At 41.4% G+C, this 60948-nt stretch overlaps 1 protein-coding gene across 1 annotated transcript; it reads left to right on the top strand.

The window, feature by feature from the left end:
• Nucleotides 1-2382: 2382 nt before the first annotated feature.
• On the top strand, nucleotides 2383-40067 carry LOC132820920 (organic solute transporter subunit alpha-like). Its single transcript, XM_060833277.1, has 8 exons — nucleotides 2383-2458; nucleotides 7769-7923; nucleotides 9898-9971; nucleotides 12918-13076; nucleotides 17579-17690; nucleotides 19581-19727; nucleotides 39088-39193; nucleotides 39889-40067. The coding sequence occupies exons 1-8, from the start codon at nucleotides 2383-2385 to the stop codon at nucleotides 40065-40067; spliced, it is 1008 nt and encodes a 335-aa protein (XP_060689260.1).
• The last annotated feature ends 20881 nt before the right edge of the window (nucleotides 40068-60948 follow it).

Below are 60948 nucleotides of genomic sequence, written 5' to 3'. Positions count from 1 at the left end.
ATTTGTAGCATTAATGGAAAAGGGTCAAGGGACTAGTATTGATGCATCAATGTCACCCAAAGGCAGAACTTTGAATGTTTGCATAAAGAGGACTGGATTTTGTTTGTGCAGTGGTGGCAGTGAAGATTGGATGGAAAACCCAGATCCTATGGCAACCTAATTGTTAACGAGCTTTCATCTCCTGTCCCTTTAACATGCAAGATCCCTCTTCCAAAAGCTGCAGATATTACATCTCAGTTACATCACTGGGAGTGGTGAATACAGCTGGGTCTGCACCCAGTCAGGAGAATCAGTATTGTCATTCCCCTTAGAAGCTGATAAGTGGGGTCACATTGCCAAGACTAGTCAGATTCAATGGAAGAAAGACTTTGTCTATTTTAAATAAATGACAAAACAAGATGGTAGGTATGTTGTTGAAGTTAGAAGTAGTGATTTTGTAAAGGTGAAGTATGTGTTAACAATAATAAAACTCAGAAACCTGGAGCATAAGGAAAGATTTATGGAAGAAAACAAAGGCCTTTGAAAAATAGATGTTAAAACATATGCTTAAAATTGCAAATACAATCTATAAAACAAATGAAGAAGTCCTTCAAAATGCTAAAAACAAAAATAACCCTAAGTTGTACAGAAAAAAAAGTCACCATAGTCTTACTAGATCAAAGGACTGCTCTCACAATAGAGAGATGGCTGGTGGTGGTGGTTTAACTTCAAGTCACCATGTCTCAGGAGAGGGGAGAAGTTGACAAGGTGAGTCCTTCATGATAACCTCAGCCAATGTGGGAATTAAACCCCTACTGTTGGTGTTACTCTGAATTTCAAACAAGCCATCCAGCCAACTGAGCTAGCCAATATCCAGAAAAGAAACTTGTCAGTATTTCAGCCGTTTGAACAGAGCTGAAAAGCTACAGGAATTTTTTTAGAATGGTAGAACTGTTACAGCACAGGAGAAGGCTATTCACCTCATTGAGTAGAGTATACCCTTTTGAAATTAAACATAGCATCAGTCTTGTTGGATAGTATCAAATGTGCTGATGACGGAGGCATGTTGCTGCCTCCAATCACACGCTTCTCTGGCTATGCAAGTGAGAAGTTGAGCAAATTACAGGACGAATCATGTGGCAGAATCACTGGTGGGTGGGACCTCCATGTCCGAATGGTCTGGCACCATAATTAAAGGTTAGTTGGCCACCACACTAATTCTGGAAGGCATGACTTTGATGAAGAGCTCCGGCCGGAAAGTCGATTTTCCTGTTCCTCGGATGCTGCCTGACTTGCTGTGCTTTTCCAGCACCACACTCTCAACTCTGATCTCCACCATCTGCAGACCTTGCTGTCTGCAGGCATGACTTTCCCCTCAGCCTGCGGTGGTCACTTCTACAACACAAGAGATGTCAGTTTTTAAAAAAGCTTGTATTGGCTCCCCACTTCATAAAGCACATCCCGCGTTGATATTGCTGGATGGAGTCACGAAAAGATGTCACATACCGCTGAATAAAATCACAAGACAGTCACATCATAGGCATCAAGCCTGAGCGCTATTGGCAGTGCAGGTCAGTCCATCTGGACCTCACAAAAAGGATGGTAAACAGTACCAGAGCAAAGCCAAAAATCCCCTTAGCTCCTCAAGGATGAATGGCGCTATTTTCTATCCTCTGCCTCCCACCTACGGGGCAATCATTCACTCTAACTCTGCTTCTGCATACACACCTCACAAACCCTCATCCCGCAAGTTTCAGCAACATATGCGTGATATCCAGTCAAGTGCTCACACTTACCTCGTCCTCTCATAGCATTAATCCTTCTGCCCTCTACACTTCATTCTCATTCACTCTGTTGTCATTTTGTATGTTCGTAAATTAGTTGGTCATGCTCAATGAATGCTGTCCCAGTCAGCTACTGAATAAAAAAAATTAGAAAACATTCACTTATCATTGAATTTTGGTTATAAAGTTGCAACATTATTAGGTTAAAAAACAATGACTGCAGATGCTGTAACATTATTAGGCAGAGCCACATGGATTTCCATCTCTATGACTGTATCAACAATCTGTTCCCGTAATGTGGATCGGAAAATTAAGAGATAATGGCCATTGCATTGGAATCATTTGATGGCGGCTAACCCATCTATTTCCCCATGAGCTGCCAGTAAAAGTGGAGTTGACATTTCAGTTTCAATAGTTTGTAATCTCTCAATTACTTTACGGCTTTGATTATTGATGTTTATGTATTGAAGGACGTGTGGGAGTGAGAATGGGTGAAGGTGCATGGAGAAAAGGAACAGCCCCACATTGTGCTGTTTGGACAGCGGTGCTGAGCCTGCTCTCAGTCTCACTGCTGACTCCTCACAGACAGTTCCTGTGAGTGTGTGTGTGTCTTGGAGAGATGTCTGACGGAGCAAACCAGAGCCTGGAAATTTATTGCGGCTCCAGCCCACCCAGGGCCGTGGATATTTTAAAGAGTAAGTAAGCAAGTTGGCTTCTGTCCAACCCTTGTCGGTCTACTCAGTGGGGAGCGGCGTTTTGTGAATCAGCCACTCGATACCGGGAGGGTGAAGATGCTGCTCAAATCCTGCAGTTCTCAACCTGAGCAGCTGAACTCAAACTGGTCAATGGAAAAGGAGCCTGGGCAGTCGCGCAGAGTAACAGAGTCCGGGGACAGCCCCAGCTCCAGTTTGGGGTGGGGGGTGGTTGGGGAGGTGGATGAAAAGGGCCAGAGTCCCGGTGCCTCCCCAGCCTCAGGGAACACTCCCTTCCTCAGGAGGCACTCGGTCTGAGGAGCGGAGCTGCAACTTCTCCCAGCCCCTGTCACTGCTAACTTTCCGGCCTTTTGCTCCAACTTGCTGCTCTGCTCTCCCGAATTGATAACTCTTGTCGGAGCTGATGTGGTGAGAAGCTGCAATCGAGCTGTTACTGAACTTTGCTCGATTAGACACACGGAAATCCATCCAGTCTTGCAGCAGTAATACCGTTCTCTTATCTAGTTTTCACCCGTTCATGTGCAACTCTTTCTATTCCGTCCTTTTCAGATTTGTTGATGTGGATAACTCCTTAATTTGCTGGTCACAGCATTTGCAGACCATATACTGTTACAGTTTATACAAGTGCTGAACTTCTCTGCTGTCAGTATTGTAACTTGCAGCTATTTCAATGATATAACGAGCAAATACGTTTCGAACTGACATGTCAATGATTTCGTTCGGCGTATTGACTGTTCTGCAACCTGCTGGACGATACAATTTTGTTTTGCTTCATTTTGGGCCTGGGACCTTGTGACTTAGTGGGCAGTGCCATTATTTTCATATCCCACTCTCCAATGACCATGAAAGCAGTGTTCATGATGTGTTTCACCAGCTTGGCAACTGACCTGCAAGTCCTCCTAATTATTCCTTAAGAGGGGAAGCATGAGGAAAGCAAATTTTGAGTCCAGCTTGGTCATCACACCTGACTATTGATGCAAATTTACAATTGTTGCCAAAGTTTTTGCTCCATAGTAAAATAAACAAAAATATGTTCATAAGTAACTTTTCAGTAACTGTTAAATAAAGGCTGCCTGCAGCAATGGTTGTCCTAAATTTCTAACATTGAAACAAACTGCTGAAGTCTTTGGAGCAGCTCATATGTTTGCTTTCTTAACTAAAAAGTTATTGAAAAAAAATCTGAAGAAATGAAGAAAAGATTTGCTTCGAAAATAAACAAAGCAAATTGTACTAAGAGTGAAAATCTCCATTTAAAGAGTTGGTCGGGAGAAAGTGTTTCAATATGCATTCACAGTCCTTCTTTATACAATCCTACAGTTCTGAGTCTCACATATAATGGAATCACTGATCAGCTCCCTGCTTTGGTTGCTTTCCAAAATAATGCTAAGCAGGTTTCTTGGCAGGCTACGTTTTATTAAAAATATTTCAACTACATCCCGAAAATAGCAATACTGTGTCAACACAATTGTTGCCAGCAATTACACAGCATCACGGGAAATGTTTTCCATTAACAATAAATTAATAGAAGGATCTACCCTTCTCATTTTCATTGGAGGAGAAGAAAATCATGTATGCAATTGCGCAACATTCAGCTGATCTGAAAAGGCTCATATAATGAGTGCAGTGATGATTGCTTTGTAGTTATGGTATGGACTGTTATTGTTCGGTTTTCAAAATGTTTTATTTTGCTAAATATTTGGTGATAAAATCTTGTAATCACAAACAAGTAGAGTCACAGGTAGATAGGATAGTGAAGAGGGCATTTGGTATGCTTTCCTTTATTGGTCACAGTATTGAGTATAAGAATTGGGGTGTCATGTTGCAGCTGTACAGTACATTGGTTAGGCCACTTTTGGAATATTGCGTGCAATTCTGGTCTCCTTCTCATCAGAAGGATGTTGTCAAACTTGTTCATAAATGGTTTTTAACTCCTCTGTTCATATTTATATCAAGATAAGCCTTAAACATGCCTGCTTCTACCACCTGTTCTGGCAGTCCATTCCAGGCACCCATTATTCTCTGTGTGAAAAATTATCCCTGCGCTTCTCTAAATGTTCCCCCCTCCGACCTTGAACCTGTGCCCTCTTGAGGTTGACCTTTCCACCCTGGGAAAAAGCTTCTGACTATCCACCCCATCTATGTCTCTCATAATTTTGTAGACTTCTATCAGGTCACCCTACAGCCTCCATCTTTCTAGTTAATCCAACCTCTTCTCATACCTAAACCCTCCAGATCCGGCAATATCCTAGTAAACCTTCTCTGCACTCTCTCCAATGCATCCATGCCCTTCTGGCAATGTGGTGGCTAAACTACACATAATATTTCAAATTTGACCTAACTGAAGTTTTATACCACTGTAACACAACTTGCCAACTTTTGTACTCAATGCCCAGCCAATGAAGACAAGCATGCTATGTGCCTTCTTAACCACCTTGTCCACCTGAGTTGTCAATTTCAGGGATCTGTGGATCTATACACCCAGATCCCTCTGTATGTCAGTGCTCCTCAGGGTTCTGCCATTTATTGTATAATTCACACCTGAATATGATCTTCTAAAATGCAACACTTCACATTTGTCTGGATTAAATTCCACCTGTATTTGTCTGCCTAAATGTGCAATCTGTCTATATCTCACTGTATCCTTTGACAATCCTCCTCATTACCTGCATTTCTGCCAATTTTGGTGTCATCTGCAAACTTACTAATCAGACCACATAGATTTTCTTCCAGATCATTTATATATATAAAGCAGACAATAGAAGTCCCAGCACTGATCCCTGTGAAATACCACTAGTTACTGATCTCCCTTGTGAAAAGCTGTTACTCTCTGTCTTCCATGACCAAGCCTGTTTTGAATCCATCTTGCTGGCTGTCCTTAGACACTACCAGCCTGCTACAAGGTACATTCTTAAAAGCCTTACTAAATTCCATGTAGACAACATTCACTGTCCTTCTGTCATCAATTATTCTTGTCACCTCCTCAAAAAACTCAATCAAGTTGGTGAGACACGACCATCCCCACCCAAACTCATGCTAACTATCCCTAACAAGTCCATTTTTTTCCAAATGTAAATAAATCCTGTTTCACAGTATCTTTTCCAACAGCTCCCCAACCACTAACATCAGGCTCAATGGCCTAAAATTACCCAGATTATCTTTGTTTCCCTTCTTAAACAAAGAAACCACACTGGCCATTTCCAGTCCTCTGGAACCTCATCTGAGGCCAAACAGTATGCAAAGATATCTGTTAAGACCCCAGCTACTTCCTCTCTTGCCTTCCACAGTAATCCTGGGATAGATCCCATTTGGACCTGGGGACTTGTCTAGCTTAATGTATTTCAAGACACCCAATATTCCCTCCTTCGTTATGTTGACTTCCCTGAGACTATTCACACACATTTCCCTAATCTCAACATCTCTCATGCTCCTCTCTTCGGTGAATACCAATGTAAAGTACTTATTAAGGATCTCGCTCATTCTTTCTGGCTCCATACATAGCTACTCACCTTTATCTTTGAGTGGGCCTACTCTTTCCCTAGCTACTGTCTTGCTCCAATATATGGTGAAAATGCCTTGGGATTCTCCTTAACCCTGTTGGCCAAGGACATTTCATAGCCCCATTTAGCCCTCCTAATTCCCCTTTTGAGTTCCTTCTTACTTTCCTTATATTCTTCAAGGACTTTGTCTGTTTTTAGTTGCTGAGACCTTTGTTCTCTGATACATTTCCCTGTCATCCAAGGTTCCCAAATCCTCCTATTCCTGTCCTTCATTTTCACAGGAACATGCATGTCCTGCACTCTGATCAACTGGTTTTTAAAAGATTCCCACATGTCAGTTGTGGCTTTATCCTGAAACAGCCATTCCTAACCCACATTCTCCAATACTTGTGTAATTCTGTTATGGTTGGCCTTCTCCCAATTTAACATCCCCAACCGAGCTCTACACTTGTCCTGATTCATAAGTATCTGAAAACTTATGGAATTATGGTCACTATTCCCACAATGCTCCCCACTGAAGCTTTGATAACCTGGCAGAGCTAAGTTCCCAATATCAGGTCTAGTATGGCCCCCTCCTTCGTTGGATTATCCACATACTGTTTCAAAAAGCTCTCCTGAATACATCTAACAAAGTGCTCCCCACACAATCCCCCAGCACTAAGGGAGAAATTAAAATCACCCACTACACCAACACTGTTATTCCAACATCTTTCCAGAATCTGACTACATATTTCTTCCTCTATCTCCTGCTGACAGCTGGGAGGTCTGTAATACAATCCCAGCATTGTGACTGCATTCTTCCTATTCCTGAGCTCTACCCATAATATCTTGTTGCAGGATCCTCCAGGGTATCCTCCGTCAATACATGCTCTCTAATGCTCCCCGTGATATGCAACATCACCATCTCTCCACACCCCCACCCCACCCCATCCTGTCCACCATTTTTTGCTTTCCCTCTGTCTCTATAGTGAATATAAAGAGGTCAGCCAGGTGTTCCTCATAATGAGTTCCCTGAATGGAGATGAGGGAGCTGGACCATTGTCAAGGATTTTCCATTTGTAAATTAAGAGTAATTTGGTAATGGGATAGCAACCTCTTTGGAGTTATTTCAGTCTTATCTAAAATATTAATATTCTGGAGCATTAAGCTGCCAATCTTGACTTCTTTCAACCATATCTCTGGGATAGCACCAACATCATAATTGTATGCATCAATTCAGGCTCTAAATTCATCCATCTTACATGTTATGTTTCTTGCATTGAAGTAAATGTAGTCCAAGCCTCTAGTTCTCCTGAGCTCAGCAACCTCTCCCAGACTGTGCTTCTTCTTAGTCTTTAGTCTCAAGCTCTTTCCCAGTCCCTATACTTACTGACTTGCTGCTCCGGTTCCCACCACTCTACCTAGTTTAACTTCTCCCAAATGGCACTATCAAACCTCCTAGTCAGGATATTGGTGCCTCTCTAGTTTAGGTGCAACCTATCCTTCTTATACAGGTGGCACCTTCCCTAGAAGAACCAGCCCCCTGAAAAATGCAGGATTCTCTTTGGAAAAATTGAGTCACCAAAATGCAGCATTACAGAACATGGGACACTCAGAAAGCTCTTGACTTTTTTTCCATTTGTCCATACCTTCTGATTGTTTCCGTATCACTATCTCACCCCAAGCCAGCCGCTTGACATTGATATTTTCTTGAGCACAAATGCAAATGAATGTTATCAATACATTTGTAAAATTGTTTGTGAAAGTGACAATGGAGAGAGCTCATTTAAATAACTAATGTTATTTATTTCTACAGATTTAAGTTTGCCTGCTATCATCTTATACACTGTTCTCACTCTAATGGCTGTAATTGCAAATCTTGTGTATTTTGAGGAAATTATCTACCTGTTAAGAAAAGTCCCTGCCACAAACAGGCGAACAACTATAATGTGGGTGAGCGGGGCTGCACCTGTAAGTACGTTTGCAAAACCTTACAAATTATACGTTTCCCTTCTTTTCAGAAATCACCTTAAATTTTTCATAAGATTTCATAATTTCCCTTTCAACATATTAAACTCTTTGATTCCACCCAAGAGGTTTGAAATTGATCAGTCACCTGCCCATATAAATTGTATAATTTAGTTTGGAACTCTGCTTAAAAACTACAGGGCTATTTTTTAAGGAATGCCAGCATTTTGTGTTTTATCTGATATCCCTCTTTTCCCCACACATTTCAGTGATGTATCCATGCATGTCTTTTAAGTAAAACAAAAAAAATGTGTTAATTGTTTGAATTATTTATAATTATTTGGTGTAATTTCAGGGCTCTTCTCCTGTCATGTCCTTCAAAGAACAGCTCAATGTAGCACTTTAAGTAACTGGATAAAAGGAAGCTATAACGAAGAAAAAGAAACATATTCTGACTAACAGCTAAATTCCTAAATGTTAAAGTAAATGTATAAGTTATCTAAAACCTAATGAAATAACTAAAATCACTGCACATCATATGCCATTAGACATTTTCATCCCACAAATATCAATTCAGGGATTAATTTTCAACAGACAATTTAGAAATTCTTTTTCACAACATTAAAGAATGTTAACTTTTAAAGTACATAATGTCATTGTAAATGTTTGATTGTGTATCTGATAATCATGATCTTAAGTGAAACAACTTTCAGTGAATAATGGGTTCCCATAGGAATAAATGGTAAAGCCAGAGCTAGGTTTCTTTGGACATTTTGTATTTGGAGAAATCAATATGCAAGTTGAAATATAAAAGCATGAATATGCAGCGCCACACTTTCCTAGCTAAAATAACTTCTAAAACATGATACATCACAAAATATAAAAGACACACAAACTACTCAACATACATTGTAAAATGTTTAACAGAAACTTACAAAGATGTTGGTTTAAGAGAGATATGGGCTAAATACTGACAAATAGAACTAGCTTTATCTAGGATATCTGGTAGATGTGGACGAGTTCGACCGAAGTATCTGTTTCTGTGTTGTACATCTCTGTGACTTCAAATGCTCATCTACAGTACAGTTCGTTTAGATTAATTAGGCTCCACCTAATGGCAAAGATTAGTTGGTGCGGGTAGCAAGTGAAGACCCAGGTCTACTGGCACACACCAACTTCTGCCACCAGATGGAGCCCAGGTCATCCATGTGATTTCGGAATGGGTGCAGCGAAAGAAGAAACCCCATGTCTGAGATAAGAAGACAGAGCAAAAACAAGAGCCAGGAGAAGAGGGACTGGGGCAGGGTAGATGTGGGAACCAGAGTAGGAACATGGGCTGTTTAAGGTAAAAACCTAGAGACATGTTGGAATGTCCCTCTAAGCTGCACATTCTTTCTTCGGGTCAGTGTGTGACACATTGACTTGCAGTTCTGAAATCTGCTACTTTACACTAAGGTCCATGCAATGGCAGGAAAAATGAAAGGAAACACAGAATGGCCAGGGATGAGCAATTGAAGTGTCCAGTGGCTGCAACATACACCGAGGATTTCAAAAGTACAAATAGAAATTGGAACCCAAGAGGAAAATAAACCTCAAGACCAAGGGCTGGAGTGGAAGCACTAGAAAATAGGATAATGGGTGCATTGTAGGCCATAGAACAGGAAGTGGCGAACAAAGTTAAATCTTGGATCAAAGTCCTGGAATTCCCTCCCTAAAGGCATTGTGGGTCTACCTACAGCACACAGACTGCAGCAGTTCAAGATGCAGTTGCTCCCACCTACTCAAGGGCAATTAGGGACAGGCAATAAAAGCTGTCCAGCCAGCGAAACCCACATCCTATGACTGAATAAAAAAAACTCAGTGATGGAATGGATATGTTGAGGTTACTTTAATAATTTTGTTAAAGTAAATCAATGTTAAGACAATGTTAAGCAGGACTTGATGTATTAAAAAAAAGGTTTTATATTTTTGTTTCAGGTGATTGCATCTACATCCTGTGTAGGGATGTGGATTCCTCTAGCATCAATGATCACAGATTTGACGACAGCAGTGTAAGTATTCCTTTTGATGTTTACTATTACACCCAGGTCGTATTATATTTTAATAGTTTTCATTAAATTCTGGGAAGTAGAAATGCCTTAAAAGCACTTACTGTCTAGACCAAGAAATCCAGATCCTTTCAACTGAATCTCTCATTTTTATATACAAAAATAAATTGTTTTTTGTGGCCGTTGGAGATGGAAGAGTCTAACATCTGTTTCCATATCTCTGATGTGAGTTTTAAAGTAACACACCATGTGTTTCAATAAGAACCGGACAGTGTTCCAGCAACACAAAAATGCGATTGAAATCCTCCCAGCAATGCATTAGCTGCATTCTCCAGATTCAGTGGGAGGGCTATCAAACATACTGCTTTTTGTGAGTCAGTTCTACAAACATTCAGGCAAAACTTATGCAAAATGAACTAGGACAATTGTGGACTGCACAGTAGGTCCAGATGGCCCAAAGTGTATTCTCTGCCTGGCCTTGTTTTCTCAATTCTGAAATGGTTCATGTTCCAGGGAAGGTAAAAACAGACACTTCAAAGATACTCTGACACTCTCCTTGGAGTGCAGCAGCATTGATGTTAATTTATGAGAGGAGCTTACTACTCATCCTTCAAAATGGTGACAACTTGTCCATCTTGCTTCATCACGCTTTGAGTGCAAATGCTTTGGTGGTGAGGCAGAGTGGGAACCAAAAGAAAAGATAAGGTAGCAAATCTCAAAATCTGGAGTGCACAGAGTCGAAACTCTGTGGGTCGAGAAGTGGCCTGTTCAGTTACCTGAAGAGCCATGGTAAAGACACATTAGATATCACCCTTAAGTAAAGGAAAGCCAACGATATCAAAAATACAAAACAAAAAAAAACTACCAGGAGGACCAGTTCCAATACCGAACAACCCAGATGGCCTCCTTCTTCAAAGACTGCAATTTCCCCCCAGACGTGATTGACGATGCTCCCCACGCATCTCCTCCACTTTCTGCTCCTCCGTCCTTGAGCCCTGCCCATCCAATCGCCACCAGGACAGAACCCCACTGGTCCTCACCTACCACCCCACCAACCTCTATATACATCACATCATCCGTCGTCATTTCCGCCACCTCCAAACGGACCCCACCACCAGGGATATATTTCCCTCCCCTCCCCTATCAGGTTCCGAAAAGACCACTCCCTCCGTGACTCCCTTGTCAGGTCCACACCCCCCACCAACCCAACCTCCACTCCCGGCACCTTCCCCTGCAACCGCAAGAAATGCAAAACTTGCGCCCACACCTCCCTCCTTTCTTCCCTCCAAGGCCCCAAGGGATCCTTCCATATCCGCCACAAATTCACCTGCACCTCCACACACATCATTTACTGCATCCACTGCACCCGATGTGGCCTCCTCTATATTGGGGAGACAGGCTGCCTACTTGCGGAACGTTTCAGAGAACACCTCTGGGACACCCGGACCAACCAACCTAATCACCCCGTGGCTCAACACTTCAACTCCCCCTCCCACTCCACCAAGGACATGCAGGTCCTTGGACTCCTCCATTGCCAGACCATAGCAACACGACGGCTGGAGGAAGAGCGCCTCATCTTCCGCCCAGGAACCCTCCAACCACAAGGGATGAACTCAGATTTCTCCAGTTTCCTCATTTCCCCTCCCCACACCTTGTCTCAGTCCCAACCCTCGAACTCAGCACCACCTTCCTAACCTTCAATCTTCTGCCTGACCTCTCCGCCCCCACCCTCACTCCAGCCTACCACCCTCACCTTAACCTCCTTCCACCTATCGCATTCCCAACACCCCTCCCCCACGTCCCTCCTCCATTCCTTTTATCTTAGCCTGCTTGGCACACTCTCCTCATTCCTGAAGAAGGGCTCATGCCCGAAACGTCGATTCTCCTGCTCCTTAGTTAATAACAGAGTCAAGAATAATTTGATGACAGTTATCTTTAATCTGAAATGGGTAATCTCACAATCTTATGCTATGAGTGAGAACCATGCTCACAGAAACTGTGGTTTAGAGATGGGGGTCTAAAGTTTATAAACCTGATTCACTGAATTAAGTCATCATGTGGAATGCCAAATCAGAGTAATCCCTCAAGTGACAAGATTAGCTTAATTCTCTAGTACTTATCACAAAATACTTATAATTTCAAATCATTTTCTTTTCCTGGATCTTTGCCAATTAAGCAGGCAACCTGTTCCCAGATATATGCTACAACTGCACTGGGTCAGTTGCAAATATGTGTATAATAAGTAAAATATAATTATATGAAGAATAAATAAATGTTATTATTATGGACTAGGCCAGACTACTCAAAATATTCTTAAGTTGGCAGCCCTAGACCTAACTTTGCAATTTGTTTCGGTAAGTGTACCGTGAAAATGACCAAGTAACAGCTTTTAGGAAAAAAAAGGACTAGCTTTGTGACATTATAATAATTAAATTGATGAGATTCACAAACCAATAGTGGTCAGAAAACATGGGAGCAAATCTACACCTACACTTTGTGGATATCCACCATGTGTATACCTGTGTTGTTTTTGGCAATATAGCTCTAACTTGTTTTGATAAGGGAGTTTTGGTGAGGTGTGACTAATTTCTATTCTTAATTTGTATTAGTGCTAGAAACACACTCTGCAATTATAAGGTACAGTCCTCCCAAAGTACTTATAATCTAATGCACCCTTTCATGAGTGGAATAGAACTTCAAAAATTGTCCGTTTCCAAGCTTCCTTCAACTAGATGTTTTGAAACATAAGACAAATGTCGTACCATCCTTATTGATTTCATTCAGAGAACAGCATGAACATCAAGCAAAATGCTGTCAGTACCAAGGAAGTTCATGGTGAAAAATTCTAAAACATTCAGTATTATATATCTAGGAATGATACTAAATCATTTAATTGAACTGTATTTTGTCAGATAAATGTCTTTAACTACTTTATCATTACTTCTCCAGGTATTTTGCAATTGTCATCCATAAATTCCAGCGAATGATGATAGAAGAATTTGGAGGTGATGAGCTATTCTTGAAACGATTTCAGAATACACCTGTCAAGATTAGTACAGGACCCTGTTGTTGCTGTTGTCTTTGTTTGCCTTTTGCAAAGATTTCAAGGTGAGCTATAGATTTGGTTGAGAAAAACATTTTGTGGAACTACAGCTCATTCTGCTATCATGCATGTTTTGTTAACACATCCGCTGCAATACGATTGACGAATTGGGGATACTGTTCCTAAAGCACAAACTTTTAAAATGTGCATTGACTGTAATGTGATTACATCGCCAACACCAAGTGCTATTTCTAAAGTGTGATTTTTCTGTAATGCAGGGCTGCACAAGAATGCAATCATCACGTTATAGAAAAACTACACGTATTGTCAGTTATAGTTCGTAAGGCTGGAGGGATCAAAGAGTATGAACAGAAGTCAGGGAATGGATACTGAGTTAGATGATCAACCATGATCAGATTGAATGATGGAGCAGGGCTTGAAAGAGCAGGAATAGGCCATTTGGCCTTATTTACTATGATTCTATATTGATTCAGAAACAGGGCAGTATTTAATGTAGGTGATGGAAGTCTCCCCTACCAATTGGAGAGCTGGTGAAAATACCATCACCATTTTATTTGGAGGCAGAAGTTTTTTTTTAGATTAGATTACTTACAGTATGGAAACAGGCCCTTCGGCCCAACAAGTCCACACTAACCTGCCGAAGCACAACCCACCCATACCCCTACATTTACCCCTTCACTTAACACTACGGGCAATTTAGCATAGCCAATTCATCTGACCTGCAACTCTTTGGACTGTGGGAGGAAACCAGAGCAAACACAGGGAGAATGTGCAAACTCCACACAGTCACCTGAGGCAGGAATTGAACCCGGGTCTCTGACGCTGTGAGGCAGCAGTGCTAACCACTGTGCCACCCTGCGTATCTGTTAACATCCACAACTGTGGGCAATTGTGCATGGGGCTAGTCCGGAAATATGCTCACGCACAATATGTCATGACCAACGATTTTGATGACACCATCTGCAAAGACCCAGAATCACGATATTGAAAAGAGGGTTCATTAGGAGGTAGGGGAGAGAGTCAGGGTGCGATATGGGAGCCAGGAGCTGTTCAGTGAGGGCAGGCAGGGAATGAGGACCAGGGGCCAGGAAGAGTGAGAACTGTCCTCTCACCTATCTCCCTTTCTCCTATTCACACTTCCCTTATTTATCACCCCTTCCCTGTCCTCCCACCCCATTCGCTACCACCCACCCCCATTCAACCCCACTGCCCGGATCAGATGCAGTGAAACGTTTTTGTGAAGATTTTATAGCTTAATGAATACAATCTTTACTCTTCTAGTTTATAATATATTTCACAGTGGGATAGAGTTCTATTCTGAAAATGTTTGTACTGGATATATCATGTGTGTTCTGCTTGAAGGCAAGTCCTTCACTCATTGTCTGCTGTTGCTTCATCCTGAACTGCTTCCTTTGCAGATTCCATCAGTGGTTTACAAGGTTAAAAATCACACAACACCAGGTTATAGTCCAACAGGTTTAATTGGAAGCACTAGCTTTCAGAGCGCCACTCCTTCAGGTGATCATCAACCACCTGATGAAGGAGTGGCATTCCGAAAGCTAGTGCTTCCAACTAAACCTGTTGGACTATAACCTGTGTTGTGTGATTTTTAACTTTGTACACCCCAGTCCAATACCAGCGTCTCCAAATCACTTTCAGAGGCAGGCTGAGGATACAAGTCTACCTCAAATAAAATGAGAATTGAACCCTGGCTATTGACCTTGATCTGAATCATATGTGAGCCAACTGTGTTAACCAGCTCCCCCACTGGAACTAGATATTTAATAAAATTGACAATAAACTTATGCAGAGACAGACAATTGTGTATATTTTTCAGTAATTTTCTGGATATTTTTAGACAATATTTCACTTTCTAAAAATTGTTCAATTTTATGCCTATTCCCAGTTTTTTTATTGAAACAGTTGCTTATATTGAATTCAGTTCAGAGTATTCGCATTTTTTTCACATATGAGCACAGGTAATGAGAATTAGTGGTAAGTGTTGCAAGGAGAACATCACAGCAACAATTGGTCCAGCCATCATAGTCATATATTGTGATGTCCCAGGTGAAATCATGGAATATGAATGAAGAGCAATATCTTACAGGCATTTTGTTTTATTTAATTCAGATGTTAAAGCTTCAGAACAAATTGCCACTAGTTTGTCAGTGAAAAGATTTTTAAAAATGCCTGGCTTGAAAATCTTAGCTCTTGGCCACACTGTATCTATAAGCCATGTAATGGGAGATTGTGCATTCAAGCATTAACAATGCAGTGAAGGAGGACACAAATGACCTTGAGCACATGCTGGGGGAATAGAGGGTGAAGCATGTAGGAACCACTGAAGGAAATCTTTATTAGTCAGGAAATGGTATTGGGGAAATTGATGGAATTAAAACCCTTAGGTCCCAGGGCCTGATGTTCCTCACCCAGAGTTTTTATGGAAGTGACCCTAGAAATAGCAGATGCACTAGTGATCATTTTCCAGCATTCTGTAGACTCGGCAAGAGTTCCAGTGGGCTGGAAGTTGGTAATATAACCCCACTCTTTAAAAATGGTGGAGGAGGGAAAACAGGGAATTATTGTCCAGTTAACCTGACATTGGTGATGGGGAAATCATTAATGATGTAATAACCGAGCATTTGGAAAGCAGTGATAGAATTGGTCCTAGTCAGCATGGATTTGCTAAGTCAATTGTGGGCAATTGTGCCTGCACACTAATCCGAAATATGCTCATGTACAATATATCATGACCTACAATTTTTGCCTAAATCAATCATGCTTGACAAATCTTCTGGATTTTTTGAGTATGTGACCAGTAAGAGTGGACAAGGGTGAATCATTGAATGTTGTGTATCTTAACAGGCTTTTGACAAGGTCCCACACAAAGGATTAGTAATGAACATTAAAGCTCATGATATCAGAGATAATGTATCGATGGGATAGAGAACTGGTTGGCAGACAGGAAGTGGAGAGTTGGAATAAATGGATTCTTTTCACAGTGGCAGGTAGTGACAAGTGAGGTGCTGTAGAATTCAGTGTTGGGACCTCAGCTGTACACAATATACATTAATGATTTGCACGAAAGAACTGAAAGCAATATCTCCAAATTTGTAGATGACACTGAGCTGGCTGGCAGTGTATGCTGTGAGGATGATGCTAAGAGGCTGCAGGGTTACTTGGACAGACTTGTTGAGTGGACAAATACTTGGCAAATGCAATATAATGTGGATAAATGTGAGATTGTCCACTTTGGTCGCAAAAACGAGAAGGCAGATTATTATCTGAATGGTGGCAATTTAAGAAAAGGTGAGATGCAAAAAGACCTGGGTGTCATGGTGGAACACTTGCTGAAGGTTGGCATGTAGGTGCAGCAGGTGGTGAAGAAAGGTAATGGCATGCTGGCCTTCAGAGTGAGAGGATTTGAGTTTAGGAGTAGGGTTGGTCTTACTGCAGTTATATAGGGTTTTGGTGAGACCACGCCTTGACCATTGTGTGCAGTTTGGTTTCCTAGTCTGTGGAAGGATATTCAATACTATTGAGGGAGTCCAGCAAAGGTTCACCAGATGGCAGGACTGACAATGTGAAGAATGACTCGATTGAGTGGGCTTGTACTTGCTGGAATTTAGAAGAATGATGGGGGGGCTCTCATAGAAACATATGAAATTCTGATGGATCTGGACATGCTAGTTGCAGGAAGAATGTTCCCAGTGTTGGGGAAGTCCAGAAGTAGGGCTCACAGTCTAAGAATAAGGGGTAGGCCATTCAGGACAGAGATGAAGAAGAATTTCTTCACGCAGAGAGTTGTGAACCTGTGAAATTCTCTCCCAGAGGAAGCTGTTGGGGCTTAGTTCATTCGATATATTCAAGTGGGAGCTGGATATGACCCTTGTCGATAAAGGGATCAACGGGTATGGAGAGAAATTGGGAAAGGAATACTGAGATTGCATGGTCAGCATTGATCATATTGAATAGTGGTGCAGGCTTGAAGGGCCTAATGGCTTTCTCCTGCGCCTATGTTCTATATTTCTGTTTCTATTAAGCTGTAGATGATCTTCTGATACAGTCTACCTTGGTGAACTATGACCTTAATTTTCCCAAGGGACAATTGCTTGATTCAAATCCCTGCTTCACAGTAGCTATTTAGGATTGTTTGTTTTTTTTGACACTTTCACATAACTTTTGTTGGCACTCTCTCTCACTTCAAAGAATGTTGTAGAGTTTCAGGATTGGATTAATTAATAATAACAAAAGATTTTGATTAATCATTGGTAATTTAACACAAGTGATTGTAACAATTGTATCAGTGCATATATTTAACATAAATAATACGTATATGTTATCCTCTATCCTGACAGTGTTTGCAAACTTACAGTAATTAATTTAACTCAGAGTATCTAAACTTAATACAACAACAAAAGCCTGTCGTTGCCCTTCACAAAGTGTTACTTTGTTAGGTTAAATATGTTAAAAGTGAACAAAGTATCTATATTTACCATTTTTAAGCTGTTGTCTAAAATGCTAATATTTGTTTCTGTTCTTTCAGGCGCTTGATGTTCTTATTGAAATTGGGAACATTTCAACTTGCTTTCTTACGGCCAGTCCTAATGATCTTCACATTAGTTCTTTGGGTGAATGGGACATTTAGTCTGGATGATGTATGTTGCTTTTTCCCTGTCTCATAAATGCTTACAGTATAGAGGGAGACTATTCAGCCTGAGGTGTTCGCATTGGTCCACAAACATCTGTTTACACTAATCCAATTTCCCAGCTCTTGGCCCTTAGCCTTGGAGGCTAGGGCATTGCAAGTGAATATCAAAATACTGCTGAATTATTATGAGAGTTTTAGACTTAACCACTCTTTCAGGCAGTGAGTTTCAGACTCTCCAGATGAAAATGATTGCCCTTAACTCTGCTCTTAGCCCTCCATCTCTTGTGTTAAATCTATGCATCTGGCTATTGAGCTTCTACTCACAAAATATGCCTTCCTACCCACCCTATCCATGGCTGTCATAATTTTATACATCACTATCAAATACCCTCTTAAACTTTACTATTCCAAGGAAAACAATTCTAGCCTTCCAATCTTTTTTCATAGCTTAAACCGGCTTTTCAAGTAGAATCCTGGTAAATTTCCTCTGCACGTCTCTAATGCAAGTACATTGTTCCCATTATATGGTGATCAGAACTGCATACAGTACTCCAGTTGTGGCCTAACCAGCATTTTACGCAGTTCAGCATAACCTCCCTGCTCTTATATTGTGTTTTGGCTGATGAAGGCAAGTTTCCCATATGTCTTCATAATCACTTTATCTAACTGCCTCACTACCTTCAGTGATCTATGGATAGATATCCCTCTTATCTTCAATCCTTTCCTAGGTCCTATCATTCAAAGTGTTATCCATTGCTTTGTTAGCCATCCCCAAAGAAGCAGAGAGTGAGGAAGTGTAGACAAGATACCTGTGAGAGTTTGTAGTTTTATAGTGGATATTGATGCATTGCTTATCCTCAGAAATGGAATTCAAAGTCAAGATAGGGAAGGAAAGATTCAAAGGTGGATCAGATGAATATGAGAGAAGGATAAAAACTAAATGCAAACTGATCAGTTTTCCAATTACAGAGAAGAGAAGAAGCAATATTGAAGAAATCATTGATTTATCAAAAAATGTAGTGTGGGGAGGGATCCAATAGGCCTACTCCTACCTCATACCCCAAAAGAGACAAGCATAACTGAGACACATGTGGATACCTATAGCTACATCTTTGATTTGGAGAGATTGTTCGAAGTGAAAATGAGCTCAGCCAGAGGAGAAGGATGGTAATGGGTGGGACAATACAGGGCTCCTTTCAAGAAAGAAGCAGTGAGCCTTCAATCATCCTGATGGGGGTGGACATGTCGAGGGATCATACTCTCATGGCAAACAGGAGGCGGCTAAGGCCAGGACACTGGAAATTATGGAAACAGTATAAGGCATCAGAAGACTCACGCATTGAAGTGGAAAGAGACTTGGATGAAGGGAGACAAAATAGTGTCAAGTTGGGAAGAAATAAGTTAAATAAAGTGTTGGTGATCAGTTGGTAAATCTTACATGTGAAAAATTTTGCTTCTTCTTGAGGTAACTAAATGATCCTTGTATTTTAAAAAAAGGCTTTCTAAAATAAGGCTAATCCAGTCTAAAAATGCACACCATAATTTTTCAGTGGTTGTTGCAGTGTACTTTTCAATGAAAATGATGAATGGCTGTAGAGAAAGCTGTGAAGAGAGAAATGTACTGAAGGAAGACTGGCTAAGAACTCTAACTCTTCACTTCTTCATGCTGTGTCACATTACATTAACGATTAGCTATATTTATTCACATTTGTGGTCCATATTTGGGTTTCAAATCTCAACTGCAGCACCAACAGTTAGGTACAAAGAGGAGTTTAGCTGTTACTACATAAGATTGATTATATACAGCAAAAGACACCAAAGAACGCGTGATATCGAATTAACAATAGGTGAACGTGTTTTCAGTGAAGATAACAATTTATAATTTCTTATTTTACAGCTTTCTGCTAGTGGACCTGCAATATGGATTAACTCTTCCCTTGGTGTGTCCACAATAGTTGCACTGTGGCCTATTGGAATTGTTTTTAACAAAGTTAAAGGTGAACTAAAAAATCAGAAGATAATTCCAAAATTCACTCTTTATCAGGTAAGGTTGGACTGTGCATGTTATAGGTACTTACTTGAGCTGAGATGAGTGGTTTGCCAACACCTAAGGGGATTTTTCTTATGCAATTTCCTGCTGTTCAGCTTATTAATTATGCAAATAGTCTCATCAACATCTGTGCTGAAAATGTGTTGCTGGAAAAGCGAAGCAGGTCAGGCAGCATCCAAAGAGCAGGAGAATCGACGTTTCGGGCATGAGCCCTTCTTCCTGAAGAAGGGCTCATGCCCGAAACATCGATTCTCCTGCTCCTTGGATGCTGCCTGACCTGCTGCGCTTTTCCAGCAACACATTTTCAGCTCTGATCTCCAGCATCTGCAGTCCTCACTTTCTCCTCATCAACACCTGTGTCATGGAATGCAACAGGAGAGATGGAAGCTGTCATTGCTGCCAGGACTTTGTCACATGCACGCCACTGGCAATATATTTCAACCTAAGCTGTACGCCACTTCAAAGTGTGAACTACCCTGCACAATTCAGAGTGCCACTGTTATTACTAAGGACTTAGTGAGAATAAGAAGCTATGTGCTCATTGTCAGTTTTATCAACAGGGATTGGTGAAGCATTATTGGTGAATAGGGTAGTAGAATGGGATCTTTCTGCTGACTGGCAAAGGATGCTAAACCAACAGGGTCCCCCTTGTCCTCACCTACCACTCCATCAGTCTCTGAATCCAATGCATCATTCTTAAGCACTTCTGCCAACTCCAACTAGACCCCACCACCAAGAACATCTTCCCCTTCTCATCCCTCTCTGCCTTCTGCAAGAACCATTCCCTTTGACAGTCCTTGGTTTGCACCACTTTCCCCATCAACCCTACCCGAATCCATAGGTGCCTTCCCCTGCAACTGGAAAAGATGCAAAACTGGCTAATACACCACCCCTCTCACACCCATCCAGGGCCCCAAACAGTCCTTCCTGGTGAGACAGACATTCACCTGCCTCTCCTTCAACCTAGTTTACTGCATCAGGTGCTCCCAATGTGGTCTTCTCTACATCGGGGAGACCAAACCTAAACTTAAGGAATGGTTCACCGAGCATCTCAACTGGGTCCGTAAGGGCCGACCAGACTTCCCAGTCACTGTCCATTTTAATTCCCCATCCCACTCCCTTTCCAACATTACTATCCTTGGTCTCCTCCATTGCCATAACGAAGCAAACCGTAAATTGGAGGAACATCACCTCATCTTCTGCCTGGGCAGCCTACAGCCCAGAGGATTCAACATTGAGTTCTCGAATTTCAAATAATAGACAATAGACAATAGATGCAGGAGTAGGTCATTCTGCCCTTCGAGCCAGCACCACCATTCATTATGATCATGGCTGATCATCCTCAATCAGTATCCTGCTTCTGCCTTATCCCCATAACCCTTGATTCCACTATCCTTAAGAGCTCTATCCAATTCTTTCTTGAAAGTATCCAGAGACTTGGCCTCCACAGCCTTCTGAGGCAGAGCATTCCAGAGTTTCTCCTCAACTCTGTTCTAAGTAGCCTACCCCTTATTTTTTAACGCTGTCCTCTGGTTCGGGACTTACCAATCAGCGGAAACATGCTTCCTGGCTCCAGAGTGTCCAATCCTTTAATAATCTTATAGGTCTCAATCAGATTCCCTCTCAGCCTTCTAAACTCAAGGGAATACAAGCCCAGTCGCTCCAATCTTTCAACGTAAGATAGTCTCACCATTCCGGGAATTGACCTTGTGAACCTACGCTGCACTCCCTCAATAGCCAGAATGTCTTTCCTCAAATTTGGAGACCAAAACAGCGTACAATATTCCAGGTGCGGTCTCACCAGGGCCCTATACACCTGCAGAAGGACCTCTTTGCTTCTATACTCAATTCCTCTTGTTATGAAGGCCAGCATGCTATTAGCCTTCTTCACTACCTGCTGTACCTGCATGCTTGCTTTCATTGACTGATGTACAAGAACACCTACATCTTGTTGTGCTGCCCCTTTACCTAACTTGATTCCATTTAGGTAGTAATCTGCCTTCCTGTTCTTGCCACCAAAGTGGATAACCATACATTTATCCACATTAAACTGCATCTGCCATGCATCTGACCACTCACCTAACCTGTCCAGGTCACCCTGTAATCTCCTAACATAAGACCATAAGACCATAAGACATAGGAATGGAAGTAAGGCCATTCGGCCCATCGAGTCCACTCCGCCATTCAATCATGGCTGATGGGCATTTCAACTCCACTTCCCAGCATTCTCCCCGTAGCCCTTAATTCCTTGTGACATCAAAAATTAATCAATCTCTGCCTTGAAGGCATTTAGCGTCCCGGCCTCCACTATACTCTGCGGCAATGAATTCCAGAGGCCCACTACTCTCTAGCTGAAGAAATGTTTCTGCATTTCTGTTCTGAATTGACCCCCTCTAATTCTAAGGCTGTGTCCACGGGTCCTAGTCTCCTTGCCCAACAGAAACAATTTCCTAGCGTCCACCCTTTCCAAGCCATGTATTATCGTGCAAGTTTCTATTAAATCTCCCCTTAATCTTCTAAACTCCAATGAATACAATCCCAGGATTCTCAGCCGTTCCTCGTATGTTAGACCGACCATTCCAGGGATCATCCGTGTGAATCTCCGCTGGACACATTCCAGTGCCAGTATGTCCTTCCTGAAGTGTGGGGACCAAAACTGGACACAGTACACTAAATAGGGCCTAACCAGAGCTTTATAAAGTCTCAGTAGCACAATGGTGCTTTTATATACCAACCCTCTTGAGATAAATGATAACATTGCATTCACTTTCTTAATCACGGACTCAACTTGCATGTTTACCTTCAGAGAATCCTTGACTAGCACTCCCAGATCCCTTTGTACTTTGGCTTTACTAATTTTCTCACTGTTTAGAAAGTAGTCTATGCTTTTATTCTTTTTTCCAAAGTGCAAGACCTCGCATTTGCTCATGTTGAATTCCATCAGCCATTTCCTGGACCACTCTCCCAACTGTCTAGATCCTTCTGCAGACTCCCACTTCCTCACTACTACCTGCCTGTATCATCGGCAAACTTCGCTACAATGCCCCCAGTCCCTTCATCCAGATCATTAATATATAATGTGAACAGCTGCGGCGGCCCCAACACTGAACCCTGCGGAACACCGCTTGTCACCGGCTGCCATTCCGAAAAAGAACCTTTTATCCCAACTCTCTGCATTCTGTCAGACAGCCAATCCTCAATCCATACCAGTGGCTCACCTCGAACACCATGGGCCCTCACCTTGCTCAGCAGCCTCCCGAGTGGCACCTTATCAAAGGCCTTTTGGAAGTCTAGATAGACCACATCCACTGGGTTTCCCTGGTCTAATCAACTTGTCACCTCTTCAAAGAATTCCAACAGGCACGATCTCCCCTTACTAAATCCATGTTGACTTGTTCTAATCAGACTCTGCTTTTCTAAGAATTTAGAAACCTCATCCTTAATGATGGATTCTAGAATTTTACCAACAACCGAGGTTAGGCTAATTGGCCCATAATTTTCCATCTTTTGTCTTGCTCCTTTCATGAACAAGGGGGTTACAACAGTGATCTTCTAATCATCCGGGACTTTCCCTGACTCCAGTGACTTTTGAAAGATCTCAACCAATGCCTCCGCTATTTCCTCAGCCACCTCTCTCAGGACTCTAAGATGTATCCCATCGGGGCCAGGAGATTTATCAATTTGAAGATCTTTTAGCTTTTCTAGGACTTTCCCTTTTGTAATGGCAACCATACTCAACTCAGCCTCCTGACTCCCTTTAATTGTTGGGATATTACTGATGTCTTCCACTGTGAGGACTGACGCAAAGTACTTGTTAAGTTCTCCTGCTATTTTCTTATCTCCCATCACTAGGCTTCCAGCATCAGTTTGAAGTGGCCCAATGTCTACTTTTGCCTGTCGTTTGTTTCTTATGTATTGAAAGAAACTTTCACTATCATTTCTAATATTACTGGCTAGCCTACCTTCATATTTGATCCTCTCCTTCCTTATTTCTCTCTTTGTTATCCTCTGTTTGTTTTTGTAGCCTCCCCAATCTTCTGATTTCCCACTGCTCTTGGCCACTTTATAGGATCTCTCTTTTTCTTTAATATATTTCCTGACTTCCTTTGTCATCCATGGCTGTCTAATCCCTCCCTGGATAATCTTTCTTTTCTTGGGGATGAACCTCTGTACACTGTCCTCAATTATACCCACAAACTCCTGCCATTTTTGCTCTACTGTCTTCCCCACTAGGCTCTGCTTCCAGTCTATTTTTGTCAGTTCCTCTCTCATGCCCTCATAATTACCTTTATTTAACTGTAACACCATTACATCCGATTTTGCCTTCTCTCTTTCAAACTGCAGACTGAACTCTACCATATTATGATCGCTGCTTCCTAAAGGTTCCCTTACTTTAAGATCTTTTATAAAGTCTGGTTCATTACATAGCACTAGGTCCAGAATAGCCTGCTCCCTTGTGGGCTCCATGACAAGCTGTTCCAAAAAGCCATCCTGTAAACATTCCATGAATTCCCTTTCTTTTGATCCACTGGCAACACTATTTACCCAGTCCACCTGCATATTGAAGTCTCCCATGATCACCGTGACCTTGCCTTTCTGACATGCCTTCTCTATTTCCCGGTACATGTTGTGCCCCTGGTCCTGACCACTGTTAGGAGGTCTGTACATAACTCCCATTATGGTTTTTTAGCCTTTGTGGTTCCTCAATTCCACCCACACAAACTCCATATCATCCAATGCTATGTCATTCAGTGCCATAGATTTAATTTTGTTCTTAACTAACAAGGCAACCCCACCCCCTCTGCCCACCTCCCTGTCTTTTCGATAAGTTGAAAATCCTTGGAGGTTTAACTGCCAGTCCTGACCCCCCTGTAACCACGTCTCTGTGATGCCTACCATATCATAATCATTCACCAAGATCTGTGCCATTAGTTCATCTGCTTTGTTACGAATGCTACGAGCATTCAAGTAAAGTGCCTTGATGATAACTTTATCATTAGAGATATTGGAAGTCATAAGATGTCCTAAGTTATCCTTCCTTTTTGCTGCATTCCCAGTCTGCCTCGAGTTTAAATCCGCCTGCACATATGCTATCCTGTTGCTTATCTTTCCATTTAACTCCATACTTCCTGTCGCTTTCACTTTCCCTTCCCCCCAACTCAGAAGTTTAAAGTCCTACTGACCACCCTATTTATCCTCTTTGCGAGAACATTGGTACCTGATCGGTTCAGGTGGAGACCTTCTCAACGGTACAGATCCTCCCTGTTCCAAAAGTGATGCCAATGCCCCATGAAGTGGAATCCCTCTTTCCCACACCAATCCCTTAGCCAATCCCTTCCCTAATTTTCTTATCCCTACGTGACTCGGGCAGTAATCCAGAGATTATGACCCTTGAGGACCTGTACTTCAATTTCCTTCCTAGTGCTTCATAATCTCCAAACAGATCCTTTGCCCTAGCTTTGCCTATATTGTTAGTACCAACGTGGACCACAACAACTGGATCCTCCCCCTCCCGTTCCAATATCCTTTCAAGCCGATCGGAGATGTCCCGCACCCTGGCACCAGGCAGGCAACACATCATGCGAGACTCCCGATCCAGCTTGTCGCCCTAATTATAGAATCCCCTATAACAACTACTTGTCTTTTTGCTCCCCCCTCTTGAATGGCCTTCCGCACCATGTTGCCATGGTCAGCTGGTCATCCTGTCCACAGCCCTTTTCCTCATCCGTACAGGGAGCACGAATCTCATACCTGTTGGACAAGTCAAGGGCTGAGGCTCCTGCACTCCTGAACTCAGGTTCCCCCTACCTGCCTTACTTACAGTCACATTCTGGTGTCCCTGATCACTAACTGAATGTGAATTACTTAATCTCCCAGGGTGACTGCCTCCTGAAACAAAGCATCCAGGTAACTCTCCCCCTCCCGGATGTGCCGCAGTGTTTGAAGCTCAGATTCCAGATCATCAACTCTGATCCAGAGTTCTTCCATACCTTAAAAAACCAGAGTACTTAAGGAGGTTAGAGGAGGAGGGTGGGTGGGAGATACTACAATTGTAGAGTCTCGGGTTTAGCCACCTTCCTGATTTATATACTCACTGCTTTCCTTCCCGGCTGCCCCTCTGGTCGTCGTCACTTCCCCCTACTTCTCCCGCTCTTTCTGTGAAGAGAGAGAAAAAAAGACACCGCTGCCCGCTACCGGTAAGTAATTTTAAAACAAACTGTCTTACCTTGGCTGTAGTTTTCCGGGTTCGTTTAAACTCAGCCGCTGCTCGCACTCACAACATCCTACTCACATTTTACCCTGCCACCCAGCTTAGTATCATCAGCAAATTTGCTCACGTTATTACTAATACCATCTTCTATATCATTAATATATATTGTAAAAAGCTGCTTAATTTTGCTCACTAACCTCCTATGTGGACTTTATCAAAGGCTTTCTGAAAGTCCAGGTAATATACTATATCCACTGGATCTCCCTTGTCCATCTTCAGAGTTACGTCCTCAAAAGAATTCCAGAAGATTAGTCAAGCATGATTTTCTCCTCATAAATCCATGCTAACTCTGACCTATCCTGTTACTGCTATCCAGATGTGTCGTAATTTTGTCCTTTATAATTGACTCCAGCAATTTTCCCATCACTGAGGTCAGACTAACTGGTCTATAAATCTGTTTTCTCTCTCCCTCCTTTCTTAAAAAGTGGGACAACATTAGCCACACCAATCCGCCGGAACTGATCCTGAATCTTTCGAATATTTGGAAAATGATCACCAATGCATCCATGATTTCTAGAGCCATTTCCTTCAGTACCCTGAGATGCAGACCACCAGGTCCCAGGGATTTATCAGCCTTCAGACCTAACAGTCTCTCCAACACCATTTCCTGCTTAATATAAATTCCCTTCAGTTCAGGTCCTTTGGCCACTATTACATCTGGGAGATTGCTTGTGTCTTCCCCAGTGAAGACAGATGTGAAGTACCAATTCAACTCTTCTGCCATTTCTTTGTTCCCCATAATAAATTCACCCATTTCTGTCTTCAAGGGCTCAATTTTAGTCTTAACCATTTTTTTTCTTTTCACATCTCTAAAACTGCCTTTACTATCCTCCTTTATATTTTTTGCCAGTTTACCTTCATACCTTATTTTTTCTTTGCGTAATTCCTTTTTAGTTATCCTCTATTGTTCTTTAAAAGCTGCCCAGTCCTCCGATTTCCCACTCATCTTTGCTATGTTATACTTTTTCCCTTTTGTCTTTATATGGTCCTTAACTTCCCTCGTCAGTCATGGCCACCCCTGCCTCCCCTTAGGATCTTTCTTCCTTTTTGGAATGAACTGATCTGCATCTTCTGCATTATTCCCAGAAATACCTGCCATTGTTGTTCCACTGCCATCCCTGCTAGGGTATTGCACCATTGAACTTTGGCCAGCACCTCCCTCATAGCTCCATAGTTCCCCTTATTCAACTGAAATATTGTGACTTGCGATTCGACCCTCTCCCTTTCAAACTGCAGATTAAAGCTTATTGTATTGTGGTCACTACCTCCTAATGGCTCCTTTACTTCAAGGTCCTTGATCAAATCCAGTTCGTTGCACAACACCAGATCCAGAATTTCTTTCTCCATAGTAGGCTCCAGCACCAGCTGTTCTAATAATCCATCTCGGAGGCACTCCACAAACTCCTTTACTTGGAGTCCAGTACCATCCTGGTCCTCCCAGTCTACCTGCATGTTGAAATCCCCCATAACAACTGTAGTAATATCATTACGACAGGCCAATTTCAGCTCATTATTCAACTTACACACTACATCCAGGCTATTGTTTGGGGGCCTGTAGATAACTCTCATTAGGGTCTTTCCACCCTTAGAATTTCTCAGCTCTATCCATACTGACTCTAAATCCCCTAATTCTAGGTCCCCCAGCGCAAGGGACTGAATATCATTCCTTACCAACAGGGCCACCCCACCCCCTCTGCCAGTCAGTCTATTCAATAGCCTTGAATATTCATTTTCCAGGCCCTGTCCACTTGAAGCCACGTCTCAGTTATCCCCACAACATCATAACCGCCAATTTCCAAATGAGCCTCAAGCTCTTTCCTTCCCATCCCCCGACTCCTCTCCCTTCCACTCCTCCCTGCCACCAACCGGATTAATTCCTCCCATTGACCAACCAAGTCGTACCCTCTACTGGTCTTCATCTCTCCTCACTTCATCACCCTGCACCCACCACCCTCTTTATCAGCAGCTCCCTCTACACCCACCCCCAATCATGAAGCAGCGTTACACCCGAAAAGTTGACTTATCCACCTCCTGATGTTGCCTGGCTTGCTGTGTTCTTCCAGCCTCCTGCCTGTCTACTTTGGATTCCAGCAACTGCAGTGTTTTCATCTCAAACCACCAGGTTCAGCCAACCTGGACAGAAATATAACACACATCAGTGCAAGGAGAAGGATAATGACTTGGGCTCAGCAAAGCTAAGTATCAACAACTTCTGTCTGGTACTTCAAACTCACAGGACCACCACTCATTGGAACTCTGCTCTATCTCACCTAGGATTCGGGAGCACAACTGCCAGTATGGCATGCATCATTTCCCTCAATGAATCTCCCCCACCTCATCACCTCAAACTACAAACCCTTCCTGGCTTTTCAACTTCCTACTCACTCTCTGGGGACTTCTCACTACTTCTGTGTTCATATATAACCACTAACTGCTCTTCTATCACTGTCATTATATTCTGTCCCTCCCATTTGTCTAATTGCAGGAGGATTGGCCCATTCTGTGGACTGATGTTTCCTCACTACCCCAATTGATGAAACTATAATCTCCTGATTGGTGCAATACTGATGGTGGCCAACCTTCAGACTGGAATTGGATGAACTCATTGACTGACTGTGGCAATACCCCCTGATTGATAGTAGTCCCCATGGACCCCATTGAGGACTGATCCCCTTTGACATTCAGACAGGGCCATTTAGTTGAAGCACATGCAGTGTTTTATGTCTGAAGTGACATAGCGCAGTGCCATTAAGCAACATAGCCACCCCTGCAGTTGTTCAGTGCAGCAAACAGTGAGACAGGACATTGGTGAGGCCACGTTTGGAATATTGTGTGCAATTCTGGTCTCCCTCTTATAGGAAAGATAGACAATAGGTGCAGGAGTGGGCCATTCTGCCCTTCGAGCCTGCACCACCATTCAATATGGTGATCATGGCTGATCATCCTTAATCAGTATCCTGTTCCTGCCTTATCTCCATAACCCTTGATTCCACTATCCTTGAGAGCTTTATCCAACTCTTTCTTAAATGAATCCAGAGACTGGGCCTCCACTGCCCTCTGGGGCAGAGCATTTCACACAGCCACCACTCTCTGGGTGAAGAAGTTTCTCCTCATCACTGTCCTAAATGGTCTACCGGTATTTTTAAGCTGTGTCCTCTGGTTCAGCACTCACCCATCAGCGGAAACATGTTTCCTGCCTCCAGAGTGTCCAATCCTTTAATAATCTTATATGTCTCAATCAGATCCTCTCTCAGTCTTCTAAACTCAAGGGTATACAAGCCCAGTCGCTCCAGTCTTTCAGCGTAAGGTAGTCCCGCCATTCCAGGAATTGACCTCGTGAACCTACGCTGCATTCTCTCAATAGCCAGAATGTCTTTCCTCAAATTTGGAGACCAGAACTGCTCACAATACTCCAGGTGTGGTCTCACCAGGGCCCTGTACAGCTGCAGAAGAACCTCTTTGCTTCTATACTCAATCCCTCTTGTTATGAAGGCCAGCATGCTATTAGCCTTCTTCACTACCTGCTGTACCTGCATATTTACCTTCATTGACTGGTGCACAAGAACACCCAGATCTCTTTGTACTGCCCCTTTACCTAAATTGATTCCATTTAGGTAGTAATCTGCCTTCCTGTTCTTGCCACCAAAGTGGATAACCATACATTTATCCACATTAAACTACATCTGCCATGCATCTGACCACTCACCTAACCTGTCCAGGTCACCCTGTAATCTCCTAACATCGTACTCACATTTCACCCTGCCACCCAGCTTAGTATCATCAGTAAATTTATTAATGTTATTACTAATACCATCTTCTATATCATTAATATATATTGTGAAAAGCTGTGGTCCCAGCACTGATCCCTGCGGTACCCCACTGGTCACTGCCTGCCATTCCGAAATGGAGCCGTTTATCACTACTCTTTGTTTCCTGTCAGCCAACCAACTTTCAATCCAAGTTAGTACTTTGCCCCCAATACCGTGTGCCCTAATTTTGCTCATAACTTCCTTTGTGGGACTTTATCAAAAGCTTTCTGAAAGTCCATGTACACTACATCTACTGGATCTCCCTCATCCATCTTCAAAGTTACATCCTCAAAAAATTCCAGAAGATTAGTCAAGCATGATTTCCCCTTCATAAATCCATGCTGACTCTGACCTATCCTGTTACTACGATCCAGCGGTGTCGTAATTTCATCCTTTATAATAGACTCCAGCATCTTTCCCACTACTGAGGTCAGACTAACTGGTCTATAATTTCCTGCTTTCTCTCTTCCACCTTTCTTAAAAAGTGGTACAACATTAGCTACCCTCCAATCCGCAGGAACTGATCCTGAAACTATCAAACTCTGGAAAATAATCACCAACGCATCCACGATTTCTCAAGCCACCTCCTTCAGTACCCTGGGATGTAGCCATCAGGCCGCGGGGACTTATCAACCTTCAGACCTAACAGTCTCTCCAACACCAATTCCTCGCAAATATAAATTCCCTTCAGTTCAGGTCCTTCAGCCACTGTTACCTCAGGAAGATTGCTTGTGTCTTCTCCAGTGAACACAGATCTGAAGTACCAATTCAACTCTTCTGCCATTTCTTTGTTCCCCATAATATATTCCCCTGTTTCTGTCTTCAAGGGCCCAGTTTTAGTCTTAACCTTTTTTTTGCCTTTCACATACCTAAAAAAGCTTTTACTACCCTCCTTTATATTTTTGGCCAGTTTACCTTCGTACCTCATTTTTTCTCTGCACATTTCCTTCTTAGTAATCCTCTGTTGTTCTTTAAAAGCTTCCCAGTCCTCCGTTTTCCCACATATCTTTGCTATGTTATACTTTTTCTCCTTTAACTTTATATGTTTCTTAACTTCCCTCGTCAGCCACGGCCACCCGTGCCTACTCCAAGGATCTTTCTTCCTTTTTGGAATAAACTGATCCTGCAACTTCTGCATTATACACAGAAATATCTGCCATTGTTCCTCCACTGTCATCCCTGCTAAGGTATTGCACCATTGAACTTTGGCTAGCTCCTCCCTCATAGCTCCATAGTTCCCTTTATTCAACAGAAATTGTCACTTCCGATTGTACCCTTTCCCTCTCAAATTGCAGATTGAAGCTTATTGTATTATGGTCACTACTTCCCAATGGCTCCTTCACTTTGAGGTCCCTGATCAATTTTGGTTCATTGCACAATACCAGATCCAGAATTGCCTTCTCCCTGGTAGGCTCCAGCACCAGCTGTTCTAAGAATCTATCTCGGAGGCACTCCACAAAGTCTCTTTCTTGAGGTCCAATACCATCCTGATTCTCCCAGTCTACCAGCATGTTGAAATCCCCCATAACAACTGTAGTAACATGTTTGCAACAGGCCAATTTCAGCTCCTGATTCAACTTACTTCTGACATCCAGACTACTGTTTGGGGGCCTCTAGACCTTCCCAAGAGGGTCTTTTTACCCTTAGAATTTCTCAGCTCTATCCATACTGACTCTACATCCCCTGATTCTCGGTCCCCCGCCTGAACTTGAAAGGGTTCAGAAAAGATTTACACATATGTTGTCAAGGTTGGAGGGTTTGAGCGAAAGGGAGGGGCTAAATAGGCTGGGACTGTTTTCCCTGGAGCATTAAAGGCTGAGGGATGACCTTATTGAGGTTTGTAAGATCATGAGGGTGTGGATGAGGTAAATACACAAGATCTTTTCCCTGGGGTGAAGGAGTCCAGAACCAGAGCGCATAGATTGAGTGTGAGGGGGAAGATTTAAAAGGAACCTTGGGCACTTTTTTCACGCTGACGGTGGTGCATGTATGGAATGAGCTGCCAGAGGAAGTGGTGGAGGCTGGTACAATTACAACGTTTAAAAGGAATCTGGATGGGTATATGAATAGGAAGGATTTAGAGGGCTATGGGCCAAGTGCTGGCAAATGGGCCTAGATTAATTTAGGATATCTGGTTGGCATGGACGAGTTGGACGAAAGGGTCTGTTTCTGTGCTGCAAATCTCTATGATTATGATTCCAAGGTACTGCATCTTCCTATAGACTGAAAAGCAAAGCAAGCCACAGATTCTGACAGCCTCCATGTAAGTGCAAACCGAGTGAGCATTTAGAAATGAAGGGAAAAGCCATGATACATCCCAGTAGATGTATGTTATGTACGTATCCCTGTGTGCAAAGCAACCTGACACAAACATGCAAGTTGTAGGTGACCTTATACTCCAAAGTGAAGTCCTGAAGTGGCCTGTGAGTTGATCCAAGAGCAAGCCCGGATGATGTGGTGAGGATGGTCATTTCGCAATGCGATTTGCTTAGATGAAGGGTGGAAGAGGATAGTGTCCGTGAAGAACACAGGGATATTATGAAGACAGAGTTGGATGAAAGCTTAGAAAAGCAATTGATGAGTTGTTACGACCATATTATCTGCCACTCTAACTTTCATGGGTCAGGGTTGATGTTGTCTAGTATCTCAAGGATGGAAAGATTAATTAGCAGCTGCATGGAAATGAGGCAAATTCAGGTGAAAGTGAGGCAAGTTCAGTTCAGGTGCAAATACATGGAACTAAGGTAGTTGCTGCTCATTGGCAAGATGCAGAACTTGCTACTTAAACCTGAAGGGGAAAATTGGAATTTTTTTCTCAATGTGAAAATCTGAATTTTCTATTTCCTTCATATTTTCTCAACTTTCTCAACCTTGCCTATTCCACTTAATGGAGAGGAAAATTTAGACCTCTGTATTCTCTTTAAGAATGATAATTACTAAGCCGAACATTTGTTCATTGTGAGGGCAATTGACGACATGAGTAGGGAGGTTATGTTTCAGTTATACAAGGCATTGGTGAGACTGTATTTGGATTATTATTGTTGTATACAGTATTAGTCACAAACCTTCCAGAAGGATATTAATGCTTTGGAAGCAGTGCAGAGAAGGTTTACTAGACTCATTCTGGAACGAGGAGAAAGGACTGCAGATGCTGGCGATCAGTGTCGAGAGTCTGGTGTTGGAAAAGCACAGTAGGTCAGCCAGCATCCAAGAAGCAGGAGAATCGATGTTTCAAGCAAAAGTCCTTCATCAGGATTGAGGCTTGTAAGCCAAGGGGGTGGAGAAATAAGTGGGAGGGGCTGAGGGTGGGGAGTGATACGGGCGGGGGGGTGCAGGTGGAAGTAGCTGGGAGTGAGATAGGTAGATGAAGGTGGGAGTCATGGTGCTCAGTCGGAGAGGAGGGTGGAGCAGATAGGTGGGAAGGAAGATGGACAGGTAGGACAGGTCATGAGGGCGGTGCCGAGTTGGAAGGTTAGATCTGGAATAAGGTGGGGGGAGGGGAAATGAGGAAAGTGGTGAAATCCACATTGATGCCCTGGGCTTGGAGGATCCCAAGGTGGAAGATGAGGTGTTTTTCCTCCAGGCATCGGGAGTTAAGGTGTAGCAATGGAAGAGGCCCAGGACCTGTATGTCCTTGGCAGAGTGGGAGAGGAAGTGCTTGAGGGGAAATGAGGAAACTGGTGAAATCCACATTGATGCCTTTTGGTTGGAGGGTCCAAGGTAGAAGATGAAGCTTTCTTCTTCCAGGCGCTGTGTGATTAAGGTGTGGCGATGGAGGAGGCCCAGGTCCTGCATGTCCTTGGTGGAGTAGGAGGGGGAAGCTGAAGAGTTTGGCCATGGAGTGATGGGGTTGGATGGTCCCCCAGTCCTCACCTTCCACCCCCTCAACCTCCTTGTATATCGCATCATCCTCCACCATTTCCACTACCTACAAATTGACTCCACCACCTGAGATCAATTTGCCTCCCCACTCCCATCTGCGTTCTGTAACGACCATTCTCTCCACAACTCTCTTGTCAGCTCCACACTCCCCACCAACCCACCCTCCCCACCTAAGGCCTTCCCCTGTCACCGCAGAAATTGCAAAACCTACGCCCACACTTGCCCATTCACCTCCATCCAAGGCCCCAAAGAAGCCTTCCACATCCATCAGAATTTTATCTGCACCTCATTTACTGTGTCCATTGCTCCCATTGCGGTCTCCTCTACACTGGGGAGACAGGACGCCTACTTGCAGAGCGCTTTAGAAAACAGCTCCAGATATCGACAGAAACCAATCTACCGGCCCATGGCCAAGCACTTCCCCTCCCACTCCACCAAGGACATACAGGTCCTGGGCCTCTTCCATTGCTACACCTTGACTACCCAATGCCTGCAGGAAAAACACATCATCTTCCACCTTGGAACCTTCCAAACCCAGGGCACCTATGTGGATTTCACTAGTTTCCTCATTTCCCCTCCCCCCACCTTATTCAAGATCCAACCTTCCAACTCAGCACCGCCCTCATGACCTGTCCTACCTGTCCATCTTCCTTCCCACTTATCCGCTCCACCCTCCTCTCTGACATATTGCCTCCACCTTCATCTACCTATTGCACTCTCAGCTACCTTACCTCAGCCCCAGCCCCACCCCCCTCCCAGTTATTTTTCCATCTCGCTGGCCCATAAACCTCGCTCCTGATGAAGGGCTTATGTCCGAAACATCAATTCTGCTGCTCCTTGGATGCTGCCTGACTAGCTGTGTTTTTCCAGTACCACACTCTCGACTCTAATACTGGAATGAACAGATTGTCTTATAAGGAAAGTGTGGACAGGCTAAGCCTATATCCTCTGGAGTTTAGAAGAGTAATGAGGTGACTTCATTGAAACATATAAGATCCTGACAGAATTTGACTAGGTAGATGTTGAAAGGATGTTTTCTCTTAAGGGAGAATCTAGGGGTTGTAATTTTAAAATAAGGGCATCCCCATTTAAAATGGAAATGAGGAAACATTTTTTCTCTGAGGGTTCAGAGTCGTTGGAATTCCCTTCCTCAAATACAGTGGATGTAGGATCTTGAAGGAGGAGGTAGATAGCTTCTTAATTAGCAAGGGGATGAAAGATTATTGGGGATATGCAGGAATGTAGAGTTGAGGTTAAAATCTGATCAGCCATGGTCATATTGAATGATGGAGCAAGCGCGAAGGCCGAGTCACATACTCCTGTTCCTTGTCCACATTGCTGGGCATATTTCATATCATATTGATGAAGAAAATAAATTAAGTTACAGAATACTAATTTTTAAAATACTATGTAAAACAAGAGGAGTGCTCCAATTATTGGTTCCCTTTTATTCTTCTTCACTTTTAAAAAAATACATTATCCATACCCAGGCACACATCCTACAGACAGAAATGAATGATCTTGTGTTCAGCATTGATAGGATGTAGCAAACAGGATAACAATTACTGCTAAATTCACCAGTTTTCACTGGAGGCTGTCCAAATGTTCTATACTGCACTTCTGAAGGTAGAAAATAATGCACTGTCAGCCCATGATAGTAGTGATAAAATGGTGTGATTTATTTATATAGACATCAGGACAAGTTTTTTTTTATCCATCAACATAAATAGTTCCCCATTGTAAACTTTAGTTAATTGAGCCTGTTACATTTTTTTATGTGGTGAAAGTCCTGCCCAGGCACCGTAGACTCAGGGGAAAAAAAACTTTTAAACTCTCCTGGAATTTCCAAAGGCAGATTCAATGCCTGTAGCCAAAGGTGTCCTTTCTTTATCAATAGATGTTTAACATGTCAAATACCATTCGTCAAACTGCTAAGAATAGCTTCAACAACATTGGCAAGCTGATACTTTCTCAGCTGCAATCACAGGAAATAGAAACAAATGGCAGAGGGAATTTAATAAAGTGTGAAGCAGTGTATTTTAGCAGAAGCAATAATGAAAAGCAATATGTTCTCAATGGTACAGTTCTTCAGACTGTGCAGGATTGGAGACCAGAGGATTCATGCAGATTCATCTTTGTAAATGACAGGATTTACTGAGAGAATAATTAGCAAACTATATGGGATCTAGGGCTTTGTAAATTGGGGGATTGAGTGCCACAGCAAGGAAGTTATGCTTAAGCTTTGTAAAACTCTGGGTAATTCACATTTGGTGTACTAAGTGCAGTTCTGATCACAGCATTTATGGAGGATACAATCAGAACACTCCCTGGAGAAAGGCAAATCAGGTTGATCATCCTGGGACTCCATCTTTAGTGGACCTGCTGTGGGCCCATAGGCACATGGGAGAAACCAGAAACCAGGGTGGAGTGACTTCCGATTAAGTGAGTGTGGCACTGTGTGGCCTTTGTTCCTTTCCAGTTTAGTTTGAAGGTGACGTGACATTATTAATGCAAAGTAGCTGTATGGATTTATAACCTGTAGACCTTCATTTGCTGGATGGAAGCAAAACTTTCAGAGCCACAGTGTGGGGTGGGGTGTGGCATAGCATAAGCTCTATTGTGTCTATTGCCCTGGGGAATGGGGTTCCTGCAGAGTCTGATTTACCATAATATTTGGACGCTGATATTCCCTCTAATTTTCTTACCAGCTGCGTGGGCCTGGAGCTGGAAGACAATGCTGTGATTGGTGTACCAACGACAGTTGCCATTCATGGAATATTGGAGCATCTGCACATGTGCTCAGTCATGTGGTTTAGAGGGAGTATCGTTATTCCCCACTAGAGATGGCTTTGGATATAAGAATCTGTGAGAGGGTGCAGAGGAGATTTACTAAAATGATGCCAGGGTTGAGAAATTTTAGCTAAAATGTTAGCTTGGAGAAGATATTGTTCAGTTTGGAACAAAGGAGGTTGAGAGGAGATTTGATAGAATTGTACAAGATTATGACAGATAAGGTAGATAAAAATAAAGAAAATAGTTCTCATAAGCTAATGAACACCGATTTAACGTTTTGAGCAAGTGATGCAAGGGGAGAATGTGAAGGAGAACATTTATATGGAACAAATATTAATGACCTGGACTCTTGCTATGTTGTGGCAGTAGAAATGAACAATAATTTCAAATGGATATTAGATTAGATTCCCTACTGTGTGGAAACAAGCTCTTCAGCCCAACAATTCCACACCAACCTATCACCCTCTGACTAACACACCACATATTATGGGGAACTTTACTTGGCCAATCTACCTGATCCACACATCTTTGGATTGTGAGAGGAAATCCACACAGACAAAGGGAGAATGTGCAAACTCCACACAGACAATTACCTGAGGCTGGAATCGAACCTGGATCCCAGGTGCTCCGAAGCTGCAGTGCTAACCACTGAGCCACCATGCCTTGAGGGATGAACCCTTGAGGGAAATCAACTTGCAGAGCTTTCGGGATAAAGCTCAAAATGGAACTGACTGGATTGCTGTTCAGAGAGTCAGCGTGGGGCTTTATTTTGTTCATTCATGAATGTGGTCACTATTTGCTAGGCCAGCGTTTATTACATATCCCTAATTGCCCTCGAGATAATAATGCACTGCCTTCTTGAACTGCTCCAGTCCATTGGGTGTAGGTGCATATATACTGCTGTTAGGAAAGGTGTTCCAGGATTATGACCCAACAACAGTGAAAGATTGGCGATATATTTGCAAGAAAGGGTAGTTGTGACTTGCATGGGTTCTTGCAGGTTGTGGTGCTGCCCTGCAACTGAACTCTTTTGCTTTTAGTTGGTAGAGTTTGCAAGGTGCTGTCAAAGAACTTTGGTGAATTACTGAAGTGCACCTTGTAAATAGTACACATTGCTGCTATGCGCATTTGTCGTGGAGGGAGTGAATATTGTTGATGTCCCAGTCAAGCTTGGTGTTTTGACTTGCATGAGATCAAGCTCCTTGAGTCGTGTTGAAGTTGCAATCATCCAGACAAGTGAGGATATTCACTTACACTCCTGACTTGTGCTTTGTAGATGATGGACAGGATTTGCAGAGACAGAGAATAAGTTATTTGATGCAGGATCCCTAGTTTCAGATACACTCTTGTATCCATGGTATCTATATAGCTGATCTAGTTTCTAGTCAATGGTAATCCCCAGGAACTTGGTAGTGTGGGATTCGATGATGGTCATGTCATTGAACATGAAGAGGTGATAGTTAAGTTCTCTCTTGTTGGAGATGTATTTAATTATCATGAATTTACTTGCCGCTATCAGTCCAAACCTGGATGTTGTCCATGTCTTACTGCAAGCGAACATGGATAGTGCTGAACATTGTACAATCAGTAGTGAACATTCCCATAGCAGACGTTATGATCAAGGGAAGGTCATTGAAGCAGATGAAGACGATTCAATATCAGACACTACCCTGAGGAATTCTGGGGTTGAGAGGATTGACATCCAATAACTACACAATCTTTCTTTGTGCTAGGTATGATTTTAACCAGTAGAGAGTTCTCCCCTTGATTGTCATTGACTTCAATTTGCAAGAGCATTCTGATGCCCTACTCAGGTGAATGCTATCTTGATCTCAAGAGTTCTAAGGAAAGGTCACTAAACCCAAAATGTTAACTCTAATTTATGTCTCCTGATGCTTCCAGACCTGCTGAGTTTTTCCTGCCATTTCTGTTTTTGTTTTGTTGATATCAAAGGCAGTCACTTACACCTCGCCTCTGGAGTTCAGCTCTTTTGTCCATGTTTAAACCAAGGCTGTAATGAGGTCAGGAGCTGTGTGGCCCTTGCAGAATCCAACTGATTACCAGTGAGCAGATTATTTTCTCACGAGCCTTTGTGGACTTCATGAACTGAATGGCCTCCTTCGCAATAATTCTAACTTTGTATGAACTGTAATTTTCCTTGACTGGTATTTTCTATAATCATTTGCATTTTACATTTGCACATCTACACTTTTCACCCTACCAATTCATTTCTAGTCTTGTCTCATCAAATATTTTACTCCATCTTTTAAAAGTTTGGCAAAGTGTGTATAAGGATAAGTGTTAACTGATAGGTATATGCAATGTGGATCATTGAAGCAAATGACCAACATATATTTAAACAATGTCAGTCATGTGGTCTGTTTACATGATTGACACTTGTACCTTGGAGATAATTTGACAGGCCTGAAACTTATAACATTCAACCTGTGTTTGTCAAATCAATTCCTTAATCAGTTAATTAATTGTCTCATCACCTTGGGACATCAAATTGTCAACCTCAAGAAATTTGTTGAAATGCATGTCTAATTCTCAAGATGTTTGTCTTACTTGATGCTTTAATTTTGTATTATATATGCAGATTTCATTCATTCTCACTCAACTCCAAGCTGCCATTATCAACATAACAGCACTGTCAGGTGGCATTGCCTGTGCACCTCCACTTTCACCCACTGCCAGAGGAGGATGTATGTTTTTTAAAATAATATTTTGTTTGAAATGTACTATATATTTTAAATTGAAAAAATATTGTACTGTTTGTTTGGATTTAAATGTGAGAAATGTGCCTGCAAACCATTTTCAAAAAAGGTTTCTGATTGTCCACATCAGAATTATCTCTAGCCTTGTTACTCAGAGATCTATGACTTGCCACTCAGTCAAAGAATAGCTTTGATGATAGACTGAACAAATTCTATATGACAGACTTCCTTTACTATCTGGTTGAGGAAACAGCTTGTACTTACTACTTATCAAGGTAATTTAGGTGGTATCTTACTAACCCAGTGTATATCTATATTCCTTAGGGGTGCAATGTGCTTAGGAAAAAAATACATGCCTTACAAACAGAGTAATTTGGTTTCGCTTATGGTGCAGACCTGCTTAAAGTATACATGTAAAACATTAAATTGACTCTTCTTTTGTGCAAATAAAGGTTTGGTTACAGGTACAGAGCCTCTTTAGCCTTAATGTCAGATCAGAAATAGGATTGTCACACTATCTTATGCTGAAATCTGTGCTTGCTACTGATAGAGCAATTTGTGAGGTTCTGCTGAGAATTATTTATACTTCTGCACAAGTGGCCTAGGTAACCTGTGTCAAAATTAAATAAATCTTTTGACAGATTAGTCATTCAACTAGCTCATTATAGATCTATCTCTTCCAGATATGAACCAGCAGCTTCTCATTATGGAGATGTTCATTATCACTTTGTTATCACGAATCTACTATCGGAGAAAATACAATCAACAACAAATAGATGAATTGCAACCTCCAGTAAAAACACAAGAGAACCAAAACCTCTCAAATGGTACCAAAACAGAAGCTGAAACTATGAGAGTGTAAAATATCTTTTTCATGGAAAGGGTTGATGATCTGTCATTGACAGTTTCTCAGTCTTCATTTTGGCTTCTCAGACAACTCAAAAATTTGTTTAGATTCACAATTTTCATGACTTCAATGGGGAAAAAGTTTCCTGTTCCTGTATATAATGGATATCTGGACACAGTGAATGCAGAACAAATATGTGGAGGTAAACACATGCCATAAATAAATCCACTCTAGCAGTTTTTAAAAATTTTATTGATGGGATGCCCTTGAACTGCATGGTTTGGTAGGCAGTTCAAGGTCAACTATATTCCTTTGCATCTGGAGTCACACATAGGTCACAGAGCAGATAAGGATAACAGGTTTTCTTCCATAAAGGACACTAGTGAATTAGATGAGTCTTTATAACGATGGTTGCATGGCCACTACTAGGCTAGCTTTCAATTTCAGATGTGTTGAATTCAAATGTTATTATTTGCCATAGCGAGATTCAAACCAATATTCCTCTAACATGAGCCTGGAGTTTAGGATTACTAGAGCAGTGACATTACCACTATGTAACCACCTCCATTTCTGTATTTGCTGTACCCATTTTGACTATATCAGATATAGATCTGAAGTATAGTCTAGACTATTCACCAATTTCACACAATTTTAGAGAAACTCAATAAGAGCCAGAGTCTTTGTCTTTGCTTATGGTTTAGCTCTGATTGAAATGGCTATGTGAAGGGCTTTTACATCATCAAATGAAGATATAATCCAAGTAAAAATGCAAAAGGTAAATGTCACCTCAGCTACAACACGCGCTGTAATGACATCTGATGAATCTTCATCCACAAATGAAGGATTTTGGGTATTTAGCATCATGGTATCACTCACTGAATGTCACACCTGTATGCTACTGAATAAATCTGGAGGAAGTGTGGAGAGCAAATCCAACATTTTGGTGGCAATTTCTGGACCTAGAGTTATTTTGTTTTCATACCAAACTCCAAACAGAATAATGGCAGGCCAGAGACTACTTATTGCTTCTGGTTAGAATCTCACAGTGCTAAATGCAATCAATTTTGAGGAAGAAGGGAGGGATCAAAGATGTCATCAACTGAAGACCCTGAGGAACAAATAATACTTAAAGGAGGTCTCTCCTCAGTTTTTAATTAACTGTATTCTGGTCCACTCTTGCAGCTGCCTGGTAATATATCACTGAACAGTGGGGAAAGGGAAGAAGGAGGCAAATATGGTAGCTAACCTGAGCCTTGACACCTCCATTAGTAAATGCTGGTGTAGCATAGACTAGCAGTTCTAAGGAAAGGATATTTAATTTGGATCAATGAAGTTGAGATTGCCTTATTTCATCTCTTAATTGTGCCCATTTACTACAGCTATCACAATTAATCTGAACTTCATGTCGTTCCAGCTTTTGTTAAAATTGAAGGGCTCTTGTCAGAATAGTATCACAACTAGAGTCGAAAAGTGTGGCACTGGAAAAGCAAAGCAGGTCAAGCAGCATCCAAGGAGCAGGAGAGTTGACACTTCAGGCATAAGGTCTTCTTCATCCTGGTGAAGGATGCAGTCCTCACTTTCTCCTAGTGTCACAAATAGCCAGGAGGCCCAAGTTCAAGTCCAACCAGCTCTAGAGATGTCTATTAACATCTCTGAACAAATTAACTTAGAAAATATCTGATAATGAAGCCTATTCTGTGCTCTCGGGTGCAGTGGTACAGTCTCTACATCTCCGAGGCAAAGTGCCACTTGCTCCAAAGGTATGTAATAACAGGTTGATTCTAAAAATCCCAGTGCTGCCCAGTCTATTGTAACTAGTACATTGTTGCACACAACATTTTCTATGCTGGTCAAATCAATCTCTTTTTTTATAATCAATCTGTTCAGTTGGCAAACATTTACTTCCTCAAATAGCATGATATTAATTTCTGATTTTGTTCCTAGTCCTCGTTTGTGTACTTTGTTTTTACTTATGAAGTTTATTCACGTGTAATTAATGTGTAATGAGAGAGTTTACTTTTAAACCACAATGAACTTAATCAAAAACAGCATTTATAAATTACACAAGTTTCAGAAACCTACAAAACAGCACGTAGCAGAAAACAAGTTCTAAGAAATACTGCTTATACTTATGACCTGAAAATGCTGTAATTCTCATTTTCACTTTGAAACCATATTCTTTTCTCAATGGCAAATTGCAGCATACTGTGAGACGATTATTTGTATATTAAGCCTAGTTCAAAAGCAACTCTTTTCATGCATGAAGATTAATTTCTAGTAAGCGAAACGTGAATCTGAGGTACTGAAACAATTGCTGATATGCAAATAATCTATTTTGCAGAATTTATTTTTGGAAGAAGACATTATTAGATCTAACTATTTTCAACAAAATTAGCAGCATTTTGTAAAAAACAAACTATTGTTGAAATCTGGTGCACTAATTATATATTCCTTCACTGAATGATGTGTTCACAGGAGTTATCTGATAATGCCAAATCAAATAGATGAGGTATTAAAGTTCATACATTTGTATTATTAAGTTCTGTAATGAAGACATGCCAAATTAAAGTAAATAATATTGTCTGATTGTTATTCACTTTCATATACAGCAATAATGTGTGAACTTAGTGTCAAGTGAGCATATTTCATTCACTCTACAAAATTCAGATTAAAAAATTGAATACATATGCATGTGTTCCTTATGCATGTACTTATATAACTTTTACCTGACATTAGTTTTGTGCCTGTTAATAAGATCAAATAAATTTATTTTAAATTGTGGTCTAATAGTTAAAGGAAAAACAATACACTACCTTTTCACAGTTCCAGGAGTTATGATATATGGGAGTATCCCTAAAACAGTTATGCTCTATTGTTTTGCTATTATTGTAACATAGACAATTGTAATGAGCAGATTCCAGAAAAGGCCCCAGCTTGTTACAACCAGACCTCTAGGGGAGCACCCAACATTATCATGTTTCTAGATGGGATACATCAAATTGTCAAGCACCTTGATGAGGGTTGAAATGTTTCCTCATCTTTTTCACCCATGTATTCAGTTGATTGTAAAAGGGTTAATTTACAAAGGATCTTTCCCATGTGGATATGTTTCTGTCAGACCAAATGAATATATATTTTAAAAGGACCTATTTCAACCAGGTTTTCTTAAGTTAACAGAAGAGTGAGTGCACTAGTTGCTAAAATGTGAGCAATATACATACACAGATTAGAAATGAGAAGTGAGTCCAAACAAAAATGAAAGCTAATTGATATACAGGTCGGTCAGGAATACATGGTGTAATGTTGGCAGTTGAACAGTTAGGTTTGAGTTGTTTAGCTTTACAGGCTAGTTGAAATCCTTTCATCCTGTTTCTTTTTGACAGTGGCTGACGGGCAGCACTCAGAGCAAGAGAGCCCTTCCTTTGTTCTGTTTCCTCTTGATTGGTTTGCTGACTAGTTGACTTCTAACATTCAGAGCAAGGGAGTCCTCTATCTACATCAAAGAGGTGACCAGTAGGATGTCTCTTCAACTGTGATCTTCACATCACATTAAAGTTCAAACCCAGGCTAATATACACAAGGACCTACCCTCACTAGCAAAATATCTTCCACTAGCACATACAGACCAGGACTGAATTGGCTTTTTACCCCTGTTATTATGCTTGAAAGGGGAAGAAACAGATTGCTGCGCTTTTCTTTCATAACATTCGCAGTCTGAGTTAACCCCCAAGAGCTTACAGTTCAAGTTAGTAATGCATTTTCTCCCCTTTAATTCCATCCGCTGGAATTCCTTAACACTTCATCAGGAATGATATTTCATGGCCTTTCTCTCTCTCTCTCTCTCTCTCCAGAAAACACTAAATTCATATCCATTGACATTTTGGCTAAATCACTTACCTTTTTTTAAAAAACATTGAAACTAAAGTTGAATGCATCTATCGTTGACCTTGGGTGATGATCTGTTATCATGATAGAATACACCAGCTCAATTGTGCACAGCAAGGTCCCCCAAACTGCAAGAGATTTATGACTCGATAATTTGTTTCTGTCTTATTAGTTGAGGTATAAATATAGAACTGTTTCTTTCTTAATAAATAATTGTGCTATATTTTCTTTCATGCCCAATACAATTTGTTTGAGATTGAAGAGAAATGGAAAATTGATGGATTTTATCCTATTAAAAACATGGGGAGGAACAATTAGAACACAACAGAGGTCAGGGAAGGTTAAAGGAAAGGAAAATTAGAAATCACAAAGCATAGAGCCAGAAGAGGCTAAATATCGGAATGGAGGATAAAGGATCAAGAGCTCTGTCCATCATTTGATATCCAGCCCCCACAGTGTCTGTATCCTTTTCATGTTTTAGCTTTCAGTCAGAGTTAACATCTATTCTACTAACAATACCTCTTGATGCCCACTCTGGATCTTTGCCAGGATTCCAAAATTTTGGGTTGAGACTGCATGTGGGATTGTGAGCTGAAATTTTGGGGTTGTAAGCTATGAGCTCAAGTTTCACCCTCTTCTCCCTGCACTCTCACATCTTCTTTCTGCCACTCATTAACCTCTTAAGTATTCTCCCCCAACCGTCAGACTTCTCAGTTTTCACCAACAGTGAGAATTTTCAAGCCTTGCAATGGGATCATAGTTCAATAAAGTTTGGCAAGCACTGTCCATGATTTTTCACTTTTCTTCAACCATTACCCGGAATTATTGATTATGCCTCTTATTTCATTCCTATCTTAGTATCATAGAGATGCACAGCATGGAAACAGACTCTTTGGTCCATGCTGACAAGATATCAAAACAATCTAGTCCCACCTACCAGCACCCGGCCCATATCCCTCCAAACCCATCTTATTCATATACCCATCCAGATGCCTTTTAAATGTTGCAATTGTATTAGCCTCCACCATTTCCTCTAGCAGCTCATTCCATATACGTACCACCCTCTGCATGAACAAGTTGCCCCTCAGGTCTCTTTTATATCTTTCCCCTCTCACCCTTAATCTATGCCCCCTAGTTCTGGACTCACCCACCATAGGGAAAAGACTTTGTCTATTTATCCTATCCATGCCCCCTCATGATTTTATAAACCTCTATAAGGTCACCCCTCAGCCTCTGATGCTCTAGCCTATTCACCTTCTCCCTATAGCTCAAATCCTCCAACCCTGGCAACATCCTTGTAAATTTTTTCTGAACATTTTCAAGTTTTACAACATCTTTCTGATAAGAAGGAGACCAGAACTGTACAGCCGCAACATGACCTCCCAATTCCTGTACTCTATACTCTGACCAATAAAGGAAAGCATACCAAATGCCTTCTTCACTATCCTATCTACCTGTGACTCCACTTTCAAGGAGCTATGAACCTGCACTCCAAGGTCTCTGTTCAGCAACACTCCCTAGGAACTTATCATTAAGTGTAGAAGTCCTGCTAAGATTTGATTTCCCAAAATGCAGCACATCACATTTATCTAAATTAAATTCCATCTGCCACTTCTTAGCCCATTGGCCCATCTGATCAAGATCCCATTGGAATCTGAAGTAACCTTCTTCACTGGCCACTTCACTTCCAATTTTGGTGTCATCTGCAAACTTACTAACTATACCTCTTATGATTAGATTAGATTCTTTACAGTGTGGAAACAGGCCCTTTGGCCCAACAAGTCCACACCGACCCTCCAAAGAGAAACCCATCCAAACCCATTCCCCTACCCTATATTAACTCCTGACTCATGCACCTAACACTGTGGGCAATTTAGCATGGCCAATTCACCTGATCTGCACATCTTTGGATTGTGGGAGGAAACCGGAGCACCCAGAGGAAACCCACGCGGACACAGGGAGAAATTGCAAATTTCACACAGACAGGTGGGAATCGAACCCAAGACCCCAGTGCTTTGAGGCAGCAGTGCTAACCACTGAGCCACTGTGCCGCCCACGTCCAAATCATTTATGTAAATGATGAAAAGTAGTGGACCCAGCACTGATCCTTGTGGCACTCCATTGGTCACAAGCCTCCAGTCTGAAAAACAACCGTTCACCACCACCTTCTGTCTTCTACCTTTGAGCCAGTCCTGGATCCAAATGGCTAGTTCTCACTGAATTCAATGAGACCTAACATTGCTAACCAGTCTCCCATGGGGAACCTTGTCAAATGCCTTACTGAAGTCCATATAGATCACATCTACCACTCTGCCCTCATCAATCCTCTTTGTTACATCTACAAAAAACTCAATCAAGTTTGTGAGACATGACTTCCCATGCACAAAGCCATGTTGCCTATCCCTAATCAGTCCTTGCCTTTCCAAATACATGTACATCCTACTCCTCAGGACTCCCTCCAATAACTAGCCCACCACCGACATCAGCCTCACTGGTCGATAGTTCCCTGGCTTGTCCTTACCACCTTTTTAAAACAGAGGCACCATGTTAGCTAACCTCCAGTCTTCCGGCACCTCACCTGTGACTATCGGTGATACAAATATCTCAGTAAGAGGCCAGCAATCACTTCCTTAGCTTCCCACAGAGTTGTAGGGTACACCTGATCAGGATCTGGTGTTCATCCACTTTTATGCGTTTCAAGACATCCAGCACTTCCTCCAATGTAATTTGGACATGTTTCAAGATATCACCATTTATTTCCCTACATTCTGTATCTTCCATGTCCTTTTCCACAGTAAATTCTGATTCAAAATACCTGTTTAGTATCTCTCCCATTTTCTGCGACTCCACACAAAGGCTGCCTTGCTGATCTTTGAGGGGCCTATTCTCTCCTTAGTTACCCTTTTGTCCTTAATGTGTTTATAAAAACCCTTTGGATTCTCCTTAACTCTATTTGCCAAAGCTATCTCATGTCTCCTTTTTGCCCTCCAATTTCTCTCTTAAGTGTACTCCTGCTGCCTCTATGCTGTTGGGACGGACCCGTAGGGTCTCGTCTCCACGTGTTCTTTGGAAGGAGAGATCACACCGGCTAGAGTGTGGAGCAAAAACACCGTTTATTACAGAATCAAGACTGGCAAACTATACAACGAATTCAAGAGCATGCAATTCGTTGGAGAAGGCGTTCTGTCTTCCTCTTCGGACCCGGTGCAGTTATACTTCGCGCTTCTTCGAGTTCCCGGTCAGGTTCCCCTCGTTCGGTTCTCTCATTGGTCGGTTCACCTGTCTGTGAAGGGATTAGTGTCTCTATTGGTTGCCCCGAGATACCTGTCCAGCTCCTGCTGTGCTGAACAATGGGTAGTCATCCTGGGTTCAGCAGTTTCCGATCTTGTAATTCAAAAGTTTATTGTTTGGAAGGGTTTCCTCATTGCTATGCGTCTGGCTGTCTGGGCGTTCACAATAGTTCTCCATAGTTGAATATACAGGTATTATCATTTAACACCAGACCCGATGGAGTTTGACGTCAGCGGAGGCATTAACAAGTACTTTATTATTAAGTGTAGTATCGGTGCGATTTACACTATCCGATAGTTACCGGTTTCCTTTATTAACAATGAGACTGTAACAGGATGATCTGAAACTGACGGACATGTTCTAATCCCCAAGGAATGTGGCCTCAGGCAGACAGTCCTGCAGTGGCTGGGTTTACTTTACATGGCTGTGTTTCAGCTGTTACCTGACAATGTCTGCTTTAATAATGGTGCTCCCCTCCCTAGCCCCAATGTAGGTACCCCGATAGCAGATTATCCCCAACAATGCTCTTCTAAAGATTCACTCAATCTATTCTGTCTACACCTGACATATGCTTCCTTTGTTTCCTTAATCAAACCCTCAATTTGTTTAGTAATCCAGCATTCCCTACACCTACCTCAGCCTTTCCTTTCACCCTAACAGGAATATACTGTCTCTGGACTCTCATTATCTCATTTCTGAAAGCTTCCCATTTTCCAGCCATCCCTTTACCTGTGAACATGTGTCTCCAATTAGCTTTTGAAAGTTCTTGCCTAAAACCATCAAAATTGGCCTTTCTTCAATTTAGAACTTCAACCTTTAGATCTGGTCTATCCTTTTCCATCACTATTTTAAAAGTAATCGAATTATGGTCGCTGGCCCCAAAGAGCTCTCCCACTGACACCTCAGTCACCTGCCCTGCCTTATTTCCCAAGAGTAGGTCTTCTCTAGTAGGTACATCCACAAACTGAATCAAAAAATTTTCTTGTACACACTTAACAAATTCCTCTCCATCTAAACCCTTCACACTATGGCAGTCCCAGTCCGTGTTTAGAAAGTTAAAATCCCCGACCAAAATCACCCTATTATTCTTACAGATAACTGAGATCTCCTTACAAATTTGTTTCTCAGTTTCCCTCTGACTATTTGGGGGTCTATAATGCAATCCCAATAAGGTGATCATCCCTTTCTTATTTCTCAGTTCAACCCAAATAACTTCTCTGGATGTATTTCTGGGAATATCTTCCCACAGTACAGCTGCAATGCTATCCCTTATCAAAAACAGCACTCCCACTCCTCTCTTGCCTCCCTTTTTGTCCTTCCTGTAACATTTGTATACTAGAACATTAAGCTGCCAGTCCTGTCCCTGAGCCATGTTTCTGTAATTGCTATCTTGTCTGCTCACTTGGATAATGATACCTCTAGTTTTATACACAATTCATTGATATTCATTGTGAATGAATATGGTCCCACAATTGGATGATAATGGACATTGCCAGACACTTTCACCCATTTAGTCTCTGTTTTCTCCCTTCTAAGCATCTTTTAATCCAATTTCTAACACTTAATTGTAATTCTGATTATGTTGTGTTCTCCTGTGTGGTACCTGGAACATGGAACATAAAACTATACAACACAAGAACAGGCCATTTGGCCCTTTGTGTCTCTGCTGACTATAATGCCATTCTAAACTAATCCCATCTGCCTGCACATGGTCTGTATCCTTCTATTCTCTGCCTGTTCATGTGTCTCATGAATGTGTCTTAAAGCTTGCTATTATATTTGCTTCTATCACCTCCCCTGAGAGCATGTTTCAGGCACCTATCATCCTCTGTATAAAAAAAACTCGCCTCACACATCTCCTTTAAACCTTTCCCCTTTCACTTTAAACTATGCCCCATAGTATTTGACAGTTCCACCCAGGGAAAAAGCTCTGACTACCCACTCTATCCATGGCTCTCATAATTTTATAGACTTCCATCACATCACTCCTCAGCCTCTTACAGTCTGGCAAAAACATTCCAAGTTTGTCCAAACTCTCTTTGTAGTTAATAGACCCCAATCCAGGCAACATTGTGTAAATCCCTTTTGCACCCTCTACAAGGCCTAGATACCCTTCCAATGGTGTTGCACAAAAACTGCACACAATATTCCAAATGCAGTGTGACGAAGGTCTTATACAACTGCAAAATGATTTGCCAACCTTTACACCAATGCCCCAACCAATGAAGGCAAGCATGCCATATGCCCTCTTTACCACCTTATCCATTTGTGTTGCTACTTTCAGGGAGATAGGGATTGCACCCCAAGATCCCTCTCTATATCAGTGTTTCTAAGGGTCCTGCTATTTACTGTATACTTGCTATTTACTGTATGCTTGGTTTAACGTTCCAAAATACATCACCTCATACTTGTCTGAATTGAACTTCATCTGCCACTTCTCTGCCCAACTTTCCAACTGACCTATATCTTGCTGTACCCTTTGACACTATATCCTTTCCTCACTACCCTCAACACCATCAATTTTTGCTTTGCAAACTTTCTAATCATATTATCTACATTTTCTTTTAAGTCATTTGTATAACTTCTAAATAAGAGTTCCTAGCACTGTTCCTTATGGAACACCACTGGTCACAGACATCTTGTCAGAAAAACTCTCCACATCAACCTTTGTCTTCTATGATAAATCTAATTGTGTATCCAACTTATCAACTCACTATCAATCCCTTGTGACTTAATCTTCTGCATCAGCTGACCATGAGGGATCTTGTCAAATGCTTTTTAATAAAGGCATGTAGACAACATCCACTGACCTACCCTCATCAATCACCTTCTCACTTCCTTGAGAAAAATGCAATCACATTTGGCAGACAAGACCTCCCCCGCACAAAGTTATGCTAACTATCCCTAATAATACATTTTTCTTTTCTAAATTCGATTAGGTTCTGTCCCTAAGAATCTTCTCTGATAATTTCCCTACAACTGATTATCTCTGTTCCTATTCTTAAACAAAGGAACAACATTGGTAATATTGGTAATTCCCCAGCGTTCTGGGACCTTGCCTGTGGCTACAAAGGATATAAAGATCTCTGTAAAGGTCACAGCAATCTTCTCTCTTGCGCCTCTCTCTCTCTTTCTCTCTTCCCCCCCCCCCCCTCCCACTCCCATACACACACACACACACACACACACAATTGTGGGCTACATTCCATCAGGTCCTGGGACTTAATTATCTTAATGTTATTCATGACATCCAACAGCTCCTCCTTCTCAATGTTGACACTCCCTAATCTTAACATCTTCTATGCTCTTTTCTTTAGTGAAAACTAATGCAAAGTATTCATTAAGGACCTCACCCACTTCTTCTGGCTCCATGCATAAATTTCCTCCTTTATCTTTGAGTGAACCTACCTTTTCTCTTGCTGTCCTCTTGCTGCTAACATTTATATAAAATGCTTTGTGATTCTCCTTAGTTTGACTTGCCAAAGATATTTCATGGCCCTTTGTAGTCTTCCTAATTCCTTGTTTAAGTTCTATCTCGTTTCTTTTACATTCCTCAGGTGTTTTGTCAGATTTCAGTTTCCTAAACCATACATAGGCTTCCTTTTTCTTTTCAACTAATCTTTCAATATCTCTTGTCATCCAGTTTTACTGGATCTAGCCATCCTAATTTTTCATCCTTCCAGGAACATCCTGGTTCTGAAATCTGATTAAGTGGACTTTAGACTGGATTAACCCTCAAAGAGCCACCCCCAATCTAATTTCTCCAGTTCCTGCCTAATACTATTGTAATGTGCCTTCTTCCAAATTAGCACTTCCACCCAAGGACCAATCTTATCTTTATCCATAACATTTGTGGGTGGCATGGTGGCACAGTGGTTAGTACTGCTGCCTCACAGTGCCAGAGACCCGAGTTCAATTCCCGCCTCAGGCGACTGACTGTGTGGAGTTTGCACGTTCTCTCCGTGTCTGCGTGGGTTTCCTCCAGGTGCTCTGGTTTCCTCCCACAGTCCAAAGATGTGTGGGTCAGGTGAATTGGCCATGTAGTGTTAGGTAAGGGGTAAATATAGGGGTATGGGTGGGTTGCACTTCAGCGGGTCGGTGTAGACTTGTTGGACCGAAGGGCCTGTTTCCACACCGTAAGTAATCTAATCTAATCTATTTTAAAGGTTATGGAAATGTGCTCCACCACTGAAACTTCAATTACCTGGCCAGGCTTGTTCCCCAATAAAGGTCTAGAATTACCCCTAATTGGACTACATATTGCTTCAAGAAACCCTCCTGGATGCATTTAAATTCTGCCAGATTTAAGCCTAAGGAGTCTCAGACTATATTGGCTACAACAAAAGACTTCTTTAAAGCCTGGACTAGTATCGGGGCTGTGGTTTTTTTAGGGAGCTGGGATGAGCAGTCCTGCTCACCATGGCTAATCAGAAAGCAAACTGTTAAAATATTCAAAAACCTTTTGTTGGTGATCTCCATCTTAAGGTTGGGTTGCTGAAGACCTGTCTCAGCTAGGCCTAGCATATGTGGTACAAAAGTCACTCATGATAAATTATAATTGGAATTGTAAAACCATTGTCTTTTAATTGGACCTAAAATGATACAAAATTTAACATAATTTTGGACAAATGAACTGTTACCGCACCAACTTTGGAGAAGGTAAGAGAGTTGCATGGGTTTATATTTTACAATGGCTCTCTCTTCTGAGAAGCAAGACCTTTGCTTCCAATGGAGGTGAATGATATTCATCAGGGTTAGGAACAGTACCTTGACATTGCTTTTAGTGCACTCTGGTTCCCCCCAAAAATCAAGGGCTTTTGTAGCGCATTGGTAATTTCCTTATCTCTCGTGCAAAAGGCCCTGTTTCAGAGATATGTCCAAACATGTCAGAATAGGTGATTGAAAATACCTTCCCTCAAAATCAAGGAGGTCACAAATGACACCTGTGTAACAAGGCAGAACACTGAACTTAATATTATAGTTTACACTAGGATTTCCACTGTATACCTGTGCAGTTGACCAGTGATGCAGGTATATCTCAGCCGGGGTCACAATGCCTTAATCTGAAGACATCATCTGTGACAAGCTTACTTCAAATTTGAAACAGTAAGAGTTCAGTAGTCAAGGGCATTCTTTTCAGCTCTGTTGTCATAGTGATCGATCAGTGGCCACAACAGAAGTGGAGAGCATATGGAATGAAAGATATTATTTTGTCAGATTCGTAAAGTTTGCACAATTTGTATTTTGATTCTGTGAATCAGAGCTTTTATGGATTAAGAGGCGCATTGCAAAAGACTCATTCTTATTCCGAATCAATAATGCAATTTAGCTAGATCTATATTCACAATTAATCATGTGCACCTAGTGGCTAATGCATTGGGCAACGATGACATAGATATGTGCATCATGTAATTTAATTTTATGTAAGTTTTAAAATATTGATCACATGTAGAGTGATAAATGAAGACTTTAAAGTGGATTGCAGAATTAACCTGTGCCTGATAACCCGGTCTCCCATCTGGTGAGACCTCAATAGAGTGGTTCACTTTGTAAAATTATCTCTAATTTACATTGTATATTTTCCTGGATAATTGCTAGTATTTAGTAACTGTCATATAATGACATATTCATGTAACGTGTGCGTCAGTTACATTTTTGTTACTCTTTGAGATGCATCATAGCTTTCTTTTCAATGCTCAGTAATCTCCAAGTATAACAGCAAAGAAGAATTTAGAAAATAATTTTGAAAAGATTGAATGAGAAATAAAACATAGAATAGCAGGCCTGACAGATCAAGGCAGTAATTTCAGGAGCTAATGACTTTAATAAAACGCTCACCCTTCACAACTGTGATCTGTGACCTCAACACAACTTCTTTGATAGAATTGCTGCCAGATATTTATTTTATATAAAAACAAATTGTCCCTTTTTATTTATGTCAGGCATTTACTCAGTAGTCCTGGCGCTAAGCTGAAGAACATGCAGTTGTATGAATCTGTGACCGATCCTATGTAATTACTGTGTCACACTCTAATTATATTTGTAAGAAGTTGAACTAAATGTGTTAAATGCATAATAGATTACATTTTCCCCTCATTGCTTCAAATTGCAGGTTGTTTCATTTAACACAAAAGGATACTGTCTTATTAAATTTAGGTTTTTCATTAATAAAGTACACATTTGCGAGACATCTAAAAGACAATTGCTGATCCGTCAAAAAATTAAATCACAGAAGATAAATATAGATAGTGTAACACCCCATGAATCGCTTTGGCAAAGAGCTTCAGTACGAAGTGCAATTAACAGTGCTATATCATGGTTTAACTTGTCTGGTGATGTGATTAATGTTTAAAAGCTAAATTATATCAGGCTCCTGTGTATGTCAGGGTTAACATTATTAAATTTTGACATGAAGCACCACAATCAAAAGGCATTTTATGTCATTATCTCAAAGACAAAAATAATATAATGCTTGCAATGAACTTGAAAGAGTCATAACCATGGGTTGGTAGTTGCGACAAACTTTGTAGTTAATTATTGTCTGGTAATTATATTTAGTATTTATAGTTCTTGACAATGGAATGTATATTCAAACTTGAGATTTGATTGTAAACGACCTTTAATCGGACAAAACGTGTCTTTATTGGGGGTATTTGCGAGTACACATTATGGCATTTGAATAAAAGGAAAGCTCATACAGTAACACATTAGTAGGTAGACATTGCAGTCACGCAAGACATGAATTACTTTAAAAAATACCACAAGTGGTAAAACATCAGTAATTCTGAACACTGTAAATCTAGATTTACAGACATTTGTTTAGAATTTTTTAAAAATGTACCGGGTGAATCCAGTTCATTATGCAATGAGCAGGATAGACGTAAGGAGACTAATAGACTCAGTGCACTTGGATCTCCAAAACATATTCAATAAAATCATATCAATTAGGAGCAGGAGTAAACTATTTGGCCACTCAAGCCATTCAGTAAGTTAATCTAATGAGGCCTAATTCCACTTTTCTGCCATGCCTCCATAACATTTTGACTCTCTCACTGATCAAAAACCTGTCTAACTCTGTCTTTAGTGACACAGCCTCCATTAGTGTCTGGGGAAGCGAATTCTCAAGTCTTAACAATGTTATAAGAGTAAGAGAATCGTTCCAATGTTCAACTTAAATGGGAAATCTACAACTTTAAAAATATGCTCCCTAGACTCTTTAAATAAGTACATCTTGCATTCTTCTAAATGCCAATTAGGTTTCGGGCCTAACATGATCAATTTATCCTCATAAAATAATCCCCAAATATCAGGAATCATTTGAGTAAATGTCTGCTGAACTGTTTCCAATGTAAGTAAATACCTCCTAATGTAGCAACCAAATGATTCACAGTACTGTCTCACTTTGACTCTATAAAGCTAGAGCAAAACTTCCCAAATTTTATGCTCAACTCCTCTTACAACAAAGGCCAGCATTCCATTTGCCTTTCTAATCATCTGCATGGTACTTTCAATGTTCATGTACAGGACCACAGGTACCACATAATTCTCCAGTCTCCATCTAAATAATCTCATGTTTTTCTGTTCTTCCTGCCAAAGTGGACAAACACATATTTTTACACATTATACTCCCATGGCTAAACTTTTTCCCATTTGTTTAATATCTAAACCTTTTTGCACACTCTTTGTATCCTCTTCATAATTTGCCTGTCAATGTATCTTTGTATCAGCAGCAAATAAAGTTGTGCAGCACTCATCCCTATGGGACTCCGCTAGTTACATTTTTCTAACCCCAAATAACCCATTTATCCCAATTCTGCATCCTTTTTCATGCTAATATGCTGTTCCCAATACCATGAGTTCTTGTGCAATAAACTTTAATGTGACATCTTTTGTAAATTCAAATACACTACGTCTACTGTTCACCATTATTCACTATGCTTGTTAATTGTTCAATAAACACTAGTAAATTAGTCATATTTAGATTAGATTACTTACAGTGTGGAAACAGGCCCTTCGGCCCAACAAGTCCACACCGACCCGCCGAAGCGCAACCCACCCATACCCCTACATTTACCCCTTACCTAACACTACGGGCAATTTACACAAGACCATGTTGACTCTGATTTTTTATGATTATGATTTTCTAAATATTCTATTACTTAATGTTACATTTAAGAATTTTTCCTATTAGTGAGTTTTGAGTAGATTTGTAGCTCAGGTTGATGATAAGTATGTAAGTTAGCCCACTGAGCCGGAAGGCTTTTTTAGATGTTTCATCACCACGACTAGGTAACATCATCAGTGAGAGTCTCCGGTGAATTTTATGCCTGTATGTTGGTGTGCAAGGGAGAGAGACTGTGGGTTTGAGGGGGGCCCCCAGGTTTATGTAGTTTGGTAATCCATAGAAACATGGTGTGGTGGATCCATCTGGTTTCATATTTTGGAAATCTGTCCTGTTTAATTCTCCTGAATTTTTAAGTCCTGTTAGATGAGACTCTGTTTAGTATTGGGTCTCTCGCCACCTGCTAGTAAGTGTCGATATTTGTATTTGCCTTTTAAGCAGGAAACATGCCACGAGAGGACATGAACACCAACTAGCCACCAAAGGACATGACCCACTATCACTAGTTTCCATACATACAGACAAAGAAGATCACCACGTTGACTGGGCAACACTCACATCCAAGGACAGGCGAAACAAAGGCACGCATGAGAATTCTTAGAGGCATGGCATTCTAACCAGAACTCCATCAATAAATATATCGGCTTAGGTCCCATCTACCTTCCCTTGAAAAAAAGAACTAGAAATGACTTCATCCACCTTAAGAAACCAAGACCTTCAACAGAGATGGCTGCTTGGTGACAAAGGAGGAGGAAAACGACAACACACTCCTATTCCTAGACGTGACAGTTGGACATATACTTAACGGAAAGCTTCAAACCGCGCAGCTACAGAAAAACAACAAACATGGTCCAAATACTTAACTTCAGAAGCAATCATCCCAACACTCACAAATGGAGATGCGGCACGGTGGCACAGTGGTTAGCACTACTGCCTCACAGCACCTGAGACCCGGGTTCAATTCCCGACTCAGGCGACAGACTGTGTGGAGTTTGCACGTTCTCCCCGTGTCTGCGTGGGTTTCCTCTGGGTGCTCCGGTTTCCTCCCACAGTCCAAAGATGTGCGGGTCAGATGAATTGGCCATGCTAAATTGCCCGTAGTGTTAGGTAAGGGGTAAATGTAGGGGTATGGGTGGGTGGCGCTTCGGCGGGTCGGTGTGGACTTGTTGGGCCGAAGGGCCTGTTTCCACACTGTAAGTAATCTAATCTAAAAAAGACATCATTTCAACAAACTATATCACACTGCAGAACCAAGAACTACAAAAAGCAGAAGAAAAATATCTATACATTTTCAAGAAAAACAGGTACCCAATAAACACAATCCACAATTCCATAGAAAGAAACCCAGACAAGCAGACATAAGACAATGAAAAACTATATCAACATTACCTTAAATCAAAGACATATCAGAAATGATTTCCACACTACTCAGACCACTTGGCCATCATGGTAACCCACAAACCTGCCAACGCACTTAAACAGCGACCAATGAACCTAAAGGATCCATTAGATACTACCAGCAAAACTAACGTCATTTACAAAATACCATGCAAGAACTGTAAAAATACACTTCCTCGGACAAACAAGCATGAAACCTGCCACCCGGATTACATGAACACCAACTAGCCACTAAAAGACATGACCCACTATCACAAGTTTCCAAATATACAGACAAAGAAGGACACTACTTTGACTGGGACAACACACACATCTTAGGACAGGTGAAACAAAGCATGCACGAGGATTCTTAGTGGCATTGCATTCTAGCCAGAATTCCATCAATAAACACATCGATACAGATCCCATCTACCTACCTTGAAAAAAAACTGAAAATGACATCACGCATCTTAAGAAGCACGACCTATAAACAGAGAAGTGGGACATACTGCCATCACTTCACTGGAGTCTCACTGATGATGTTACTAGTCATGGTGACGAAACATCTGAAAACAAACCTTCCAACACAGTGAGCTAACTTACTTAATTTTTCCTATGCCGGATGGTAGGCTAACTAGCCTACAGTGTCCTGCTTTCAGTCTTCCTTCTTTCTTGAACAGAGATATAGCATTTGTCATTTTCCAATCTGCTAGGACCTTTCAAAAGTCCAGGGAATTTGAGAAGATTGCAACAACTATAACAAATATCTATGCAGCCACTACTTTAACACATTAATTTTTCTGTTCATTTTTCACTTTTCCTTGCTGCTTGTTAATACTTTGCAGTATTATAGTTGTTTTCTTTCTGTTTTCTCCTATCCTTCCTTAATTCTGCATGGATGATGTAAACATCTCAGAGTCTCTCCTTCTCAATTTTTTGTAGAGAGTTACGAAATAGCTCCTTAAATGTTTACAGTGATTCCTCACCACACTATTCATTAACCTATTTTTCCAGTCCATTTTCAACCTACTGTCTACTTTTGCTAATATTGCCTTTTTTGAAGCTTAAGACAGGAAGTTTAGAATGAAGAACAAATAAGAAAGAACAATATAGCATAGGAACAGGTCCTTTGGTCCTTCAGGCCTGCCGCCGACAGATTTTGCCCTTCCATACTAAAACTATCTTCACTTATCATATCCCTCTATTTCCTTCCTATTCATGCATTCGTCCAAGTACTTTTTGAATGCTGCTGTTGTGTCTGCTTCCACCACCTCCTTTGGCAGAGTGTTTTAGGCACTCACTACCCTTTTTGTGAAAAACTTACCTCGCACATCTCTTTTAAACATTCCCCCCACATCCACAACCTGTCTCCCCTAATAATTGACCCCTCCACCCTGGGAAAAACTCTATTCTTGCCATTCACAATCTATAAACGTTTATCAGGGTGCTCCTTAATCTCCTGCTCTCTAGTGAAAACACAAACAGTCTATCCAACGTTTCTTCATCGTTAAAATTCCACATATCAGGTAACATCCTGGGAAACATTTTCTGTACTCTCTCCAAAGCATCTACATCCTTCTGTTAACATGGTGACCAGAACTATGTGCAATATTCCCAGTGCCCTAACTAAATGTTCTCTAAAGCTACAACATAACTTGATATCCTTGCATGCAATGTACCTTCTAATGAAGACAAGCATAGCCCTTTATTACTGCCTTATCTACCTGTGCTGCCAACTTCAGTGATTTGTGGATCTGCACATCCTGATCCCTCTGCATAGCTATAGTCCTAAGGGTTCTGCCATTTACAATATAATTTCCACCTGTGCTTGACTTTCCAAGACACAGGTCATTCTGCTATAATGCAACAGTTGTGTTCCTCTGCAACCTCGTGCTATAAAAAATTGCGTTATAGGAAACTGCTATAGAAATCGTGCTGTAGAAGATCACGCTATGGAAAATCCGCCATAACGCAAACTTTCTGCTGAATGGGTATGTAACGATGTCTACAATTCATTAATCGGGTTATAGTCAATTCGCACTGGTGAAATGCACATTATAGAAGAACTACCTGTACATCACCTAACATTTGTCTGGATTAAATTGCATCTGCCATTTTTCAGTCCTCCAACTGTTCCATATCCTGCTGTACCCTCTGAAATTTTCTACTCACTATTGGCAACTCCTCCAATCTTTGTATCGTCTGCAAACTTATTAATTAGTCCAGCCACATTTTCTTCAAATCATTTATGTAGACCATGAACAGCAGAGGTCCCAACACTTGTGGAACACCACTAGTCACAACCCTCCATTCTGAAAAGCATCCTTCCACTGCTACCCTCTGTCTCCTAAGACTAAGCCAGTTCTGTATCCATCTTGCCAGCTCATCCTAATACCATTTGCCTTCATCTTTTGTTCCAGTCTGCCAAGAGCGACCTTGTCAAAGGTTTTGCTCAAGTGCATGCTTTTCTCTCATCAATCATATTCATCATTTCCTCAAAAAAATGAACAAGTTAGTGAGGCACAACCTCCCCTGCACAAAATCTTGCTTTCGTTAGTCAGTCCTTTTGCTTCTAAATGCATGTGGATTTTGTTCCTCTGAACCTTTTCCAATAATTTTCCTCACCAGCAATGTAAGGTTCACAGGCCTGTAATTTCTTGGATTATCCCTGCTACTTTTCTTAAACAATAGGACAACATAGTCCCCAGTCCTCTAGAACCTCACCTGTGGCCAGAGGATACAAAGGTGTCTATCAATGTTCCAGCAATTTGTTCTTTTGCCTCCCTCAATATTCTGGCATGGATCCCATCAGGACCCAAGGTTGTGTCTACTCTTTTAAGATGTACAACACCTCTTCCTTTTCATTAGCAATTTGGCTTAGAAATTAAACCAACCCTTCCCTGAGATCATCCTCCACCAATTCCTTCTCTTTGGTGAATCCCAACACAAAAATATTCATTAATAACAAGATCATAGCTGATCTGCCTTAGGCCCCAACACTTCATTCATGTCAGTTCATCATAGCTGGAAAAATACAGCACATCAGGCAGCATCCGAGGAGCAGGAGAATCGACATTTCAGGCATAAGCCCTTCATCAGTCATGTTCACCATAGTTCTCAATTAACTGAAATTTTCATTCTCTGGGGTTGAGAATTTTAGACATACACTACCCTCTGGGAGAAGAATTTCTGGTGCATCTCAGTTTAAATCATTGCTTATGCTGTACCTCTGTCCCTTAGTTCATGATTCACCACTACTGCAGACATCTTCTCAACATCTCCTCTGTTAAACACCTCAGAAACTTCTATGTTTCAATAAGGTCGCTCCTAATTTTTCTGAACTCTGATGAATAAAGATCTAACTGTTAGCTCTTTTTTAATAAGTCAATCCCTTCACCACAGTAGTCAGCCCAGTGAAACACTTTTGAATTGGTCCAATGCTAATACGTCCTTTCTTAAATATGAGGACAAAAATGAATACAGTATTAGTGTGGCCTCACTAATACCCTGTACAGTTGTAATAAGACCTCACTATGTTTGAATTCCAATCTCTTAGCAATAAAGACCAAAAGCACATTTATCTTCTTAATTACTTATTGCACCAGCATGGCAATCTTTTGTATTTCATGCATAAGAACACCCAGATCTTACAGTGCTGCACATTTTAGAATCTGTGTATATTTAAACAATTATTTGCCTTTTGATTCTAACTACCAAAGTGCAAAGCCTCACATTTCCTTACATTAAAATCCATCTGCCAAGTGTTTGCCCAAATATTGTCTAATATTGTGAAACAGGGTAGGGCAAATAAGAAATTATATGTTTCAACAGAATGGCAATCCTCCATGAAGGAAATTGATGAGACTAAAGTTCTTCCAGCTATTACAATAGAGCTATTGCCTGTTTCATCAGGAAAGATGTCTTCAGTGAAGGAAATCCAATAAGATAAACCATCCTCCAGTTTAAGGGGTTTATAGAGTTCATACTGTCTTGAAGAGTGTCAAAGTCATCAGTCTTCAATACAGAGACCTACCATTTTCCAAGTCTGATGAGAATGCAATCTGGGAGAATAGTGAAACTTTGTGAAGTCAGAAGTTTGGAAGGTGTGGTGGGGAGTGGATGGAAATGTGCAAGAACTAATTATACATAATGCATAGATATAAATAATGGAAAAAAAAACTTGGGGGACATGTTGTATAAAGATGTAAGGGTCTACAAATG

The sequence above is a fragment of the Hemiscyllium ocellatum genome, chromosome 12 (assembly GCF_020745735.1).
Source record: "Hemiscyllium ocellatum isolate sHemOce1 chromosome 12, sHemOce1.pat.X.cur, whole genome shotgun sequence".
In the NCBI taxonomy this organism is placed as follows: Eukaryota; Metazoa; Chordata; class Chondrichthyes; order Orectolobiformes; family Hemiscylliidae; genus Hemiscyllium; species Hemiscyllium ocellatum.
This window is presented reverse-complemented; position numbering and strand designations above follow the sequence as displayed.

Excerpts from the sequence above, each read along its gene's own strand:
- LOC132820920 (XM_060833277.1), top strand. The coding sequence starts at position 2,383 with ATGTCTGACGGAGCAAACCAGAGCCTGGAAATTTATTGCGGCTCCAGC. Across the intron at positions 17,691-19,580 it reads GGACATTTAGTCTGGATGAT|CTTTCTGCTAGTGGACCTGC; the intron begins GTATGTTGCTTT and ends CTTATTTTACAG. Across the intron at positions 19,728-39,087 it reads CAAAATTCACTCTTTATCAG|ATTTCATTCATTCTCACTCA; the intron begins GTAAGGTTGGAC and ends TTATATATGCAG.